This window comes from Lycorma delicatula, chromosome 9 (genome assembly GCF_047948215.1).
Source record: "Lycorma delicatula isolate Av1 chromosome 9, ASM4794821v1, whole genome shotgun sequence".
In the NCBI taxonomy this organism is placed as follows: domain Eukaryota; kingdom Metazoa; phylum Arthropoda; class Insecta; order Hemiptera; family Fulgoridae; genus Lycorma; species Lycorma delicatula.
Window position 1 is genome coordinate 5,908,483 of NC_134463.1, and position 72,089 is coordinate 5,980,571.

Here is a 72,089-nt window from a genome sequence, read left to right on the forward strand (position 1 = left end):
GGTGGTTGTTTTAAAAACACTAGTGCGTGCAATTAAGGCTCTGCGCTGGCACTCCTTAAATTTTGAACAATGGCTCTATTCATATCCAACCTATGCGCCCAAACGGGCACCAAGTAAGAGATCATGCTTTCGAAGACACCTCGGTACATCATGTACATGATGTTGGCGGCCAGACAACCCATAGTCCTTCCGAACAGTCCTCCTAAATTTGTCTATCACTGAGACGATGTCCGCCGCTACTTGCCTAATGTGATTGCTAAACAGTAACTTCTTAACAAACAAAAGACCTAGGTGGTACTTAACTCTCACTCGGTTGATTACACAGCCTTTATACTTAATGTGGTGGCTTCGATTGTACGACAATTTGTCTGCACCCTGAGAAGCACAAACTTCGTCTTGGGCACAGAAATCTTTAAATTTTGAATCTCCTTCCAGCCCTCCGTGGTCGACATGGCCGTTTGCGCTCGATCTTCAAACTGCGGTCCTGAATTACCACGAACTAAAAGGAGACAGTCATCGGCAAAAGTCTGGGCCGTGACCCCTTCTGGGAATGTCATAGAAGGGAGAAGGGATTACCATTACTGGTAACCGAACTCAAAAGGTGGGGGAAAAAAAGTTGAAAAAAGTATGTCCGTACTAAGTCAGTTGCTATTCCCTTAAGTTTTTGTCCTTAGCTCATAAGCTCATAGATCATGAGGTAGAGTTCGGCTGATCGTTTTCGGCAACTAGATACAGACACCCGGCGCGGACAGTTTATTTTAAGGCGTTAGTTGTAGGTTAGTAATAGTAGCGCGTGCGCGTTTCATTCCGTAATTAGGTTCGTGATGTCAACATCAGTGCTTGTACAGTCAGCACAATAAGTGTACCGTGAAATTGTGCTACGCTGTATAATTACCGTGTAAATAGCCCCCTAAAAAATCGTACAACTGGAGAAGCTTTTATCAATAACTTTTCTGTGACTGTACCGTCGGTGTAGCTGATGGAGTTTTTGTCCTTTGTGTGGGTAATTGTTTTGGAGGGGTAATTGCTCCAGGTCTGACCTACGTACAATTTTCAAATAAGTGAAAACGAATCATTTTTAGATGATTTTTAGAAGTTTTACAGACGAAGCTATATTCCATGAATATGGGGCTCTGAAAACCCACACGAAATTATTGAGAAACAACGCGATTCGCCTATAGTTAATGTTTGGTGTGATGTGATGAAAAATCGTGTAATAAGGCCTTTCTTCTTTGCTGAAAAAACAATTAATGGAGTCGTGTATCTTGATATGTTAACCGATTATTGCTTTCCTCAGCCGGATGAACTCGAAAACATTCATCGACTTCATTTCCAACAAGACGGTGCTCCCCCGCACTTCAATGCATCGGTCACGGACGCTTTGAACGAAAAATTTGGAGATCGATGGATAGGCCGGCAAGGACCCATACTTTGACCTCCTAGGAGCCCAGACCTAACACCTTGCTATTTTTTCTGGTGGGGGTACATCAAAAGCGTTGTTTATACACAAAAAATTCGTGACCTAAACCACTTAAAAACAGGATTAATGAAGCAATAACAACCATTAACGAAGAAATGTTAACTAATGTTTGGAGAGAAGTTGAATATCGTTTTGGACATTTGTCGAGCTACTAAGGGAGCACATATTGAAATTTATTAACTTATTAAATTTATTAATTTATTTATCTAAAAAAATGTTTGAGACGACAAATTTGAGAAATAAAAAACAAACTGTAATTAATTCTGTTTAATTTAAACCATGTTCAAAACCGCACCATTCTTTTATGATAACCCTGTACTTTGCGTCCTGTTACGTAGCTTCAGTGAAGTTAATTTTCTAATGCTTAAATTAAGAATTATTAAAAACTGCGAGTTATAAGCTAACAATCGTTTTATTATTGCACGTTACAATGTCCTACTAGATTTTGTAAAAAAGTACAGTCGGTAAAACTCAGGTGACAATTCCATTAGTGGTAAAACTCAAGTGACAATTCCATTAGTGATAAGTTCAGTGTTCATTCTCAAAAATTTTTTACGGAACAAATTAAAAAATAGCTATTTCAGTTTTATTTACTAATTTGTAGTTAAGTAATTACATAGCTTATCTTATACATTAAGAACTTTTCACATTTCTTTCTTGTATATTTTCCATAAATAGTAGTTTCATAAAAAATTGATCAATTACAATGTTTCATCAAGTAAAGAGTCTGAGCAATCATCAATAAAAATCAGTCCCATATAGCAACGCCTATTAATTGTAACCCCTTTTAAGTAAGAAACCAATTTGATTTTAATTAACCATAAAGATACTCTATCTTCGATTTATATTCTATATGATATATTGATATTAAATTCCTATTTCCTATATTATACTGAAATTAATAGTTAAGACAGATTTTGCGGCACTGTGAGGCATTAAAATGTAATATGGGATCTCAGGATCCTAGGGACATACACAATTACTTTCTTAAGATAGTAAATTGAGGTGAGAACACTATGCAAGACTCCATATGAGATCTCATGGCTGTTAAGTCAATTTAAAAAAATAGCCAATTAAATATTCTTAAAATCTAACTGTCAAATAAATGTTGAAATTTAAAACAATCCCTAAGCTTAAAGAATATTAGCAATTATTACGTAGTTACAAAGACATACAATCTTGTATGTAATTTAGCTAAAAGCGAATAGTACAGGTATTATAATTTCTTCCATTTAATTTGAAAGATAATTTTACCTTATGTTAATTGCAAGTAATTAAGATTTGTAATATTACATCAGCATTTCATCAAGTTATTACTTGTAAGAAAAATAAAATAAAACGCTTAAAATAATTATTTTAACTAAATTACTAAAATTCCTTTTAACTAATTTTATAAAGTAACATTTTAACAATTAATTTAATTATTTGTAAGAAGTAAGCTATAAGTAAAATGTTTTCTCCCATTAAAGAACTAAATAAATCGGCTTACAGTATAAGAGAAAACAACGTGATGGCAATTGTCGGTAATTAATTTGAAGAAAACAGACGCAATAACAAGATCTCAAACTTGCGTACGCATATACGCACTAATAGACCTGCGTATCTAATATGTACTTTAAGAGTATATATGTAGAGGGATGAAATAAACTAAAGAACTCCCCCTTCATTTCTACGTAGTTTTGTAACCACCCGCACACACTTTCTCATTAGGGTTGTCTGTACATTTGATACTCAGAACCCTTCTATCGGTCCCAATTAGCACTTTTTTTTTCTTTCCCTTCTACCCAGAGAGGGTGAGTTATTAAAACCTAAAGAGTGACACTTAGTGCGTTTTCATGACACGTGTTCCATATATACAGCTATGAATATATGTATCAAAATTAAAGTTTGTTTATTTTTTTACTCTACGTGACCCACCAATTAATAATAATTAAACCATTATTTCCTAGCAACTAAGTACATCAATCACAAATAGGAATAATATAACCAAAAATACACCAAAACTCAAATCACAGTAAATTCGGACCGGACAGGAGCTTAATTAAAACTGTAATTCCATTTTTGTTAAGTGTACATTAACTAAAAAAAGAAGTCAACTTAAAAAACCTCTTACTTCTAATAAAATATTTTTATTTAATATAGATTTATTATAAAATAAATTTTAAAAAGACAACTTTTAAAAAAAAAAACAAATTGGTTTTTAATTGTCGAAAATATTGATCTATTCATCCATCTATTATATGTAAAAATCGAATGTAAATTTCAAGATTAAGTCAAATTTCAGAATACAAGTCATTTTTATATAATGCATTAGTATCTTCATTGTTAAATCTTTTGTAAAACTCATTTTTTGTAAAACTAAACTTTTAGTTGCTCTCTTAATAAAAATAATTAATATCAATAAACTATCCTTTAAAATTTGGTTGAATCCAAGCATTTTGTCGTCTATAATTTCATAGATTTATTCTTTAGTGTCCATTTTCATAAATAGATTGGAAATAAATCAAACAATTTGAAAAAAAAAAATTATTGAAACAAAAATAACAGAGCTGACTACATAAGTCAGCTCATGCCCAATAGATTTGATTGGTTACTTTCCAACATTCAATACTGACAACAGCCAAATTCTATCAAGATCAGACAATTCATACGATAAACTGTGAAAGTTGAGGTCATTCCTGAGGAAAGTATCTGTTATTTCAAGAAAGCCTTCCACCTCAAGATTTAAAGGTTGTTTGTTCACTGGGACAATAACTTCCCAATAAGCCAATAAAATGTAGCTTACAAGATATGGGTCATAGACAAATCTAGATACGTTTGGGAGAGTGATATCTACACCAGCAAATCAAAGAATGAACGAACATTTAACCTAGGGCCATTAGTAATTTTAAGACTCTCAAATGAACTTTAAAATAAATATCACAGATTACTGAATTTTTTTAACAGCCATGACTAAGCAAGTCATGACTAAGCCATGACTTTTTTTAACAAGATGCTAAGCTGATGCACAGGATGAATATGAATGACAAACCAGTGATGCAGGAGTAGCAGCCATTAAATAGAAACACAAATGAACTGATGATCAACTTACAAATTTTCATGATCCTTAGGTAACAACATTTGTAATAAGTAAAGAGAAGGATGATTTAGAGATCAAAGTTCCTTGTCCTCTGGCTATACCAGACTACAATCTACATATGAATTGTGTGAACAAGTTTGATCAATTAAAAGAAATTTACAAAATTAATAGAAAAAGCCAAAAATGTTGGTGTAGAATATTTTGGTATTAGATAGAAGATGTTGCAGTTATAAATAACTAAGTGTTACATAAAGGTTTGAATATTCAATCTATTAACATGAAAGATTTTCATAGAGCTATTTTCAGCAGCCTATATTCAGGCTAAAGTAAAGCGACATTCAGTTTTTCCTCAGACTGTACCAGAAATGAAGAAATTTTAACATTCCAAATGAAGTAAGGATTGTTTGTTCATCACATCAATCAAATATAACAAAGGTAAAAATTAAATTTTCCACACCAATTGGCTGTGTATAGTTTGTGGGTTCCATTGTATGCGAACCAGAATGGTGGTTCAATATTTGAACCACCATATTTTATATTTTCATTTTTAAGTCATGCTAGTTAATGTAATGTTGAAATTTCAAGTAAATATTCTGTGCAGCATGGTACATTTGTTCTGTCTCAAAACTGTGCTGGAAAGAGTTGAGAGAAATATTAACTGGAAGGCCAGTTTTGCTAGCAACTTTTTTTGCTGTTATTAAATGTTTGGAAAGCATCCAAATATAGAAAATTTTATATAACTAAGTAGTAATGATTGAAAACATGTGAGCTGTCAGTAGAACCCTCGCAATGATGCAGTTGACACAACATACTTTATATTTAAAACTAAGAAATAAAATTCTCTATACCATCTATAAGCCTATGAATCATAATATTTTGTACTTTACGACAGGATTAAAATGTGCAATTTTAATCCTTTTCTTATATCCCAGTCTATAATTTCACTAAATATAAAACATTGTCAACACGTCACTTATTTAGTTTTGGTTTTGTGTCTATTTAGGTTTTACAATATGTGTTTTGATAAAGGATAATGGTAATTAAATTACCAATGCTGGTAATTACCATAAACATTTGTTTATAACCCTACTTTTTAACTATATCAAACAACTCACAAACCACAACAGAAAACATACATTTTGACCAGTTACAAATATCTTGCAAATAAAATAAAAGATTATGAAAACATTAATAAAGTTGTTCCTAGGGAATAAGTAAGATTTTATTACTCAAATTTAATGGGTTTTAAAATTTACTAAAATCTTGCTTTCTTAGCGCTAAGACCAATTTCAGATTCTTTGGAGTTCTTTAGTTTGATATATAGTATATAACTGCTGGTGCAATATGAATATCTAAACACCCCCAATCTGTTTCTCTTACCTGAAGTGAGGGATTGCATAACCCCTCACAGCAATAGTACCCACTTTTACATGAGGGGTATGATAACCCCTTGTAGCAGAAATGGCACTAATAATTTTAGGTCGTGGCAGTTAACCTGTAAATTTTTTAAAAACCCATTTTATATCAATAACTTATTTATCTTTTAATTTTATTTAAGCTTTCTATTTCTTTTATAATTTTCAAATGTTCCATCTTCATTGCTTAGCATTGCCTCCTCATGTGCGTTTGGTACAATTACATCACAAAAATTAACATTAATTACAAAATCATCTTTTAAAACTATTTGGCTTTCTTAATCCCATTGACCTTCTTGATTCTATCATTTGTTTCAAATGATTTAAGTAACAAATGATGAAAGTAATTTGACTACTTTAATCAGACTATTTGAATCTGTTTTTACTTGGATTTTGAAACCTACATATCTTTCATTTATTATTTTTTTATTTATTATAATTCAGTAGCCTACTTCTGTACATGCTAAACAATATTCCTAAATTTCGTATAAGAATTTTCTTAAATTGATCTGGTATGGTCACAAAAACTCTTGATTTTCATACAATTTTAAAAAATTGGCATTAAAGTTTTTAACAAAAAAAAAAATTTGTTTAGTGTTAACTAGATTTCTATTTTTCAAGCAAGCTGATGTTTTATTCACTACTGCCTCAGCCAACAAACACCTAACCATATGCTAATTGATCTGTATTTCTGTTACACCATTTAACACCATAACTATAGTCATGAACAGTGCTGTCAAATCTGGATTAGGCGTGGGGTTCGTGTTTCCACGGTTTCGGTCAGTTGGTTTGAAAGAGTCATGTTAGGTTGAATATGAAGATGTCTGTTTGAGGCCTATGTAAAGGCAAAATTTGATTTGTATTTACCGATGCAAATGTCTGCCGAGGCATGGCTGATGACAGATGTAATCAGTTAGAGGGTCTAAAGACGACCTTCAGTAAAGGTAGTGTGGCAACTAGTTAATGTTACAAGGTTAATGTTAATAAGAATAAACATTTACTAACTGTAAAAATACATTATTAAATTCTAAATTTAAAGCACTTAAATCTGCCAAATTAGTAAATAAATTATTACATTACCAAAAATCCTTTCGTACCAATTAGAATAACTTCCCCCTATGGGGTTGGATGAGTATGAAGGGTGGGCATAGAATCATACATTTAACTTTCTAACGAACTGATAAATATTTTGTATAATAATATATAATTTATAAAATATTTTGCATTATTATATGTGAATGTTATTTTTACCATTATCATATACTTTACCAGTCAATCTCTACTATCTTGACATAATCTATGAAACAATTACAAACTTAATGCAAGATTTAATACAATAAACATTTGCTGGTCTACTATTATCAATGAATGATAAAAAATATCTCATCATAATTATCTACTGTTGCATGAGGTCAATTTAAATCAGTATGAATTGTTTCTAACATTTTGTTTGGCTCGTTTTCTCATCTTTTCAAAACGTAAGTTATGCATTTTTTCTTTTTTATACATTTTCATATATTCTGATTGTATCTCTTGTGGTACACTAATTAATTCATTTCTGCATAATAGATTTAGATATTTAAAATTTAAAATGTCTCAAGAATGATAACATTTTTCTTTTAAAGTTATTTTACTTTCATTGTTTACTAAATTTAGTATTTTTACCCTCTTTATAGTGATAGCTATTATTCTTTTTTTCGATTATAAATTTTACAAACATTGTCATGTGATATTTTATTTTCCATTGTTACTTTAGAACAACTTATGTTTTATTTCTTTTACATAAAAAAAAAACAAACAGACTTATTACTTCGCTATTATTTCCACAAATTTGAAATACTGCGTTCATTTTGTGTCAATCTTATATTTTGTTTTTCCAAAATTATATATTCATAAAAAAAGATATCGTTTACAATACGATCCAGTGCAACTGCTACAGACTATCTGATTCTTAGTTTATCAAATTATCTGATTCTATTTTTATTACAGATATAAATCTCGAATGTATTTACTTCAGTAATGAAAGAATTTCCGTTGAGGTTGACCAATGGTTCGTTGGTAAATTTGTTGCACTTCGACTGTTTCCATCTCTAACATATCTTCGGCCGCGTGCCCATCCTGTATTTTGTCCGCAAAGTTTCCGTTGTCAATTTCCTCCATGCAGATGTAAATTTTTCTTTCAAAAACATTTCATCAAACCTTTTCATAATTTTATACGATAAAATCAAGTTCATCGATATATTCCAGTAATTATTCAAAATGGCGCTATAGATATAAGTTATATCTATATAGATATATCTCCTTTTTCTCTTGTAGCAACGTCTTACAATTATTAAACTCAAAAAATTTGAAGATTCTTTCTTCCAATCTGAATAGTACGTCCCATTGAAAAACCATCGTAATATATACTTTATTTTCATGTACGTCATTATTTTTCCTTTTAATAATCGAAAAATAGAACTTTTCTTCTTTTTAAATTTAAATAACCACTTAATATTTATTTTCATACTTTGTATTTATATAACCACGTTCTGCTGAATAATCGTTAGAATTAGATTGAATAAACTTACTTATTATAATAATCACAAACATTAAAATAATTAATCAAATTATAATATTAATATTCAGTTATTGATGTGTCGATGTACCACTGAAGTGTTTATTACGATTGAAATTATTTATCTTTTTCTCATCTGGTATCTGGCGTTACCAACATAAAAAATAAGTACAAATTTGTTAATTATTACATATGATTAATTTATTATATATTCAACAGATAAAATAAAGGTTTTTCTACTTCTTACTGTGTTGTATTCTAATTAAGTAATATATTATTTTACGGTATTTTGAATTCAAATCAATTACTACAGTATTTTATTTTCAATTAGGCTATGGAGACGGCTTAAAAAACTATTCGACTATCGTTCCAAAAAAAAATGTGAAAACGAAATTCAGCCACAAAATTTTAAGTAATGCACGACGTAAAAAATTTACTATTTATTTCTCTTCATTTTATTTTATCCCATAATATTCTAATTATGGTATTTGTCGGTTAGCGTTCCACCCAACACGATATCAACATAATCTAACGATCATTTCGCTTGGTAACCTTATTTTTATCGATAATATTATGTTAGATAATTACTAGTTCAGTATAATAAACGTCAGTATAAAATAAACCTTATTTTAGATTTTCCCATTATTGCGATAACATGATTTTGAATTATTATTAAGAACTTGTATTTTCTTGCTTTCGATGTTATTTGGTTTTGCTTCTTGTTAGCATCCTGGAATTTTTTTCTTTTTTTTTTTGTCTTCAGTCATTTGACTGGTTTGATGCAGCTCTCCAAGATTCCCTATCTAGTGCTAGTCGTTCATTTCAGTATACCCTCTACATCCTACATCCCCAACAATTTGTTTTACATACTCCAAACGTGGCCTGCCTACACAATTTTTCCCTTCTACCTGTCCTTCCAATATTAAAGCGACTATTCCAGGATGCCTTAGTATGTGGCCTATAAGTCTGTCTCTTCTTTTAACTATATTTTTCCAAATGCTTCTTTCTTCATCTATTTGCCGCAATACCTCTTCATTTGTCACTTTATCCACCCGTCTGATTTTTAACATTCTCCTATAGCACCGCATTTCAAAAGCTTCTAATCTTTTCTTCTCAGATACTCCGATCGTCCAAGTTTCACTTCCATATAAAGCGACACTCCAAACATACACTTTCAAAAATCTTTTCCTGACATTTAAATTAATTTTTGATCTAAACAAATTATATTTCTTACTGAAGACTCGTTTCGCTTGTGCTATTCGGCATTTTATATCGCTCCTGCTTCGTCCATCTTTAGTAATTTTACTTCCCAAATAACAAAATTCTTCTACCTCCATAATATTTTCTCCTCCTATTTTCACATTCAGCGGTCCATCTTTGTTATTTCTACTACATTTCATTACTTTTGTTTTGTTCTTGTTTATTTTCACGCGATAGTTATTGCGTAGGACTTCATCTATGCCGTTCATTGTTTCTTCTAAATCCTTTTTACTCTCGGCTAGAATTACTATATCATCAGCAAATCGTAGCATCTTTATCTTTTCACCTTGTACTGTTACTCCGAATCTAAATCGTTCTTTAACATCATTAACTGCTAGTTCCATGTAAAGATTAAAAAGTAACGGAGATAGGGAACATCCTTGTCGGACTCCCTTTCTTATTAGGGCTTCTTTCTTATGTTCTTCAATTGTTATTGTTGCTGTTTGGTTCCTGTACATGTTAGCAATTGTTCTTCTATCTCTGTATTTGAACCCTAATTTTTTTTTAAATGCTGAACATTTTATTTCAGTCTACGTTATCGAATGCCTTTTCTAGGTATATAAACGCCAAGTATGTCGGTTTGTTTTTCTTTAATGTACCTTGTACTATTAATCTGAGGTCTAAAATTGCTTCCCTTGTCCCTATACTTTTCCTGAAACCAAATTGGTCTTCTCCTAACACTTCTTCCACTCTCCTCTCAATTCTTCTGTATAAAATTCTAGTTAAGATTTTTGATGCACGACTAGTTAAACTAATTGTTCTGTATTCTTCACATTTATCTGCCCCTGCTTTCTTTGGTGCCATGACTATAACACTTTTTTTGAAGTCTGATGGAAATTCCCCATTTTCATAAATATTACACACCAGTTTGTATAATCTATCAATCGCTTCCTCACCTGCACTGCGCAGTAATTGTACAGGTATTCCGTCTATTCCCATCCTGGAATTTTAAGGTTAATTACAGCAGTTTAGCAAGGGAAACGATCATTAGGTTATGTTTATATCTTGTTAGGGGTAGTGTTAGGACCCTACCGACAAGTACCCTCATTTTTTTTTTGTAACCTTCGGTAATATTTCAATTGTATTAAAATATTAACTAAGTTAGGATTGTTTTTTTTTCAATTATAATTTTATTTTCAAAATAACGTGGTTAGACTATAACGCTGGTATAAAAATTGTTATACAGACAGTTAACAAATACAGAGATAGAAGAACAATTGCTAACATGTACAGGAACCAAACAGCAACAGTAACAATCGAAGATCATAAGAAAGAAGCCGTAATAAGAAAGGGAGTCCGACAAGGATGTTCCCTATCTCCGTTACTTTTTAATCTTTACATGGAACTAGCAGTTAATGATGTTAAAGAACGATTTAGATTCGGAGTAACAGTACAAGGTGAAAAGATAAAGATGCTACGATTTGCTGATGATATAGTAATTCTAGCCGAGAGTAAAAAGGATTTAGAAGAAACAATGAACGGCATAGATGAAGTCCTACGCAAGAACTATCGCGTGAAAATAAACAAGAACAAAACAAAAGTAATGAAATGTAGTAGAAATAACAAAGATGGACCGCTGAATGTGAAAATAGGAGGAGAAAATATTATGGAGGTAGAAGAATTTTGTTATTTGGGAAGTAAAATTACTAAAGATGGACGAAGCAGGAGCGATATAAAATGCCGAATAGCACAAGCTAAACGAGCCTTCAGTAAGAAATATAATTTGTTTACATCAAAAATTAATTTAAATGTCAGGAAAAGATTTTTGAAAGTGTATGTTTGGAGTGTCGCTTTATATGGAAGTGAAACTTGGACGATCGGAGTATCTGAGAAGAAAAGATTAGCAGCTTTTGAAATGTGGTGCTATAGGAGAACGTTAAAAATCAGATGGGTAGATAAAGTGACAAATGAAGAGGCATTGCGGCAAATAGATGAAGAAAAAAGCGTTTGGAAAAATACAGTTAAAATAAGAGACAGACTTATAGGCCACATACTAAGGCATCCTGGAATAGTCGCTTTAATATTGGAAGGACAGGTAGAAGGGAAAAATTGTGTAGGCAGGCCACGTTTGGAATATGTAAAACAAATTGTTAGGGATGAAGGATGTAGAGGGTATACTGAGATGAAACGACTAGCACTAGATAGGGAATCTTGGAGAGCTGCATCAAACCAGTCAAATGACTGAAGACAAAAAAAAAAAAAACATATGTCTTGGGATGGCCGCATTATAGAGGGTGGGAGGGTCGAATTGTAAGTGCATGTGAATAGACACAAAAAAATTGCAATTGCAATTTTGTAACTTGTGGATAGATTCATGTAGAAATACAAATTAATACCCAATAAATAAATATTTGAGAAAGGATTTTTTTACTATATTTTTTGTTTGAAAAATGGAATCAATGAATTTTTATAATCCCTCTTCACAACGATTTGTGTACGCTTTATGTTCGTTAATTTTACCCAAACTAAAACTAACGAGTCCTAAGATAACGTAAGAATTTAATTTCAATTACTAAATTAATTGAATTTAATGTCAGCTACTAAACTTTAAAATACAAGCTTTGTATAAATAATCTTGATGAAAGATTTAATCGAAATTAGTTTTTAAATTAGGACAATAGCAAATAATATAAGCAGATATTGATATGATTTCACGTAAAAGCAATTTTAAAATGTTATCCTTCCAATGGAGACGTTTTTAACAAACATATGGAAAATCAAAAATTATATTGAAATTAATTAAAAAATATTGAAAACTGAAATTAATTAAAAAGTTTGAAGAAAAAATATTTATTTTATTTTGAAATGTGATAAAAAGAGATGGAAATTTTTAAAGTAGTTGAAAATGAAAAGACTAATGAAGTACATTTCTATTTATATGAAATAGAAGATGAAAGGAAAAACGGACTTAATCCGATGAGTACCTAACTTGCAGTTACAGGATGAACAGATTAGGAAAGGAGTCCTGTACTACTTTAGCTTGTGGTATATCTTCTATAAGCAAACCGACTTTGGAACTTTCCACCTGCTTCCTTTCTAAGAACCACAGCTTCCAACATTAAAAAAGTAGGTATGAGGTATACAAGTTCCCTTGAAATAACATCTTAACACCAGATAAGACTACGATTACACGGAAGAAATTTTAAAAATTAATTATATTCACTATGTGCAGGTTAATATATTCTTTTACGTCAAAAGTGTCAGATTAAAACAGCTTTCAGCTAAAATATAATTCTATTTTAAATTGACATTCAATATAGTTTTTATTTATTAATAGAATAAATTAATTTCTCGATTTAATGACTGGTTTTGACTTGAGAGAATAGAAAAAATCTCCACATTGTACGCTAATTGCCTTCATCATACCGTTAACTAATAATCAGATGTCTGAATAAGTATTAATCAGATTTCTATATAATCGCTTTACATATTATACAGTTGATTCGTAAAAAATGTAAAATAATTTCAGGACGCGCTCTACTGGGGAAGTAAGTTCATATAAAACCAGGTTAAAAAACGATTTATTGGTGTGTGACGGGTGGGGAAACACTTCGCTCTGATTTTTGCCTCTTTGGTAAAAAAAAGCCACAGAGGGTAATTCTAGCGACCCAAATTAAGGGGGTAATTTACTGGTTCTATATGAAATTTAACATGAAAAAATGAAAAATATGTCGCAAAATGTAATTGTAGTAATTTTCGAGAAATCTGGATTAAAAGACAAAAAATTGGGGCCGAAAAAACAAACCATTCTTTGATCGGTGAAAAACAAATTTATTATGAGTTTATTACCCTTTTAAAAAAGTTATTTTCTGACAATTCGCTATAACCGGCAGGGACGTTAAATATAACTGTAATCTGAGATACGGAAGAGGGAATGTCTTGTTCATCGGTCTAATTTTTATCGGCTTTTCTATTCTGATTATATTGTCATCGTAGTATCCTGTGAAAGTGATAAATGATAACTTTAATTTGAGATACGGAAGAAGACAAGACATGTTCATTGTCTTGATTTTATCGGCTTTCCTATTCTGATTATATTGTTACCGTAGTAACATGCGTGGGCGTTCAATGACAACTGTAATTGAGATAAGGAAGAGGACAAGTCCGGCCACAATCTTTTTCTTTTATTACATATTTCTCGAAAACTACTAAAAATATTTTTTGAACCTTTGTTTTCAATTTTTCCCGTTAAATTTCATATGAACCACTGAATTTATCCCTTCATTTCGGTCGCAATAATTATTTTTTAGATTCATTTTAACCAAAAGAAATTTTTTAAATTTTTTTAAAGAAAACTTGTTGAGAATTTAATTCTAAGTAAAATGGTATGAAAAAGTTCACAGAAACTGAATACAAACGTAAGAATTTTGAAATTTATTATAAGCGAATCGTATTAAAATGTAGAAGATTAGTTAAATCCCAGTAATCAGCTTTTAGACGACGTTAAATATCACTGTAGCTTTTATTTATTCCGCTGTTAAAAATTCAGTTACTGTACCTTATTTAGGACGCGTTGACGTAGCAGGCTTACTCGACACCTAACAGTGACGACTAGCAGAAAATAAGAGGGCGTGGCTCATTAAGTTTTGGAATGTAAGTAATAGGTTAAATGAAGTAATAAGATGGCAGTACTTGTCGTTTTCATTGACATCTTGTTTTTTTGTTACATTTCAGTGTACGTTGTATTTCAACCGCCCCCGTATAATATATATTTCCATAAAAAAATGATCAAAATAAACAGCCCAAATTAAAGATGTATAGGTAAGTTATGGGAGGTGTAGGTATGTCATTTATAAAACCACCGGGTTGGTCTAGTGGTGAACGCGTCTTTCCAAATCAGCTGATTTGGTAGTCGAGAGTTCCAGCGTTCAAGTCCTAGTAAAGCCAGTTATTTTTACACGAATTTGAATACTAGATCGTGGATACCGGTGTTCTTTGGCGGTTGGGTTTCAATTAACCACACATCTCAGGAACGGTCGAACTGAGATTGTACAAGACTTCACTTCATTTACACTCATACATATCATCCTCTGAAGTATTATCTGAACGGTAGTTACCGGAGGCTAAACAAGAAAAAGAAAAAGAGGTATGTCATTTATATATGTGTAGAATTATGTGCGTGTATGCGTACGAATTGGCAGACTTATATACATGAAGTTATGTAAATAATACGATTAAAGTGTACTTGTATATGGGTAATGTGAAAATATGAAATGTTTTTGTATATGTAGTATTAAAATAACATTTACATTTAGTAAACTGATCTTGAAACGTGTTATAGACTCCGAGAGACTTATTGAAATCACAATCAGAATAACACCGATCTCCATGGCGGAGTGGTGGCGTCTCAGCCTTTCATTTGGAGTTCTCGAGTTCGGGGTTCCAGTCAGGCATAGCATTTTTCATACGCTGCAAAATTCTATTTCCATATCCCATTCACAAGCTTCAAACTTATGTGGTGATATCATCAAGAAAAAAAAAAGAAAAGACAATATTGAAAAATCATGAGCGTTGGAGGGTGGGAATAGTCGTTTCGGAATTTGACATGATTATGGGTAATTATATTTGACAAATTCATTTTGGTGGGCGCGGATATTCTATTTTTGAAGAAACTGCGGAGACGCATTATCTACATCTGGTATGTAATAGCTACCAGGTTCGCACACCTTATCTAGGCAGCTTACTATTGTTCGATTATCTAAATTTAAATAATAATAATATAATAATAATAATTCTTTATTCCATAATACATATACAAAAAATAATGTTTTTACAATATACAGTAACATATAACTATGATAACTGAAACATATAAAATTAATATTAATAAACTAATTTACAAAATTTCTCTTAAATTAATTAAAATCACAATATCCTTAATTTTGTTTTTAATTACTACTAAATTTAAACTAATTTAATTAATTAAATGTAGCGTTAAATGAATTTTCATTAAAAAATTTTAATTCTTAAAAATTAACATTAAATTCATAGATTTGATCTAATAAAAAAAAACTAAAAACAAAAAAACACAGTTTAAGAGACTAACAAAAAAACTTAGATTAATGCTTTTATTATTTATTCGTTAAGTACTTAAAAAATAAAAGTATATGTACTAAAGATAGATAGGTGCCTCCTTAGCGCCCTAGCTGTGTTGAGGTCACCAAATACAACGGTAAATCACATGGCCCATAATATCCTATCATAATGGATTGATTGTAGGTTTCAGAAACGTAAATATATAATTTTTGTTTATTTTTTTTAAATTATCCAACTTCTATTTGAGATATCAACGTGAAACAATTTATACTATTTCTCTAAATTATCATCAAAATGTTACCAAAACGGCAAAAATTCTGTAGCATAAAAAGAAAACCCGAAAATGGTTTTTAAATAATTATCTAAAGAGTATTTACAAGCGGAAATCGAGTGAATATTTCGTTTAGTGTAATCTGAAATGGGAAAAAGTTACAATCATTGTTAGAATTTTTTTTTCTTCTTCAGTCCTTCTGAGAAGTCTAGAAAATCTAAAAATCTAGAAAACTGAATTTGAAATATTCTCATCAAAATTACCCTCACCAAAAATCAAATTAATATATCTTCGTTTGTTACCGCAAAATTAAAAATATAGTGAAAGTCAATGTTACCCCATTTTAACCCTTTAAACTCAGAACTTAAAAAAATCATTTATAGTACACGGTTACAGCGTAAAAAGAACGCGTATACAAATTTTTATCAATTTATCTTCAACAGTTTTTGCTGGACGTTGATTATCAGTCAGTCAGGACATCTTGTTTTACAGGTATGTATTTTAAAAACTTGTCGGTCTTTAAAAACTATCGTAGCAAAAAACATGTTAATGACAGTTGGAACTGCAGTACCACTGACTGAAGAGGATCACAAGGTCGACTGAAAACGTTTCGAAGTAAATATGTTTAAAAAAATTTGTCAGTTTGTCATAGTTTAAAAACAAAGCTATATACAGACTTTAAAGGCTTTAAAACAACCATACTAAAATAAATAAATAATACTTAAATGGTTTTCTTTAAATTTGGTTTTTGTTTTTTAAATCAACCTCAATGTAAGCTGTTATCTGTAATTTAACGCTGATTTAAAAAAATTCGAAGTTTAAAGAAATATTACAAAATTATTTTACTTTTAATTACTTCCTTGTGCGAAGTAAAGGAAGCATTGTGATCGCGAAACATTTCGGTTTTTAAATTTCAACGGAAATATCCATTTTGACCATCCCTGAATCCATATTGACTAGTTTCGGCGTGACTTCTGTACTTATAGTTACCCAGCGAATCTATGAGCTTGTGACGTCACGTGCTGACATTCATTATATTATTGTTTTCCAAAACATTATTTTTGCGCGTAATTATTTTTTTTTTTTTTCATTTTTCGACTTACAAACAATACGGGCACCCAAACAATACATTTATGTTGTTGTGTGTTCAATTCTTTCCACTTGAGCTGATAATGTATAAAAATGCTTAACGACTCATTCTTGTAAACAATAGCAATTCCTTAACCGATGACTAATGCTCTGACTGGTATTATGTACAGGCCTATAAAAATTTATACTTGCAGTTAGAAATGATGTCTCTCGTCACGATTATATTTAAATCCGTCATTCGTAGTACACAATGTGTGTATAAAGAAATAAACTCTTTAGTCCAATTTTTATCGTGTTCAGTGAAGGTTAGCGTTTTTCGAATAGCGTTTTTGTGCGTTTATATTATTTTATAATTACTCATTTTTTTCGCAAATTTTTTGTAATATATTATTTTTTTCGCAAATTTTTGTTCGTGTGTTATTAGTGCGGTTTATTATGGCAGAATTTAAATCCGTAGTTGACCCGTCGGGTTGGTCTAGTGCAGTGGTTCTTAACCGGGGGTGTCCGCACCCCTGGGGGCGCGGGAAGGTATTTTTGGGGGTGCGGGAGAAGCCACTAACAATATACATATATTATTTTTGCGATATTTGAAAAGTATGTATTTGAATTTTCGATGACATCAACCAATTGTTTTTTGTCTAGTCATCAAGAAAAATAATATTGTTATAAAAAATTTACATTTTTAAAAAAATAAACAATAAATTTCACAAAAAAATGTGTTTTTCTAAACCTAAAAATCGAAATGTATTTTTCAATGGGGTGCGGCTCACTTAAAAGGTTAAGAAACACTGGTCTAGTGGTGAACTCGTCCTCGCAAATCAGCTGTTATATGAATTAGTAAAGTTTCTGAAAACTAAAGTACAAAAATATCACTTGGATGAATAAAACGTGACTCCCACCTTACCATCTTGATTTGAATCCGATCGAGTTGGTGTGGTCAGCCGTAAAAGACATGTGGCGAGTCATAACACAACATTTTCTTTCAGAAATGTTGAAAAATTAATTCCATAAATTAAGATGACTGGAAACCCTATTGCGAAAAAATAAAAAAATATTGAAAAAGAGTATGAAAAACTGGATCACCGATAGATGAAATGACAGAACGTTATATTTTACGTGTTGACTCAGATAGTGAAAATGAAAATGAAAGTGATAGTTTAGCGAGAATGGTGAACTTGCTAGAAGTTTAAATCAGATGCATGAAGAAATTCAAGTAAACTTTGGTTTATTATTAAAAATGAATAATTTATAAAAGAATTAATTACGTATCGTTTATAATTAGTAAATGTAAATATGATAGTTATTACCGCGTACAATATTATAGTAAGTAATACTTCCATTTGATACGTGGAGTTGATATTTTCAGGCCGAGTAGTAATACGCAGTCTGCTCGTGACGTCACAAGCTCGTATATTGCCTGGGCCTAGTATACGTACGTAGGTATGTACGTATGTATCTTGCATAACTGGAAAACGATCAACCGTAAGATGTTGAAATTTTGGATTTAGGACTGCGTAACATCTAGTTGCTCACCTCCCCTTTTGATTGTTGTAATCGACTCGACCAAAAGCGTCTCAAAAATCCCAAAATGCAAAAAAATTGGACTTTTTCTTAAATGCAGTGATATTTCATAAGTGGTACTTATTTTCATCGGTTCCAGAGTTATAGTCAAATAAAATTTTAATTAATGAAATATTTGGATCTTACAAGGTGGATCTTGGCACATCGGTTGGAATCAGAGTTCATTTCCTTTTCTTTTTAACTTATTTTTTTAAATATAAATATATTGATTTATTAATATTTATTAACCTCTTATTGTAAAAATATTTACAATAAAAAAATATATATGAAAAAATATCAGAAGTTATTAATGATATAAACTTTACATACTTTCATTTTAAAAAAATAAATGTGTATATGTAATTTAATGAGGCGTATACAAGGAAGTTATGTTGTGTCCACATCAAATTTTTTTAATGCAGTTTTACTTATTTATTTTTCAAGTTGGTTTTATTCCTTAATCTTTTGATCAGGAAAACTAAAAAGAGAAAAGTAGAACTGAAAGTATAAATTTAATACGCTTCTTAAAATATGATTGAACATGAAACGACGTTAAAAATAAATTTATAAAGGAAGAAAGATTAAGAAAAGGGAGTTTAATATATTAAGGTAATAATTTTAGAAACGCTGCATAATACAGGTCGTACGTATTTATAAAAAAAGAATAAGAGTATAGAAGCGTAGGCAATATGATAAGACTTTCAACTAAAGAGGTATTTTGTATCATAAGTAACGTTACTTAGCTTAGGTGGTAGCAATTAATTAATAATTCAAAAATGTTCATAAAGTTATAATTTACCGCCGTACTTCGTGTTCTAACAATCACGGTAATTGATAAGTATATAAACCTACATATATATTTCATGATTATCTAAACGCTTGAAATTTTACGAAATACATGATTTTTATAATCAAATATGTTTTATAAAAAAATTATTATTTCTTAAAAGTTTTAATTAAATCGTTTCGCATTTTAAATGGCCATAATGAAAAAATAAATAACATTTCCTAAAATTTATATCTTAAATTAGCTCTTTTTAAAATTAATTTTTAACGAATTCAAGAGAAAAGTAAAAACACTTTAAGAGTTAAGATGAACAATTTTATCATAACCTTACATATTAAAACATAAAATGATGTTACTTTCAAGATTAAATATCGACGTAAATACGTTATTTATATTTTGAAGTTATTTATTTACTTTCAATATTAAGAAAGAAAGATTACGAAAAAATTAATTTTTGAGCAAAATTCAAATTCTAAAACCAGCGCTCACATTAAAAAGAGAAAACATTCTTGCGCAGTTCTGAGCAAGAAGATCGACTTTTCGTTATTTTATTATGTTTTACATGTTAGCATGTAAAACATGTACATGTTAGCATGCTAACATGTACAGGAACCAAACAGCAACAATAACAATTGAAGAACATAAGAAAGAAGCCCTAATAAGAAAGGGAGTCCGACAAGGATGTTCCCTATCTCCGTTACTTTTTAATCTTTACATGGAACTAGCAGTTAATGATATTAAAGAACAATTTAGATTCGGAGTAACAGTACAAGGTGAAAAGATAAAGATGCTACGATTTGCTGATGATATAGTAATTCTAGCCGAGAGTAAAAAGGATTTAGAAGAAACAATGAACGGCATAGATGAAGTCCTACGCAAGAACTATCGCATGAAAATAAACAAGAACAAAACAAAAGTAATGAAATGTAGTAGAAATAACAAAGATGGACCCCTGAATGTGAAAATAGGAGGAGAAAAGATTATGGAGGTAGAAGAATTTTGTTATTTGGGAAGTAAAATTACTAAAGATGGACGAAGCAGGAGCGATATAAAATGCCGAATAGCACAAGCTAAACGAGCCTTCAGTAAGAAATATAATTTGTTTACATCAAAAATGAATTTAAATGTCAGGAAAAGATTTTTGAAAGTGTATGTTTGGAGTGTCGCTTTATATGGAAGTGAAACTTGGACAATCGGAGTATCTGAGAAGAAAAGATTAGAAGCTTTTGAAATGCGGTGCTATAGGAGAATGTTAAAAATCAGATGGGTGGATAAAGTGACAAATGAAGAGGTATTGCGGCAAATAGATGAAGAAAGAAGCATTTGGAAGAATATAGTTAAAAGAAGAGACAGACTTATAGGCCACATACTAAGGCATCCTGGAATAGTCGCTTTAATATTGGAAGGACAGGTAGAAGGGAAAAATTGTGTAGGCAGGCCACGTTTGGAGTATGTAAAACAAATTGTTGGGGATGTAGGATGTAGAGGGTATACTGAAATGAAACGACTAGCACTAGATAGGGAATCTTGGAGAGCTGCATCAAACCAGTCAAATGACTGAAGACAAAAAAAAAAAAAATTATGTTTTAAAAGGAATCAAGTCAAATCTAAAATACAGAGTGTCCCATATAAAAAGCAACCCAACCTTATATTGGTAGGTATTGAAATAATAAAAAGGCATGTGTAAATGTAAATGTAATTTGTATTATTACCATCCATTACCTTACATTTAGAGTAAATGTTGAAAGTGGCCGCCATCTTCTTGAATACAAGCTTCAATTCTTTTTACAGCGTTTCTTGCAACTTTTTTCAAAGTTTGTGGCTGGATATTTAATACAGCTTGTTCAATGTTGACTTTCAATTTTTCAAGTGTTCGTGGTTTGTTGCTGTAGGCTTTTCCTTTGAGGTAACCCCGTAGGAAAAATCCGTCGCAGTCAAATCTGGAGATCTTGGCGGCCACAAGCCTCGACCGATAACACGATTACCAAAGAATTCCTCGACGAAATCAGAAGTTGAACCTGCGTAGTGCGATGTCGCACCGTCATGTTGTAGCCGGCAGTGTTCTGTCTTCCTCTTCTAAGAGTGCGATGAACTGAAATAAAATATCCTGATATCGTTCTGCATTAACGGTGTACTCGAAAAAAATAGGACCGATTATTTTCTTCCGCGATATCGCGCACCACACGCCCGACTTCTGCGGGCGTAATTGTTTTTCGTGATAAACGTGGGGATATTCAGCTCTCCAAATTCTACTGTTTTGGCTGTTTACGTAGCCATCCAAATGAAACCGTGCTTCAGCTGTGAAAAATAACGAATCCATAACGTTAATTCCCTCGCGCAGAAATCGACGGAACCGTTGACAATATTATAGCCGTTTTTCTTTGTCGGGCTCAAGAAGTCGATGAACCGTTTGAATGCGATAAGGTCGTAATTGTAATCGTTTGGTCGCTCGATGAACAGTCGATTTAGACAAATTTATTTCAGCAGACAAACGTCTGATCGATTTATTTGGCGAGGCGAGTAAATCGGTCTTTGATTTCAGTGACTGTATCTGGATTCGACACCGACGCAGATCTTTTGTGTTCCTTGTTATTAACAGAACCGGTCTCTCAAAATTTTTCAACTAACCTTAATACTGATGTTTTGTTAGGAGCCGGTTTATCTGGGTACTTATGGCGAAACAAATCTTGCACTGCAACCGCAGATTTCTTACTGAAGTACGACTCAACAATGAAAACACGTTCATCTAGCGAAAACACCATCTTGTCTCTAGCAATACACTGAACGTTATGATTGCATTGTTGTTACTATCGCTAGTGTTCTACTGTGTCGCCGCGATGTTCAGATGTTGGACGAGTCCATTTCAGTAACGAGTAGGGGAGTAAGCTTGACTTTTGAAATTTCATGGATGAGTGATTGATGGGTTGCGTTTTATATGGGACACTCTGTATTATAGAAAATGTGAAAACTATAGTTAATTGTATATATATATATATATATATATATATATATATATATATATATATATATATATTTTAATATTAAAATATTTTTCCTGTTTACAACAATAAAAAAATTAAATTATTATAATCGTAATTTAATGGAATATTCTTTTTTAATTATTTATTTTCTTATGTAAAATAATCACGATGTTTAAAATTATTTATTCAAATATTTATATTTAAATTTTTTAGTGAATTATAAATGTTGTGCCACTCTAAACAACATTTTTAAAAAGAAAGTCAACGTTCAAACTTCGCTTCGAATTATCCCGAAGAAGTATTTACCCCGCTCAAATTTTTTCGAATTAAAATTGAGCATAACTCAAGAAAGACTCACGTGCACAACTTCAGATACACTACTATTACAGCATTGATCTATTAGTTTTGGAAATTTTTGAGCCACAACTTTCTACATAGGGTAATTCGTCATCTCATACCACAAAACGTCAAGAAAATTCATTTTTATCCGCCAATCCCACCATGCGACCGAAAGTAATACATTGGATTCCGAATAATTGGACCACTTCGGGTCCTGGACCATATTAAACAGGCTTTATTAAACAGCTGGCCCTAATAACAGATATTAACGAAAAATTAAGAGATATACACAAATGCAGTGCAGTACATACTAATTATTAAACATATTTACGTCTTATTCAGAATTTTATTTCTAGTTCATTATTTAAGTTACGTCAATTTAAAAATAAATTGCAAAATAATTACATTGTTTTTGTAGTCTTAAAATATTAAAAATATATAAAAATCATATTTTTACGTATTATATTTATATTATGTATTTTATATATTTATACAAAATCGTTTATTAAATATTTTACATGTTAGTAAATATGTAAAAATCATTAAATAAAAAAAATATGTAGTTTAGTGTCCCTTACTTTTCTCCGTGAATGAATGAGGATGATATGTATGAGTGTAAATGAAGTGTAGTCTAGTACAGTCTGAGTTCGACCATTCTTGAGATGTACGGTTAATTGAAACCCAACCACCAAAGAACACCGGTATCCACGATCTAGTATTCAAATCCGTGTAAAAATAACTGACTTTACTAGGACTTGAACGCTGGAACTCTCGACTTCAGCTGATTTGGGAAGATGTATTCATCGCTAGACCAACCCGATTGATTCCCTTTCAATACCTGCATTCTTTTAAAATTTGGCAAAGACTCTCAGTTCTGTTAACGGGCTTCTTTTAATACCTTCTTCCAAAAAGTATGTATTTTTTCCCATAAAATTATACTATATAAAAAATTATCACCTGAACGCTCTTTAATTATCCTGTTTAGTAATTATCCTACATTAAAGAGCAATGTTTTTTTTTGTAGTCGTTTTTTTTAACTTTTGTCTCTTGTGTAGATACGCGTTTGATTTCGGGTTAGTCTTCATAATCTTCAACTTCGTCCAGTTTTTGAGTAATCATTTTGATTATTTTGTCATCATTTCCACACAACCTGAAAAAATTACGTGCTGTCTGTGCAGACTAGTGTGTAAAAAATTTTCTCCTAGAGGTTAAGAAGAAGTTACTTCCCCGACTATTGCATTGAAACAACAGTTAAACGAATTCATAACTAATAAAGTTGTATTATTTTACGAGTAAAAGATACAAAGAAACAAATTATTGAGCTTTATAAGCGGCATTTTGGTCCGTTAAATCGGCGTAATTTTTATGCGTATTATACCAATATGCTTCTGTTTTTAAAAAGCTGCCCCAATTAAAGGGCTGCCCCGAATGACCGGTGGTCCTACTAAACGGAATAATAAGAAGAATTTTTAAAACATAAAAATATTAAGTATGTACTTAGAATATAGATGTATTATTAACATCTACTAGTAAAATAACATCTACTAGTAACCCTATCTTAAGCAAAAGATTTTAGCGACAAAATAATGTAATACAATTTTATTAAACAAAAATTATAATTTATTTCTTCTGATATTTTTCTTATAGTGCAGGAATCATAAATTTCAGCGTACAAAAGAATAAAGAAAAATTAAAAATAATAAATTAATGATATGAAAAGAGTGAAACCCTCCCACTCACTTCTCTCGCTCTTTGAAAAAGCACGCAAATGGGTAATTCGCGATTTTCAAAAAATATAAGTAAGATGCCAAAAAGTTAACAAAAATCCGGACCAAGTTAACAAAAAATTTGATTTAATTATATACTCACATTTTTAAAAAATGTAATGCACATAAAATTTTATTTCATTAAAAACTTATGATATTTTTTCATATTTTTCTTTTATTATTCATCGAAATTTTGTTTTACAATGAGAGAGTTAATAAATTATTAATAAATCAATATATTTAAATTAAAAAAAAAAAAGCAGTCGAAGTTTGCTTCGAACCGATGTGTCTTCTTATAAGATCCAAATATTTCATCAATTAAACTTCCATTTGGCTATAAATCACGAACCAATAAAAATAAGATATATCGTTGAAAAGCTTTTTATGAGGGTTTACTACTACAGTTAAGAAAAAGTCCAAAATTCAAACTTTTTGATTTTGAGCTTTTTTGGACACTTTTAGTCCAGTCGATTGCAATCAAAAGAGGAATGCACAACTGGATATTACAACGGTCCTAAATTCAAAATTTCAACATCCTACGGCTAATCGTTTTTGAGTTATGCGAGATACGTACAGACATCACGCCGAAACTAATCAAAGTTGATTCAGGAATGTTCAAAATGGATATTTCCTTTGAAATATGAAACCGAAATTTTTCGCGATTACATTACGTCGTACAAGAAAGCAAAAATAGGAAAAATAAATAAAAATAATTTCATTAGAAATAACAGTATTAAAAATATAGTAATAATAATAATCTGATAAGTTGAAATAATTTTAACTAGATTTATATTTTGTGGATTTGTGGAATCTATCATTATCTGTTTGGGACAAATTTATATTAAGGCACTGGTTTTGCCATAAGTTTACTGACTTTAAAAGACTGAATAAGAAATATAACAGTGGAATTGATAAAGAAAAAATGCAGAAAAATAACGAAGAAAGAACAACAAAAATGTAATCAATTACATTAAATAAATTTTTCTTTATTTTCCATTAATATTAATAAGAGTAAAGGGAATAGATTTCATAAATTTTATCGAATCTTACTATAGAATCGAGTTCGAAAAAAAATTACCGCTAAAAAAACTTGGTATTCATCCCCGCCAGTAAATTAGTAGAATCTCATTAATTTAGTAGGGTGTCTTTTTAAGTCTGTCGATGAAGGGATCGTATGATAAAAATTAGAATAGGATGAATGTATAAATAAAATAGAAAAAAGTAAGATAGAAAGTTTGTAAATGAAGAAAGGAAGAGGAAAAAGGATGGGGAAGTAGTTCATCAGAGTTGAGCACTGTTTACAGAGAAATGAAGAGAGAGTGCTGACAGTTAAGCGAGAGTGGCGCGGTATGGTAAAGCAACACTCATTAAAAAGGCAGATTTCATTGGAATTCTTATAACTTACCGTTGTCTAAATCTAACAAAGTAAAATAAAATACCCTCCGAATGCTTACTAATTTTTATGCCACCCTTTCCCAACTACAGAACTTCAAAAAATCCAATAAAACTGAAAAAATTACATTCAAAAACATTAATTAGTTTCCACATATAGTATCGTCAAAATATTAAATAAATAAAATAAAACTGATTTAGCAGGAATTTGACTTTCCCCATAAATTTTTATTTAATAAATTAGTAATACTTAAATATATATATTTATTATTATACGTATAATAATAATAATAATAATTTTACGAGGGCTAATGACCTTAGCAGTCGATGCCCGTAAAAATTCAGTTAAAAAAAAAAAATAATAATAATAATATTGCCGACCGCCGTGGCTGAAAAGGTAGCGTCTCGGTATTTCCTGCAGAAGTCGCAGGAATCGAATCCCAGTCAAGCGTGACATCTCTTAATATGCCACCAATTTTCACCGGGTTAAGTTTCACCGGGGCTATAGTCATTAGACTATAGCTGTTGATGTCCGCTCTTTCATTACAGAAAAAATCCTTTATTCAATCATAAACACAAACTGTGACAATTCAGATCTTAAAACAAAATTAATTTATTTAAATCTATTTTTAATGTTTGGGTCAATGTAGGTTATGAGCTTCTCCCAACCGTTATATATTTTAACTAACTGGTCGGGACCCGCTTCGCTCTTCCTTCCGTCTAGCCAGGGGGCGGAGCCCCCTAGATTCCCGTTGTATTCGTTATCCTCATGATTGTGAGAATAATACTGATAAATAACAATTAAATGCTGAGTAGCTCTCTTTCTTCCAACGTTTCCATCGTTCTTGACATAGAAGCTTTGATACAGTCCTACTGTAGACGAACATATTCCTTTTGATTCCCTTTCCATTACTCTAGAATACCTTATATCTCGGTAAAAATAAAGAACTGAAAATCGGGATATATTATAAATCGCATAGTCTACTACTATTTTTACAACGAAAAGACGAAATCAAAAACAGTATTAGGTCGTCGCAGAGAAAAACTCACAACTTCATTCCCAAGGGTGTTAGGGCCTCGATCTACGGCTTAAAACCTTCTATGGGATAACATAAATGTATGCTGAAAATTTTAAAGCAATCAGTGGGTTGGTTTTCGCGTGATGATGTAGCAAACGGACTTTTAACAGATGTTTCAACTTTTTTTTAACACCAAATTTTAATGCTTTAGTACACTAATATATGTGACGTTCTTTCGATATTCACTAGGCCCATCTTAGGGGTATATGACTCCCCCTACCGTATCCCAAACTAGCCAACTAGCCTACTATATGCTGCTCTCTGCCAAACACATCCAAAATAATGTTTTTTCTTTTTGGCGCACTACGAAGTTTCGTTATTAGCGCTCGAAAGCAATGATTCTACAACATATAAACAACAATATGCGCTACGTATAACGATATATAAAACTAAATAACAGAAATAAAAAATAAAATTAACAAAGAAACCGATCGCACAATAGCACAGGAAAATATAAAAAGGTAAAGCTCAATATTTTGTTTTTTTTTGTCTTCAGTCATTTGACTGGTTTGATGCAGCTCTCCAAGATTCCCTATCTAGTGCTAGTCGTTTAAAGCTCGATATAAAATACTAAAAACATCACATATTACACTAATTGTTAAATAATCGAGTATAGATGTCCGGGCTGAAGAAATAAGATAAAATTGTTATTTATCGAAATAAATCGAAAAAATCGACAAAATAACAATCTATAAAATCCTCAGATTGTTTTCTAGAATACCTCTGATGTTAGCAGCTAATGCAAACGGGTGCATCGGACTGATTCGTTAGATGTCCATGTGTAAGATTAGTATATCCTATTCGCAAATGGCAAATAATAAACGTCTTCCCGGTGGTTATTCCGGATTGAAGAACTCCATGGCAGCATAGTATCCTTGATGTATCGGAGTTTATTCTTTACTGTAGCAATCTAGTCGCTTTTCCACCTTCCTCGAAGAGTGCGTTTAACCGAACTAATAAAATCGGTAGTAGTAACACGAGTGGCGAAAGACGATTGGCTACATGCGTTTTTAACAGCGGAATCCGAACGTTAATTAACCGGGATTCCCACACGCCTAGGGATCCAGCGGAAAATCACTTGCGTGTTACGACTGTTGAACTCAGGGATTGTATTATGAATTTCGGTGACGATAGGATGTCTAGAATACAAATCTTCAAAGCTTGGAGTGCACTACACGAATAGCTTACTAATAATATGACTGTATATATGACTAATAATATGACTGTAATAATAATATATGAGTGTATTTTGGATTAATGATATTCAGTGCCTCATTGATAGTGTACAGTTCAGCAGTAAATATATCTGTAATATTAGGCAGACCAAACATATAGATTCGGCTACTCGTGTAAAAGAATAAATGCGCATCCAACAGTATCATTCTGTTTCGATCTACCTACCACGGGGTTTGGCTTGGATAGAAATCGGTAAAACATTTGTTAGACAATAGAAGTTGATTCTCCATGCGATTATCATTAACATGGTTCCACGTAGTTTCGAATACAGTGAACCCCAAATAGTGATCTCATACGGAAAAATAGATCGTTTTGAGTTAGGATCATTTGCTCTATTTCATTTTTTTTATAGTGTTTCAGTATTGAGCAGTTATTTAAGAGGTAATGCAAACAAGTTTTGAAAATACGAGAGCTATTCAGAAAGTAAGGAATGTTTATACCTGACGCCGCCAGGCGCACGCCAATCGCGTATATATTGGTGTGCTCGTGCTCGGCACCTCAGTCAGCGTCCAGCCGTGACAACAGGAACATCTCCGCACTGCCCGTTTTTTTATATACAAATTTGAAATGTGTGCTGCAATCGAAAATCCCGCCAGTTGTGAGGTGCGGTCTGCGATTCGTTTTTTGTTGGCAAAAAACCTTAAAACCGATAGAAATTCATCGGGAACTGTGTGAAGTGTACGGGAACAACGTAATGAGTGAAAGTTCTGTCAGGAAGTGGTGCATTAAGTTTAAAAATGGCCGAACAAACGTTCACGATAAAGAGAAGAGTGGACGTCCGAGCATTGTGACTGACGATCTGGTCTCCAAAGTTGACGAAAAGATTCGTGAAAACCGCCGTTTCACAATAACTGAGCTTTCTCTATGTTTCCCACAAGTTTCACGGACTTTATTGTTTGAAATTGTTTCACCACAAATTTTATGCAAGATGGGTGCGTCACCGAGTGGTTGCCATCACAGGCGGCAGAATTCTATGACACAGGAATTTCAAAGCTTGTCCACCGCTATGATAAGTGCCTGAATTTGTATGGTGATTATGTTGAAAAGTAGTATTTTAGTTCCTCTTTCACATGTATATAATAAAAAAATGTACTTGGTTTTTTAAAATTCCCAAACGTTCCTTACTTTCTGAATAGCCCTCGCAGATGTGAAAAAAATTTAATGACCGGCATTTTGGTCGAGGTAATTAAAACCATTTCTTCATCAAAATATTTTTTAAAATGATCAATCAAAACCCTACTGTTCCCATCTAAAACTTTTGAGTCGCCACAAATTAGTAGTAGTTGCCAATAATAGGTGTAGGATCTGAAAACTTTTGAGTTGGGGTATGGCGGTTCTTATCGAAAAGTAGATCGTTTCAAGTTAAACCCATTTACCAAATTTAACTTTTTTATGTTTAATTATTGAAAAATTATTTAAGGATTATCATAATTTGTAATACTCTGTATAATTAGTTCACACGGACGTAAAGTCAGTTTAGGTTGAAAAGTAGTCGACAAAAAAAAGGTATTTTTTTTTTTAGTTATTTAAATGTACATTTTTTGAGCAATGAAATGAATTCTATGAAGAAGACAGAATTTTCGTTATTCGTTATCTTATTTTGTTTCCTTTTCAAATATATCAACTCATTCTAATCTAACATATCTCAAAGAAACGAATTAAGAAATAAATAAGAAATAGAAATAAACAGATCAAGAAGCAAATTACTTAGTCTACTTAAGTAGGTTCTACATAAGAACTTTCGTACGTTCTACATAAGCGAATAACCATTCGTCCCTATACAGAAACATCGTGTTTCAACTGACTCACCACTGACTCAATGCGTAAAGCGCGTACGAGAAATACAGCACTACACATCAATGTAAAACCTTAGATAAAAAACACATACCCATACCCTTTGAGGGTCTTCATGACCCTCAAAGCAGGTAATGTAACCTGAACACGCCGAAATCTGCTGACAATAGATACCACAGATAAAGAAACGAAAACGTTCCAGTTTGCTGCATCCTAAAGAACCACTTTTCTAAATTGTCTGTTCAAATATGTTTCGACCTAAAATAGAGCAAAACTCAGAAAGTACTCGACCAATCTTCATAAAATTTTCATATGCACAACTTCTGATACCTTTTCTTTTTGTTATAGATAAGTGTGAGAAATTCCATTTACGCACCTCCCATAAATGGAGGACTGTCGGACTCGCACGGGTTCGGCTAGGTGTTATTAAGAGCCTATGTGTACCCGCACCCTACCTACTAAAAATCCTATCTCACCGTTTCTCCTCCTCCGGGGTTGGTCCTGCAGTTTAAGCACAGCTGCCCGTACTCGCTGCGGGCAGTCGTCACACAGTGGGCTTGCCCAAACCAGTTTATAGGAGACAGCGAGAATTTCGTCAGTTTTCAAGTACGTTAGGGAATCTTCGGCCATGTCGGAGTTTCAAGTAGTAAAGAAGTCCAGGCGGAAGAGGAAACCCGCGCCGGTGCCGTCGACTAGCTCCTCAGAGGACGAGGTAAGCGAAGCGATGGATACAGGGGCACCCACCCAGGTGCGGTCCTCCCCTGTAGTAGAGGCTTTTAAAAATTCAAAGGGCAGACCTGGTAGTTCTGCCCTGCTGTTGAAGGTAGTCCAGGAGGACCTGGACTACTTGGTAGACTTTCTTTCTCTTCCCGGCGGAGTCAGCTCGGGTGCGAGGAAGACAATTCTCCCCCGGCTAGGTAAGCTGAGGGAAGCTTTTGTGGCGGTAAGCGAGGGTTTCGAGGCCTTGGCCTCCAAGCTCCAAGAGGTCAAGGCTCTCAAGGATGTTGTTCTGGCCCCAGCGCAGCCCAGGCGCTACGCTGAGGTCCTGAAGACCAAACGAGAGGCCAGCAAAGCGGTAAAGAAGCCGGAGGTAGTTTTTGTTAACAAGGCGGAGGGCTCCAAGACCACGAGTCAGGAATTGAAGCGCGATTTCCGGGAAGCCCTTCGTGGCGACCGGAATCGGCTTAGGATTCGAGATATAAGGGAGACCAGCAAGGGTTTAGTCCTCGTTGCGGATAACAAGGAGACGGTCCAAGTCATCAAGGACTCTCCAGCGGTGCAGAAGCTTGAGGTAAAGGTGGACCCCAAGCGATTGAGAAAGCCCCGAGTCATTATATATGACATCGAGCGGGGTCTATCTGATGAGGAAGTTCTGTCTCTCATTCGAGAGCAGAATACTGATTTGGATGCGGCCACGTTCAAAGAGCAGTGTAGGTTAGTCTTTAAGACTGGAAAGCGTGATGCCGCTCGGTATCACGGAGTTTTCGAATTAGGTGTCGGTCTCCACTAGAAGTTTTTGTCCGAGGGTAGGGTCTTCGTCGATTTTTCCTCTTGCCGCGTCAAGGAATACCTTGATGTGCAGAGGTGCTTTAAATGTTGTAGGTTCGGCCATAGGGCCAAATTCTGTAAATATGCGTCGGTCTGCGCGCATTGTGGTGAGGAGGGCCACAAGCGTGACGATTGTCCGCAAAAGAAGGAGGCTCCGGTCTGCGTTAACTGCAAGCGGTTACGCAGAAACCATAGGCACTCCATCAATAGTTGGGAGTGTGGTAGTTATTTAAGAGCGGTTGAGGTCTACTTCAACTCGCTCGATGGTTAGGTTCGGTCAACTCAATGCCCAGGGTGCCTATGCGGTCCAAGTCGAGTTAGGTAACGTCGTTGAAAAGCGGAGCCTCGATGTTTTACTTCTTCAACACCCGTATGTTGTCAAGGGTGACCTGCCAGGTTTTTCAGGCTGGAATAAGTTCCATGTAGGTGATAGTAAATCCGCCGTTCTGTGCAGGAAGTCTATTGATAGTATCTTTGAACGGCAGGCCTCTGACACGCATCATGTCGTTGTTAAGTTTGCTGTGGATGGTTTCGACCTAGTTGTGGTTAGTTCGTACTTTCAGTACAGAGATCCCACTGAATTACATTTGGAAAGATGGGATAGAATTATCAGGCTGGTAGCGGGTCGTCCTATTCTTATAGGAGTTGATGCGAATGCCAAATCGCTTCTTTGGCACAGTGGGATCACAGACGACGGCGGAGAATTGCTAGAAGGCTTCATCGCGCAGCATCGTTTTGAGGTGTTCAATGTCACCGGCGAGTCGGCAACCTTCGCCGGCGCGGTGGGATTGCGGAGGACCTTCCTTGGTACCAACATTGATGTTACCATAGGCAAGGATATCCCTGGTAGGATTCAGAACTGGTCTGTAGTCGATGATTGCGAAAGCGACCATCGGCTCATAGTTTTTGAGTGGATAGGTGGGCTGCGCGATGTCTTTAGGGCGGACGCTCCAGTTCAGCAGGGGTGCTTCTTGCACAGGCGGGCCGATTGGCCCAAGTTTTCCAACATTCTTGCGGCCAGGATGCGGGTGTTCACTCGTACCCTGGACGAGGTGCCTCTAGATAACCTGGCAGAGAATTTCTCTTCTGCGGTGGTTGAAGCCGCAGAACTCTCAATCCCTCGTAGTACGGGTCGAGAGAGAGTAGCTGGTTGGTGGTCTCGGGACTTGACTGCGATAAAGCAGGCCGTGGGCCGACTCAGGAGAGCCGCACAGCGTGCGCGTGATCCTGACCGGCCCGAGGCCTTGTTTGCGGAGTATCGTCAGAAAAGGAACGAGTATTTTCATAGAATTAGGACTTCTATGCGGGATTCCTGGCGCTCTTTTGTTCAGGAGCAGGGGAGCAAAGACCCTTGGGTTGTTGTTTATCGTGTACTTGGTCACAAACGTAAAAAGGACAGTCTTCTGTCGGCTCTCTCGACCCAGGACGGCGTTGTAGTTGAGAAAGATCGTGTTTTATCTCTTCTGATGGACGATCTGCTCCCCGATGATACCGAGGTTGGTGAGACCTCGTATCACCGGAGAGTTCGAGCGGCGGTAGTGAATTTCAACACGGACTCTGTGTCTTTGGAGATTACTGAGGCGGAAGTCCGCCAAGTAATCTGTAGCCTTGCTAGGAACAAAGCCTCCGGATATGATGGTATCACGGTGGAGCTCCTGTTCGCACCTTGCCCGTAATTCGTGGCCCGTTGACTAGGGTGTTCAATAGGTGTTTATTTGCGGGGTATTTCCCGGCTTGCTGGAAGCGTGGAATTTTGAAGCTGCTGTTCAAAGGTGGCGACAAGGACCCCACCGTTAGTTCTTCTTACCGTCCTCTGACGCTCTTGCCGGTTGTTGGAAATATTTTCGAGAAAGTACTTTACCTCCGCATTAATGTAGGCTCACTTCGAATCACATGCTGATGGACGACCAGTATGGCTTTACACCCGGTAAGAGCACAGAGGATGCGATTCTTAGAGTCCTGTATCTGGCTTCAGGAAGTGAGTGCAAGTATGTACTCGGTGTCTTCTTGGACATATCAGGGGCATTTAATAACTTGTGGTGGCCCTCTGCCTTGTTTCAATTGCAGAAGCGTGGTTGCACGCAGGATGAAATTAGGACTCTCTCGAGTTATTTTAGCGAAAGAACTGTTGTCCTTCGTGATGGCAGTTTGCAAGTAGGAAAGACCCTGTCAAAAGGATGTCCACAGGGCAGTGTATTAGGTCCACTCGTCTGGACCATCGAGTTCGATTTTCTCATGCGGCTGTACTTGCCCGGTGGCTGTCGCGTCGTGGCTTATGCCGACGACGGGCTGCTGCTGGTTGAGGGTGGTTCGCGTGCTGAGATCGAGCTCAGAGCGGCACAGGCATGTAGGGTTTTGCGGTTGTGGAGTCTTCAGCATAAGATGGTTTTCAGTGCGGAGAAAACCACTATGATGTTTTTGAAGGGCCGTTTAGCTGCAACTCGCCATCCGCGGGTTGTGATAGACGGTCGTTCAATTAGGTATGTCACCCTTCAGAAATATCTGGGTGTTATCCTTGATGAGAGGCTTCTCTTCAAGGAGCACCTTCAGTATGTGGCGAAGAAGGCAGTTGATGCTTTCTTCGGCGTCCGTAGAGTGGTCCATCCCGATTGGGGGTTGAATTTCCGTACCATGCGGATTCTTTATAAAGGCGTTTGTGAGGCCATTATGTTGTACGCTGCCCCCGTCTGGGCTCATCGTTTGCCAATGTACCAATGTTATAGGGACATTTTATTACGAGCCCAGCGTTTTCTTTTGTTAGCGGTTGTCGGTGGTTACAGGACTGTCTCGTGAGAGGCAGTAACTGTGATCGCGGGCATCAAACCTGTGGATATTTCGGCTACGGAACGTAGCCAGCGATATGTTACAAAGAAGGGAGGCCTTCTTACTGCTGGGCGTATGCGTGAGATCGAAGACCAAGGTTTCGACTCTTGGCAAGTTAGGTGGAATACTTCTTTGACAGGTCGTTATACGCATGATATATTTCCCAATGTTAGAGAGTTGCAAGCGATTAGCTGGGTATCCCCCAATCGGCGTACCACTCAGTTCCTCTCAGGACATGGTGCCTTTAAGGATAAATCGGCAAAGTTTAGGTTGGTTGATTCCGGCTTCTGTCCGGACTGTAGGGTCGATGACACTGTGGACCATGTCCTTCACATATGTCCCCGGTACGAAGCTGAACGTACCAGAGTTGCTAGGGAACTCGAGAGAGTAAACTCTATTTTGGATCTACGAGTCAACTGGAGGACTCGTAGAGAGTGGACAATAGTTGCTGGCTTCCTTCGCTTCCTCGCCCTGAGCAGGGCTGCCGAAGGGATTTAGAAGGTGATAGGAACCTGGGTGGCTAGGGACCGCCTGGGCAGTTGACTGGCCGAAGGTAGGCGCTTAAGGCAGCCTACCTTCGGCCTCGGTTAGTGTATTGGTGGTATGTATTTAATCACGCTGTCGGCGGAGTTGTGGCCGTTGTCGGCGGGCGGGATTATTCTTGCCCGGTGGGTGCGGTCGCGCTCCGACGGGGGCGCTAATGAGCAAATGACACTGTCGGCGGGGCTTCTCTGGGTACTGCTTTGGTGGTATGCAGGGGAGTCTTGGCGGCGGTCTGCGAAAGATGGTGAATGTCACACGGGACTCCGTGATGGCGCTGTGCGGGAGTAGGCGTTAATTCTCCTCTTCCGGGCGGACCGGAACGGAGTCAGATAGAAACTTATTTTGAGTATTAAGCTGGGTTCTTAAGGGAACTAGGTCTAAATTTCGATGTATAAAACTTTAGTGGGAAAGTTTGTTGTTAGGTTATTAGTACGGATCTGAGACATTCAGAAAGTGGCTCTTTAATAGTTAGATCTAGGCGCGGGGTCTTCGTTCCGCGGTTAGGCTTCTAGCTTAGTTCCTGAGGGCGACGTGGTAGCTGCAGGTGTCCGTTGTCTTCATTCCGAAGGCATAAACACGTAAAACTATCTCGGGGTGAATTTTACCGATGCAGATGTCCCTCGGGGCATCTGCATCGGTGGCATCTCTGCGGGGCCTGGACTGAAAGCTGTGGTGCGCAATCAGTTTGAGGGCGAGAAGATGTCCTCCGTTAAAGCCACTACTGGCTAGGAACGGAGGGGGTGGTGTAGCGACCGGACACGCTACGAGGTGGGATCTTCTCCCCTCGGGGGGGAATCGAGATGCAGTTTAAGCATTGCGCGGGCCCAGGAGGTGCCTTTAGGGTCCAGGGATCCAGAGTCCCCGTGCTTCATCACCGTCGCCCATCTACACAATTGCGGACACACAACGGCTCCACAGAGGGCTTTCCTTCGCCCCTTCACTTTCAAGTCACTTTCTTCGCCTGAGTATCAGGTCTTTTATATGCAACTCTGATTCCTTGCTGGGTAATCTTCAGTCCTCTTACTGATATACGATAATTTGTGACGTAACAAAAAACATTAATTGTGTTGGTTTAACTTCTGCTAAGTTGCCATTGTGATGGTAACAGTTCTGATACCCTACTACAGCAAATCTAAATTTAAATGAAATTGATCTTTTGGTTTTTTTTGAGATTTTTGAGCCTCAAAACTGTATTTATAAGCCTATAAATAATTAAATATATATATATAAATATATAAGGAAACTACAATTTAAATGAATGGTATATTCGTACTCAATACAGAAAATCCATTTTCACCCCCCCCCCTCACTTCAACCGTGTCCGAATGCAACACCGTACTTTTCTTCGAAAACCCGTTGAAAAAGTAATAATGAGAATAGTACCATAACGCTTACGATGTAAACTGAGAATTACTGTGGGTACCATTTTGTTTAAAACACGATGGAATTTCACATAACATAATCATAAGTTATATTGAAATTATATTTTATACACTAGCTTTATACATTTCAAACATGTTTTAATTAAAATTTACTTAATACAAAATTTGTTTGTAAATTAGGAATGCTTTAACGAAGGTCATAACGTAGTAATCGCTAAACTAAGAAGATTTGGTGTTGAATTTCAAAATCTCACCCTACAACGTAATAAAGGAGATGCATTATTAATTTCTAGGAACTCCTTATAACAGTAAGACGGAGGCAGTTGAGTATTGAAAATTGAAATCGAGCGAGGTTTTCGTTTGCTTCTAACTAAGCTAATGCAGTAACGTATCTCTCATACAGTAGAAAATGAAATACGTGAGTATCAGTGAAATGGAATACATTAGTAGGAGTGACTTAATATTAACAGAAAACACATTTTGAAGTGTACAGAAATTTTACAACGTACTTAGAACGAACAATATAATTTAAAATAACAAATTATTAATTTGTGGATTTATTAACGTCTTTCATTAAAATTAGGTTAATCTTTTTGTTTCTTTATTAAGACGTCGATCTAAGATCGAAGCTCATAAACTCATCTTTTCAACAGAAAGAAGTTCTTACAGTCCTTCAAAAACTGTATTAATAAAATAATATTTTTATTAATTGATTTTCTTTCAATTTTCACTTTTTCCCATAAAAAGTAATCTGTAAATATGTTATTAATTATAAAGTAAGTACTCTATTAAAAGGGAAGGGATTGGTTAATGTTTTTATTTGACTTCCACAATCCATCTACAAATTCTTACAAATATTAACGTTTACAAGTATATCATCTAGTGGTGCTACTTGAAAAAAATTGGAATAAGTTTTCCAAATAAAAAAATTGGCTTTCAGATCATTGTTTGATGAACATACATAAATCACGTAGACCGATAATTACGTGTTATAAATTAAATATTTTAACTTAGCCGTTTAGTTACATTTAGAAATGGACTAAAAAACTAAACATATTGTCCTAAGTTTAAACTATTCAACGAGTGAACATTAAACATATTTAAATGAACTGTGCAAACAACAAAAAGTTTCTTTTGATGGACATAACTTATCTTTTTGTGTAAATAACTGATGAATTACGTTATCTTTTCTTAAATTACAATCTTTTTCTTTCTCAAAAATCTTTTTTTACTTTTTATAAATTTCTTTGTTACTAAATCAATTATACCCGAGTGCCTTAATATATGGCTCAGCATATTTGATTTTTTCATTAAATTTTTCTCTCCTTTTTTATATAATTTTTTAATTCTATCGATCCACCAAATTTTCAACATCCATGCAAATTTCTACGTTCTTGTTTTATAATCGTATATGTACAACTTTAACGGTTAAGTTTACTTTAAAGTTTTATCAAAGAAATAAATATAGCCGAACTTTTATCGAGTATTGTATTTTACTCCGAATTTAAAAAAAATTAAATAATCGATTTGGACACTACATGACTTCCTTGTATGCCACATTTTTTGTTGCATTTCAGTTAAACTTATCTCATTTGAAAGTGAGATATGATCCTCCAATTCTTTAATAAAATGGACAGTTACACAGTTGCATTGTGGTGGACACCATATTGCATCCCATTTTTTTGTGGTATGCGTATCAGCATTTTATATTAGTTTATATCGTTTCACGTCGCTTAAGTAGATGTGTGATGTGAGAACGTGTCGGATCAGTAACTATGCACACATCGGTTCGAATCCGACTTCATGATATAAAAATTGAAGTTTTTAACCTTTTCTGATCATGTAGCCATTAAACTGGCTATGTACGGGGTTAGTTTTAAAACGCTGTTACAAAATAATTTTATATGGTATCTAAGTCTGTTATTTTGTTTTATATTCACAAAGGAATCAGTTTTATTACACAATTTGAACGATATTTATACCATGTAAAATGTTTTATTTAGACTAGAAAGAATATGACCATTTTTTTCTCAGAAATATGCTTGTGTGTGTGTGACTTGTGTATTGTAATTGCTACGAGGGTTACGGATTTATTTATTTCATTTTTACCGACAAAAGACCAATATAGTACTTCTCTATTTTTTTTATTTCTTCTCGTCGATTTTATTCAAACATGGGTCTTCCAAATGTACCTGAGAGAGGTCCAATATAAGCATTATTGCTTATAATTATAAATATAATCTAACCAAACTTAACCTAGTCTGGAAGTATTAGCAGATAAAATAACGTATGTGTACACAAATAACTCTTTACATTCAAGATTGTTCTTTACTTCGATACCGAAATAAAATATTTTTAGTGACCTATATTTCTCGAATTTAACAATTACAGCCTTTAAAGAACACCTGAGCGCATCCTTAAGGTGTGCTCAGGTGTATCTACATCTTGTTATTTATGATATTTCTGTTGCAAACAATAAGTAAAAAAATATTTACGGATAAATGCCAATCTCCGTGACAAATTGGTAGTGTCTCTGATTGTTATAGTGACGAACTGGGTATCGAATTTCAAATAAGCTTATTCATACGCTACAAAATTACCACACCATATTCCTTTCAATAAACTTCGAGCTTTATGTAAAAAAAAAACGCATCAGTAACTATTACGATCGCTGAATCACGTTTCGTTCACTTAGGCTTGATTGCAATACCTCAATCACTAGTAATCTATCGTATGCAGCGCCAACTGTTCCAGATAGGCCACATGGTACATTTGCTTTTCAGTAGAGCTTTGCTCTCAACGAAATGATTTTACTCAAAGGTGACCCGGCGTGTGGCCAACTTAAAAAGTTTGGTGATGCTTTCACCTCGTTCAACCAACTTACCAGATGAAATAAAGCTGATATGCTGTTGAGTAAGTTTAAATGACAAAAATAGTCTTACCACTGAAAAGAGTAACTCTACTTGTATATGGTAGTAAAGCGGGCATAGCCATTTTACGGGATAAGATACAGTTTTTCAGAAGCAGGAGAAGTTCATTTCTCTTGTCTTTTTAATTCTTACATATGTATGAATTAATCAATCTGTATATCCGCTGTTTCGGACATTCTGAAGATAAAGAAAAAAATTGAAGTTTGAACAGTATTACGTTTCTACTCTATTCACCGCTATAATTCAATTATAATACAATACCGTCTAAAAGTTACCTTTTTTATAGATCACGGTAAAATACACACAGTAAAATCGAAGTTGGTTGTATTTCAGTTTTAACAGTTCTACATTCTTAATGGACTGTTCCTACTGGCAGTTAAGACTTTTACAACCATGTTAAAATAGAAGACCGACAAACTTAAGTTATTTTTTCACTATTTTCATTTTGATTTATAATTAGTTTTAAACCATTATCATCATCCTCTAAACTATTTCTTAACCCGGTTGATTGCTTTTTTCCTTTTTCTGATTACATATGGAAGGATAATACACATATAGAACTTCCTACGCGACAAATAAATTTGCTTTAATAATGTCGTTATTACGTCACGAAAAATGTATTGTGAAAAAATATTAAAGTATTTTATTTTTTTATCGTAATTATATCTACTGAAGTCGTAAGGCTTCAGAATAAGTAATGAAATGAGGAAAACATTATATGATGAAAAGTACATCGTTAAACATTAATTAAACCCAGAACCTCTAAATGCCACTTTCATAAAGCATTTTTTAGGTTTTATCAAAAGCTAAATAAAGTTTCATATTTATTAAAAATTTTGTGAAATTTTTGATCGATATATTTGTAAAAATCTTTGTTGAGACTGCTGATTCATTTATACTTTTATATTTACTTGTTCATTTACAAAATAAATTGTTTTTAAATAATTTTCACCATCAACATTAAACGGCCTAATGTAAATCTTAATTTAAGAAACATCTATGTAGAATTTAGCACGGTCACAACAGTGATTTATGCGCCCGTACCGGCACATTAATTCTACTTAAAACAATTCATCAGAGTAATTGTTGGCATTTCTCCCAGGAAATGTTTCTAGAAGTAGACATACCTTTGTTTCTGCTTCTTGTTTTTCATCATCTAAATCAACTAAGGGTATTTACTTGTTGTGAACTACGAATTATAACGAAAATCTTTTATTACAAATTGAGAAAATATAATACAAATATGACGACAGTATTAGTTAGAATTTTATTTGAATTTCCTTTTATTATTTACCTATAAGGGTGATTATATAAATAACTTCATGTTGTTTGTAATTTCAACACGGTTTAAAATTAAAAGAAAAATTATAATAATATAAAAATTTATATATATATATTTTTCGTTGCCGGTCAGCTAATTATTTTTTTTTTATTCTGCCTTATACGAGAAGGGCTTTCTCCTTTGTTCTGACTGGTTTTACTTCCAGGATCTTGTTCAATCAACAAAAAACACATAATCTCTCTTTCCAACAAAAGTTTGTATTTTTATAGTTGATTTTTCAACAATTTTCTTCAACCGTTCTTTGAAGGTGGCCATAGAAAAATAATTCCTAATTTCATTTTTGTATAAAAGTTGTAGGGTTCAGAATTTGATCTTATTCATAATTCTCATCTCTTTTAACGATTGGATTCAGTATTTTCCTTAATATTTTTTCTTTTCTTTTCTAAATGTTCTATTGTAACTTTATATCCGGATATACTTTAAATCTATAGTTATAATCCTGTTTTATCCTACCAAAACACTATAATCAGATAAATTTGATGAATAGAAAAAAAAAATTATTTTTTAAATTTGGATTTCATCTTTTTATTCATTTTTGCTTTTTTCCTTTCAGTTAATCGAATATTAATATTAATAATGACAACTATTTTGAACAGATATTTATGTGCACGTTAAACGGAATGCAGAAAATTCAAGGCTTTTAACATTTTTTATTTAGTATTATCATGATATTTCAGTTTTAGCTGGAGTAGTGCCACAAGGTTATTATAACTTAATATTTTAACAGATATTATATTTATTCTTACTTTACTTCTTATATTCTTACTTTCATTTACATTGTACAAGACATAAAACTCTACGGACAATTATCTAACTTTATCCAAAAGTGGAAATCTAAATAAAAGTAATAATTTAAGACATTTTTATTAATCCTACATGAAACTCTATGAACGATTCCATTTTCAAATCTATGCAAAAAATTAAATCACAAAATGCTCCATAGACTATTTTTCAAGTTTCCCATCAACATTTAACAATTCTTGAGTATTTTACAATTTGTTTAGGAGCAAGTATGTCTTTATGGATAAAATATTTTTAGAGTTGTAACTGTACCACCCACTGGGTTGGCCTACTGTTGAGCTCGTCATCGCAAATCAGCTGATTTCGAAGTCGAGAGTTTTAAGGTTCAAATCCTAGTAAAGGCATTTACTTTTATACGGATTTGAATACTAAATCGTGGATTTGGTATTACGGTTTCAATTACCCGCAACACAAATCAGGAATGGATCGTACATTTACAATTATACATTTCAACCTCTGTAATTTTTGGGACCAAAATTAAGGGGTAAATTTAGCGGTTTTAGATGAGTCTGACCTGAGTGTTTGAAAAACATAGAACCCGTACAAATTATTTTAGTTCTCGAGAAATCTGGATAAAAGACAAAATCCGGGTAGAAAAACACACTAATCTATGTTTGGCGTAAAGTAATTATGTTAAATAGATAATAATCACAATTTTAAACATATCAAAATGTGACAGAATATTTTATATTGCTTTGGCTTCAATTTTTACCATATAATGAAATTTTAAAACAAACGGTCATGCATTTGTGAGACTACTTGTTATATTCATGAGGATTAAGATGCAACTCCTTATATAATGATAGCTCAATGTTGAGATTTGCAGAAGCTATTATATACAAACAAGCTGTTATACATACTTCATGTTTCAAATCCATGTATTATGTACGATAAGGGAAAACAAGTTTTAATATAATGTGTTCAGCTGTAAATTATATGCGGTAATTTTTAATTTTATATAACTTTGAATAAACAATGTTGATTTTTATAATTCTTTGGTAATAAATATCCTATTTATGCAGTTTTTTAATACAGATTTAAACCAGTTTTAGTTTTAATTTTTGTGCTTATCTACATTAATAAGTTTCCATTAATATTTACATTATAAGCCACTAATAAGTCGTTTACGCAAGAACTATTAATTACGGATTTGTTTTAATAAGATGATTTTCTATCATATACAATACGACTTGAAATACATTTTCCAAAAAAAACTTGTGAAGTTTTGCAACAAATCAGGAATCATGCGTAAATGAATTGTGAAATAAAAATAAATAAATAAGGAATTTAAAAAAAAATTCGAAATACTGTTGATGTAAATTCCAAAAAGAAAAAAAGGCTAGATAAAACAAAAAAATATGCAACAATTTTTTATAACAAAATAAATTCAATAAAATTGTACGGGTTTAAATAAAATATAAATCAAGAATTATGAACTTCTGAAGAATTATCAGAAGAAAGAGAATTCCGGGTACTCGGAACGTATATTTCAACTTATAAAGGAAATTAAGCCGTTCGTGCGATTGATTTTTAAATCTCTTTTTTAAAGTTGTGTTAAAAATAAACAAGTTAAGATCTGCAATAGGTTAATATGCCCCATTGTATATGTTTTTCCTGTCAATAGAAATTCCAGAATAATTTTCAATTAATATTAAATAATCAAATTAACAAATCAATTTATTTTAATTTAAAAAAAAGAAAGGAGATGAAGTTTGATTCGAAACTATTTCGAACCAAACTAATTCGAAAAAACTAATTAAAATTTCATTTGCCTATAACTATGGAACCGATGAAAATAAGTACCACTTATATGTTGTTGAAAAGCTCCCGATGAGGGCTTATTACTGTAGTTAAGAAAAAGTCCAAAATCCAGATTTTTTGGACCGATCAGAGAATGTTGTTCGAGAATAAACAGTTTTGTCGACTTCGCAATAACGGGCTAGAATTTGTCAACAAATCAGTGAACGGTGTTATAAACAACATACCGACGAAAATTACATCATCAACATAACAGAAGATTATTTATTATTACAATTCAGAGTGTGGGAATGACGATAACAGCGTTTGTCGAGATGTTCCTGCGTCGGGTGGTGTGCCGTATACATTTTTTTGTATCAATATATCGTCGGGTTAAGCTCTTTAAGTTGTCTAAAGACATTTAATTTTTACTTACTGTTCACGGCTGTTTCTGTATTGTCGGATATAATATATAAAAACTTTTTTCTCTCTCGTAATCACTACCCAAACCAGACCATCAGATCCTCCCAGAACACGTACACAAATTTTCATCGATTTATCTTCAGTAGTTTTTGCCGGGCGTTAATTAATCAGTCACGATGTGTTTTTATTTATATTTATTTTCACGAATACTATGATTACCGGCAATATTTTTCTTTCATCCGAAAAATTCTAGATTCGAATCCCCGGTCAGGGTCGGCATTTTCACACGCACAAAAATTTATTTCTTACACAAATATAGCTATATTTGAGTAATAATTTATATTTGAGTACGATTAATTTATTCGCGCTGTTATGAGTAGGAAATTAACTGGAAAAAGTGACACAACTGATTTTCGATCTTTTTAAATTAGGAATCGCTATCGATTTATAATTACAAATTATCTGGAAGAATTGGTCTCTTTAAAATTTTATCGTTCGAGAAGATTTTTTTATTGAAATAAAAAAAAATATACAACAGTATAAATAGTTTACTAGTTAATATAAATAGTTTATATTAGCAACACAGCTGGGCTTGTTACAGACAGCTGGAACCGATAGAATGGCAATTTATATGTTATATGAACGGCAGTTACTTTGAACATATTTTAAACAAATTTATAAAAGAAAGACGGATCCTTTTTTCTAAACAATGCAGCCAAAACCGACCGGAAGGAGGTAAGAACGAAATAACCTGACCAGTTACTTTTGTCCCCTTTGAAATATAAAACAGTTATTCCATAAAAAGATTTAGAATGAGACTTGACATTGCATGACGAACATCAATTGTTATTATTGAGTGTTCGAATAATTATTATTTAATGTGTTGGTGTGTTTTATTCTGGACGCAATTGTGTTGAAATTATTGTCTTAATAAATTTTTAATTTAGTTCTACGAAAAAAGCAGCTATAAAATATAAATAGCTAAGTTAAAAATGGTGAAACATTTATTGATTAAAAAAAAAGTCTTGTTACTGAGGATGTTTGGTTATGTGAATTTTAACTATTACGTATCGTTGTGTCGTCGATTCAACGTAAAAAGAAATTATGAAATGCATACAGACGAATCCCAGACCCTCCTCGCTCTTAGAAGAAAATTTCTGTTAAAAATAAATCGGAATTTTACGAAACGATTTCAATATGTATAAGGTAAATTAACATATATTACTATTAATATTTTTAAGAATTATTTTCTTAAATGTGATTTAAATATAATTATATGTCTATGTAAACTAACGCAGATTAAACTAATGCAGATTCTACCGTACTTCGGTTTTGATATATGAAGCCGTTTCAATACAATAATATCAACTTTATAAGTAAAATTTTAGTGAACATCTTGTGCACAAGCTATTTAAAATATTATTACAAATAACCTCGATAATTAAGCGTTGTTAAATTAACAGACAAATAACAAAACTAAAGCTAATTTTCAATGTAATCCCCGGCTGTACTTAGAAATATTTCTGTGAGCTTTTGTTATTCCATTAAAAATATTAAGAGAATTCACTTCGGGGTCTAAGTCGATGTGCCTTCCCCTAAGATCCAAATATTTAATTTAATTAAAATTTTATTTGTGTATAACTCTGGAATCATTGAAAATAAGTAGCACAATACAATGTATGCCCGCGGCTTTCGCATAAATATATTTGTGGGTTATCTCTATATAAAATGTACTATTACTAGGATTAATAAGATTTCTTCTAGCGTTTTTGTTACAGTTTCTTTATTATTGTCAATTATTAGTTTTTCTTTATGCGGCGACAAAGAAAAAGTACTACATTTTTTGTATCCACTTAATTAGATTTTCACTTATTTTAAAGATACTTTTTTACAATTGTCTGTGTTACCATTTTGAATAATACATTTTTCACAATTTATTTCTTGATGTTTTAATTCAAATGAACATTGCATTTTGACTATCATTACTTCGTACTATCATTATTACGACCTGTGACTTTCCAGCTCTTAATTTTTTTTAACAATTTGTACAATTTTTTTTTTAAATTTAATTTGTACAAATTATAATCTGTATGTCTACGATTGGCAGTTCAAGAAAATATATAATACCATTATTACTAATCTTACAACTAACTTTAAAAAAATTTTCAAATTCTCTAATGTAATTTATATTTAACTTAGATTCCAACCGCAATTGATTAGTACAGGGTGTCCCATATAAAACGCAACCCAACCTTATAATTGGTTGGTATTCAAATAATAAAAAGGCATGTGTAAATGTAAATGTAATTCTTATTATTACCATCCATTACCTTACATTTAGAGTAAATGTTGGAAGTGGCCATTTTGAAGATTTTGAAGAAAAAAATTGAAAAAGGTGGCTGTCTGATTCCGAAGAAGAACCAACAGCGCTGTTCATTATCAACTATTTATAAAATTTTTTTGATTGTTATTGTCACGGAATTATTAGCGTGCAAACTTGTAAATTTAAAATTTGAAATTTTCGTCCTTAAACGAACGCGAAAGTATTTCCCGGTCATTTAATGATTATGTCTACAGGAGGAGTGGTAATGTATTTAACTGTTATATTTGTTTGTTCCCATCTGTAGCATAAAAGATACAACCAATAACAGCTAACTTTTGGGTGATAACAGATATTCGGTCTGTAAATAACGTAGACAATCTATCTCAAATTGTCTCATATTTAGGGGGGGGGGGTACAAAATAAACCACACTGGGGTAAAAATTATGCTATTTAAAAATTTTAATGATGCTACGCCTTAAACCGATAAAAAAGAAACACTTTTTGCTTTTTATATTTTTTTTTACGAAAAATTCATTGTTCTTGAGATATAAGTGAAAAATATGCTCAGCAAATGGAAGCAGGGAATCTATCACGGCTACCCTCCGCCTGCGCATTGTATGTTGCCGGTATGCATTGCTGTTAGTGTAGGGTATGACAGGTTAGAATCTGTGGGCCATATCTCTACCTATTACCATTACACGACAAGTTAGTACTTGTGCGATATCCTTACCTCTCGTCTAATATAGAATTTAATTAAGATAATTTTAATGAACCAATATACATATACTTTACATTCACATACATTATCATTCATTAACATTCAAATTTATATTTAAATAGCAAGTTTCTAAAAAAAAAAAACCTTGTACCAGTATCGTATCTAGATGATTAATATATTGAATCGTATAGTAATGGAAACAACAAAAAAGCGCTAAATAAAATAATTATTAAAAAACAAAAAACCCGACAACTAATTATATACATCTACACAGAATAATTGTGAAAACCAAATAAAAAATCGTTAAACAAGTTTCTCTTTCTTTTCTTACAGGCATTTTTGTCAGGATATTCTAAGTTAGTCTGCGATTTGAAATTTAATACTACTTCTACGGTTTATGTTGTAGTCGGGTGCTTGTGTAGGTTATATGAGACGTTATATGATAACATAAAATGTAGATTTTTTTTTGTCTTCAGTCATTTGACTGGTTTGATGCGCTCTCCAAGATTCCCTTTCTAGTGCTAGTCGTTTCATTTCAGTATACCCTCTACATCCTACATCCCTAACAATTTGTTTTACATATTCCAAACGTGGCCTGCCTACACAATTTTTTCCTACTACCTGTCCTTCCAATATTAAAGCGACTATTCCAGGATGCCTTAGTATGTGGCCTATAAGTCTGTCTCTTCTTTTAACTATATTTTTCCAAATGCTTTTTTCTTCATCTATTTGCCGCAATACCTCTTCATTTGTCACTTTATCCACCCATCTGATTTTTAACATTCTCCTATAGCACCGCATTTCAAAAGCTTCTAATCTTTTCTTCTCAGATATTCCGATTGTCCAAGTTTCACTTCCATATAAAGCGACACTCCATACATATACTTTCAAAAATCTTTTCCTGACATTTAAATTAATTTTTGACGTAAACAAATTATATTTCTTACTGAAGGCTCGTTTCGCTTGTGCTATTCGGCATTTTATATCGCTCCTGCTTCGTCCGTCTTTAGTAATTTTACTTCCCAAATAACAAAATTCTTCTACCACCGTAATCTTTTCTCCTCCTATTTTCACATTCAGTGGTCCATCTTTGTTATTTCTACTACATTTCATTACTTTTGTTTTGTTCTTGTTTATTTTCATGCGATAATTCTTGCGTAGGACTTCATCTATGCCATTCATTGTTTCTTCTAAATCCTTTTTATTCTCGGCTAGAATTACTATATCATCAGCAAATCGTAGCATCTTTATCTTTTCACCTTGTACTGTTACTCCGAATCTAAATTGTTCTTTAACATCATTAACTCCTAGTTCCATGTAAAGATTAAAAAGTAACGGCGATAGGGAACATCCTTGTCGGACTCCCTTTCTTATTACGGCTTCTTTCTTATGTTCTTCAATTATTACTGTTGCTGTTTGGTTCCTGTACATGTTAGCAATTGTTCTTCTATCTCTGTATTTGAACCCTAATTTTTTTTAAATGCTGAACATTTTATTCCAGTCTACGTTATCGAATGCCTTTTCGAGGTCTATAAACGCCAAATATGTTGGTTTGTTTTTCTTTAATCTACCTTCTACTATTAATCTCAGGCCTAAAATTGCTTCTCTTGTCCCTATACTTTTCCTGAAACCAAATTGGTCTTCTCCTAACACTTCTTCCACTCTCCTCTCAATTCTTCTGTATAGAATTCTAGTTAAGATTTTTGATGCATGACTAGTTAAACTAATTGTTCTGTATTCTTCACATTTATCTGCCCCTGCTTTCTTTGGTATCATGACTATAACACTTTTTTTGAAGTCTGACGGAAATTCCCCTTTTTCATAAATATTACACACCAGTTTGTATAATCTATCAATCGCTTCCTCACCTGCACTGCGCAGTAATTCTACAGGTATTCCGTCTATTCCAGGAGCCTTTCTGCCATTTAAATCTTTTAATGCTCTCTTAAATTCAGATCTCAGTATTGTTTCTCCCATTTCATCCTCCTCAACTTCCTCTTCTTCCTCTATAACACCATTTTCTAATTCATTTCCTCCGTATAACTCTTCAATATATTCCACCCATTTATCGCCTTTACCTTTCGTATTATATATCGGTGTATCATCTTTGTTTAACACATTATTAGATTTTAATTTATGTACCACAAAATTTTCCTTAACTTTTCTGTATGCTCCGTCTATTTTACCAATGTTCATTTCTCTTTCCACTTCTGAACACTTTTCTTTAATCCACTCTTCTTTCGCCAGTTTGCACTTCCTGTTTATAGCATTTCTTAATTGCCGATAGTTCCTTTTACTTTCTTCATCACTAGCATTCTTATATTTTCTACGTTCATCCATCAGCTGCAATATATCGTCTGAAACCCAAGGTTTTCTACCAGTTCTCTTTATTCCGCCTAAGTTTGCTTCTGCTGATTTAAGAATTTCCTTTTATCATTCTCCCATTCTTCTTCTACATTTTCTACCTTATCTTTTTTACCCAGACCTCTTGGGATGTCCTCCTCAAAAATCTTCTTTACCTCCTCTTCCTCAAGCTTCTCTAAATTCCACCGATTCATCTGACACCTTTTCTTCAGGTTTTTAAACCCCAATCTACATTTCATTATCACCAAATTAAGGTCGCTATCAATGTCTGCTCCAGGGTAAGTTTTGCAGTCAACGAGTTGATTTCTAAATCTTTGCTTAATCATGATATAATCTATCTGATACCTTGCAGTATCGCCTGGCTTTTTCCAATTGTATATTCTTCTATTATGATTTTTAAATTGGGTGTTGGCAATTACTAAATTATACTTCGTGCAAACTCTATAAGTCGGCCCCCTCTTTCATTCCTTTTGCCCAGCCCGTATTCACCCACTATATTTCCTTCCTTGCCTTTTCCAATGCTTGCATTCCAATCTCCAACTATTATTAAATTTTCATCTCCTTTTACGTGTTTAATTGCTTAATCAATCTCTTCGTATACACACTCTACCTCATCATCATCATGGGCGCTTGTAGGCACATAGACGTTAACAATCGTTGTCGGTTTAGGTTTTGATTTTATCCTTATTACAACGATTCTATCGCTATGCGTTTTGAAATACTCTACTCTCTTCCCTATCTTCTTGTTCATTATGAAACCTACTCCTGCCTGCCCATTATTTGAAGCTGAGTTAATTAATCTATAATCATCTGACCAAAAGTCGCCTCCCTCTTCCCACCGAACCTCACTAATTCCTACTACATCCACATTTATCCTATCCATTTCCCTTTTTAAATTTTCTAGCCTACCAACCTTTTTTAAACTTCTAACATTCCACGCTCCGACTCGTAGAATGTTATTTTTTACTTTTCTGGTGACCCCTTCCTTAGTAGTCCCCACCCGGAGATCCGAACGGGGGACTATTTTACCTCCGGAATATTTTACCAAGGAAGGCGCCTCCATTATTGCTTTTGAAAATGCAGAGCCACATTTTCTTGGAAAAAAAAAAACAGCTGTAGTTTTCCATTGCTTTCAGCTGCGCAGTACTCAGAGGACTGAGTGATGTTGATACGGCCGTTTAAGTCGTCCTGACTCACGCCCCTAACAACTACTGAAAGAGCTGCTGCCCTCTTTCAGGAATCCATCTTTCATTCCTTAGTCTGGCTATCAACAGATACCTCTCCGATATGGTTGCACCTTCGGTCCAGCTACTCTGTATCCCTGAGCACTCAAGCCCCCTCACCAACGGCAAGGTCTCATGATTCATAGAGGAGGCAAAATGTAGAAGTAATATAAAATTTAAAATTTCACAAGCAGATTGACCTATATCTTGAAAAAAGCCTGTAAGAAAAGAAATAAAAATTTTTTTAACAATTTATTTGTTTTTATAATTATGCTAGGGTGATGTGTACATTCCAAACGCCGTAGGGGAAGCACCCACCTTGTGATGATTCCTGTCTCCACACCAACCCCTCCGTTCCTAACCATTATGGTTTTTACTGGAGGTCGTCTTATTGACCCTCTTCATTGATTTACATATTACAGTCATCAGTTAGACTCCAGTTAGGATGCCACCGATGTAAATGCTTTGATAGACATTTACATCAGTGATTTATTTCTCAGCTTTTGCCTTCGCTGCAGGTCTCTTTCGAACATCTTCTCTCTTCTGTCTTACTTCATTGTCCTCACAATTAGCCAACCAAGCTCGCGAAAGCGCGAACCCCGCGCCTAGTCCAAATACTTACTTAATTCAAAGAATATAATCTAAACGAGTCTTAGTCGATGCAAATCTCATACCATATCAAATTTCTGATTAGCAACAACGAGAATTTAGACCAAATTTTGGCCTTAGGTTAAATAAATTACTACGATGATCATAAAAATTTAAACATCAACCTTAACCTAGACTTCTGGTCTTGTCAGCTGACGGGAGCGAGGTCGAGCCTTCCGCCTTCCACATCGAGGCTCCGTCGCAGAGTCTCACGAGACGTTTACTAAATCCCTAGTCTGGTCTGTAAACGGGAGCGAGGCCAGGGCCTTCAACCTCCCAATTTACAGCTCCATCACAGGATTCCCTACAGTGTACTAAACCAAACCGGCGGCCCGCTCTCGGAAACATGGTCATTACCATCCTCCCGATCGCAGCTCCGCCACAAATTTACTTTAAATAAAAATAAATTTATTTAACCGCGGCCAATAACCTCTACCTTCGGCCAATAAATCGCCCAGACGGGTCCCTGGCCACCCGGGTACTACTCTAACAATCAGAATCAAACCCCTTCAGTTACTCTTCACAGGGCAAGAAACCTAAGGAAGCCAGCCGCTATCAATTATTCTATGCGGGTTTTATCTGGTTAAACCGCAGATCCATAACAGAATCTACTCTATCAAGCTCCCTAACAACTCTGGTACGCTCAGCTTCGTACCGCGAGCATATACAGGACATGGTCCACAGTATCATCGACCCTTCAGTACGGGCAATGGCCCGAGTTTACCAAACCAAACCTAATCAGCCTTTCCTTAAAAGCACCATGTCCAGATAAGGATTTTGTTATGTATCGATTGGAGGAAACCCACTTAATAGCACGCAAACAAATAACATCTGGGAAGATACCATTTGCATATCGACAAGTAGAAGATTCATTTCACCTAACCTGCCAAGCTTCAAGACCTTGGTCTTCAATTTCACGCAAGTTCTCTGGAGTAAGTGAGCCTATTTTCTTTTAAATGTAGCGCATACTACGTTATGTAACGAGGATATATATCGGTTTTATGCCGAAAATAATAGAAACTTCCTTAGTGAGACATTCTTGTAATCACCGACAACTGCTGACAACAGAAAACATAATAATATGTCCATTTATTCCTTATTCTGCAAGCAATGAGCCCAGACGGGCGCAACGTACAATATAATGACCTTACAATCTCCTTTATAAAGAATATGTACGGTACGGAAATTCATTCTCCAAACGGGGTGGATGACACTACACCAAAACACCAAAGAAAGCAGCATCACGTGATTTCTTTGCGACAAATTGAAGGTGCTCCTTGAATCTAAGATTCTCATCAAGGATAACACCCAAATATTTCTCATTTGTGGCATTTTAGAAATATTATGGTGGATTTTCAGGACTAAAGATCAGCTTATGCTGAAGACTCCGCAACCTTAAAACCTTGCACGCCTGAGTTATTGAACTCAACCTCGTTCCACGAGTTTCCTTCGACCAGTTTTTTTTTTGCTTTTTAATATTTATTTTATTTGTAATTTATGCACAATATCTATAAATAATTACATAATTATACAAAAGCCTGTAAAGCGAGCGGTTGTTTTATAGAAAATCCTTTCTAGTCTTTGTAGTCGTAATTACTATCGAAAAATATGTGGATCCCTTTTTTCTGAATGACTGATTAAAATCTCGCCAGCTACTGATAAATAAAATATAGTAGATGATTGTATTCAACGGGCGATTCTGTCCCAGGTTTATATAGTTTAATGTGGGAATAACGGTTCATAATATTTGTAATTAAATACAATGCTACTATTATTGAATGAATAAAATGGTGTGAATATGACATTTTCTTGTTTGAAATGATGCCTGATGTCAGGTCGCCTACAACCTTTATGTAACGACATCCTACATATTTACATGCAACCTATATGTATTTCACCTACTACTATAAAGATATTAAATGCATAAAATTGAAAATAAAACATGAAAAAGCACTCTACGATAATGTATATTCGGCATTCGCTAAATAGATTATAGAAATTTTTGTAACGTTTTAGTTAAAGCGCATCCTATTGAAGATACAAAAGAAATGATTATTCGGTAAGGAGACGCATGTTTCCTCCATTATAAAAAAAATTATTTGCTTTATAACAGGTTTTTCCAAATTAAAAAAATATCTTTACTTTCTCTATATGAAGACCCGGTTTCCTTAATCCTACGTCGATTTAATCCTTTTTTTGGAGTTATTAATCATGCAGATCGGTTTCAAAGTAATTTCCTTTCTCTTCCGTTCTGCGCTAATCGTTTTCCTCAACGTATTTAATAAATAATAAATTATCTGTTCCATATATTTCAATCTTTGTTTTCCTCTGCTGATTTTACCTTCTTTACAACCTTTTGTTATCAAATCAACTAAAAGTAAATTACTTAATAACTGCCCATCAGCCTATTTCATCTTTTCATAAGAGTCTGCAATAAATTTCTCTTTTCTATTTTTCTTAAGACCTCTTCATTTCGAACTATTTCGTCTTACCTAATTTTCAAAATCCCTCTGTAACATCTCATTTCAAAGTCTCTATCATATTCCATTTTTCTTTTCCTATATTTTATGTTTCAATACCGTAAAGTTCTGCAGTTCACATAAATATTTTCAAACATCTTTCTTTAATTCTTACATTTCAATTTATGCCTTTTTCGCATGAAAGCTCTTCTTGCTTGTGCCAGTCAACTTTCGATGTCTATATCAAATCCTTTATATCTTTACTGTCATAAATAATAAATTTCTTCTACTTTTGTTATATTACGTTTCACTAACTTAATATTTAATTTCCAATTATCCTCCTTTTTGTCAAAATTTATTTCCTTTTTACTTCACTTACTGCTTAATCATTTCATTCTCAAAACTTTTGTTCGATTCTACTATTGTTTTTTTTTTCAATATACTAAATGAAAAACAAAAGGGAGAGGTTACATCCTTGTCTCATCCTTTTCTGAATTCAAACTTGTCTTTTCATCATTACTCTTTCGACTGTTACTTGATTCTTGTACAAATTTTAAATAAATTTTCTCCTTATATTTAAATGAAAATATTCGAACTCGAAAAATTTAACTCCCTCTTTTCCTTATCCTTTACATTTCCAGTTTATTCATACATAAATTAAGAAAAATATTTCTGTTGGAAATTAAAATAAAAAAAATAAAAACTAAGAAATCAATGTTTATGTTTGGTAATATAATTAAATATTAAAACTGTTAAATATAACGTATATATAATAGCTCATATAAATAAAGAAAAGAAAGGGGGTTAGTAAAACAAACTGAACACACAGAAGAGAGTATTAAATGCAGTTGAATCAACTTAAAGGATTAAACCGGAGGCTTAGTGGCTGCCGGGTGACTATTGTATAAGTTGGCAACAGTGTTTTTAGCTGCAATAAATCTAACTAGGGTGACTTACCTTGGCTCAACAAAATGAACAACCAAAATTTACTCTCGGTTAAGGTACAGTACGTGTTTATGTGTGAGGACACAGAGGTAACTATGTACGTTAACTGTGTAGTATAATTAAACTGAAAACAATACAAACTCCTACATTAAAGCTACTTATGCTTCTAACTTATTGTTTCATATTCACCGAACGCACATTCTACTCTAAACTGTAGGTAACACGTATTTTGTTACACATTTCTATAACCTAGGTTAAACACAATTAGGTTACGAACATGAATATATAGTATTTAAAGTTTGGTTTAGCGGATTTCATATTAAATTAATTCAATTCATCGGCAAATAATCAAAAATCATTTGAAAGGATTTAAACAAAATAACTCTCCCGATTACAATCATTTATTAATTCTTTCTCTTTATATATATATATAGTTCTTATCGAGACGTTGAAGTGAGTGGACGGATTATAACGCTTTCTATGTAACTGTGTGGTCTCATGTCGTGGCTATTTAACCCTGTTATTCAATTCAGTGCATATTACGAGAAACGTTTATTAATTACATTCGATTATATAATCTTTATTCGCTGTAGAAGACTCGTATAATGTGTGTAATAGAATATTTACGAACATTAGAGAAATCATAGAATGCTGCGTTTGCCAATCGTACTTCCATCCTACACGTGCTCAAGACTCTGATTTCTTGAAAACTTTCGTAAGTTGAAATCAGGTAAGAATACCTGGAAATGTGATAAAGGTTCCGGGTCGAAAGTTGGACACGAAGAAAAAACTAGAAGATATTGTAAACTCTGTAAAAGAAAGTATAATGTAACTTACAACATCAGATTTAATGAAAAAATAACTAACCTGAGTAGAACAGTCGAGAATATCAAGACTTCCCTGGATCGACTTAACATTGCAAATGAAACATAAAAAAAGGAAGGCTCATCTCTAAGAATCGAAAACATGATATACCGGAGTGATTTAAATGAATTACAATAGCACTCGTGAATCGACAACCTAGAAATTGATGGAGTTCCGGAACTCGACTGCTCAACTTTCGATTGCTCATAGGATAGCTACAAGCAAAGGTAAAATTAAACCTATTATATGCAAATCTGTCCACACATATACAAAGAAGGAATGGTTGGCTGCGGGAAAAGAAAAGCCATCTCTTAAATCTACTGATTTGGATACACAGCTTCCTCAAGAAACTATTTATATCGATGAATATTTCACGCAACTAAACAAATCCATCCTAAGTAGAGTCAGGGAACTTTAAAAACAAAACAAGCTTACATATGTTTGGGTGAAAGAAGGAAAACTGTTTAAAAGAAAAACCTGACTCCAGAGTCGTCAGACTCACTAAGGAGGATGACACCGGTCTATTAGAAAATAAGTAACTTGTTTACAAATCGGAATGTCGGTACGTTGATTTTTAATTTTTAATGGGTGTTAATTTTTTAATGGGTAACAGAAAATTTAATATTATTGGTTGGTACTTTATTAATTATTCAGATTATAGGTATTAATTTTATTGGGTAATTTTAGATATTTCTTATTTTTTATTGTTATTATTACTATTGTGTTTTTATCATTTCTTATCAGACTTTCTATTAATTTTAACTTATTTGTTTTAACTAGTTATTCTGTTATGCCTTTAAATAATGAATTCGATGATTTGATAGCGTATGGCTGTTACGATACAATAAAGTAAATGATTTTTTTAAATTTTAAACCTCAATTATATTTTGACCATGAATATGACCTAAACATAATTAATATGAATATAAGAAGTATAAGAAAAAAATTTGATAAATTTGCTTTTTACTTAAGTAATAGTAAAGTTAAGTTTCAAATTATTATATCGATCGATACTTGGATCGGTCATGACATTGAATTTAATTTTAGTTTAGAAGATAAGGTAGTCATTCAAAATAAATTTACAAAGAGTGGCGGTATATGTTTATTTGTAGATAAAAATATTAAACACGAGATAATGAAAAGAGTTAGAAAATGCAAATTCAGTTGGTATTAATTTTTCCAATTGATAACGGGAACCGTAAATTGTTTGCCCTTCGTTCGTCTTCCCAGAATTATTTTCTTCCTTTTATTAGAATTTTAATAGGGGATACGAATTTAAATATTCTTGATAACAATAACCTGATAAACGATTTTCTTGGTATTATGCAACTATATGGATTTAAATCATATATAAAAAAACCTAAACGATTACAAACAATCTCGATGAAGAAATGCAATCGACCAGCAGCATCGACCATATTTTCGTTAAGAGTGGTTCCGTTGGCCAGAGTGATGAGATGGGGGCGATCATCAAGACTTCTATCACTGACCATTACTGTACTTCATTTAATATGAAACTTACAAACTTTGTAAGCAACAACCGATAATATTATCAATAAAATAAATTATGATGAACATAAATCTAGAGTAGATAAAGAAAACTGGAACGACTTATGCAATAATAATGATAGTACAGATACATTAGTAACGAATTTTATTAATAATCTTACTGACTACTTAAATAAACAGATTATTAAAATATCACACAAAAATAAACCACTAAAACAATGGATCAATCCGAGCACGGTAGCTATTATGAAAGAAAGAGATAAAATGCCCCGAAAATTATTAAAACAGTTTTTTAATGCAAAAATAAAAGATTATTATAAGAAATATAGGAACATATTAAACAATATAATAAAGAAAGCAAAAATTTATTATTTTAATAATAAGTTCCAACTAAATAAAAACAATATTAAGAAAACGTGGGGACGTATTATGAAATATTAGATATGAAAAAAGAAATTACACAACCGAAAATTGAACCTAATAAATTAAATAAATACTTTACAAATTTAGTTTCAGACGATATATTGCAGCTGATGGATGAACGTAGAAAATATAAGAGTGCTAGTGATGAAGAAAGTAAAAGGAACTATCGGCAATTAGGAAATGCTATAAACAGGAAGTGCAAACTGGCGAAAGAAGAGTGGATTAAAGAAAAGTGTTCAGAAGTGGAAAGAGAAATGAACATTGGACAAAATAGACGGAGCATACAGGAAAGTTAAGGAAAATTTTGGGGTACATAAATTAAAATTTAATAATGTGTTAAACAAAGATGGTACACCGATATATAATACGAAAGGTAAAGTCGATAGATGGGTGGAATATATTGAAGAGTTATACGGAGGAAAAGAATTAGAAAATGGTGTTATAGAGGAAGAAGAGGAAGTTGAGGAGGATGAAATGGGAGAAACAATACTGAGATCTGAATTTAAGAGAGCATTAAAAGATTTAAATGGCAGAAAGGCTCCTGGAATAAACGGAATACCTGTATAATTACTGCGCAGTGCAGGTGAGGAAGCGATTGATAGATTATACAAACTGGTGTGTAATATTTATGAAAAAGGGGAATTTCCGTCAGACTTCAAAAAAAGTGTTATAGTCATGATACCAAAGAAAGCAGGGGCAGATAAAAGTGAAGAATACAGAACAATTAGTTTTACTAGTCGTGCATCAAAAATCTTAACAAGAATTCTATACAGAAGAATTGAGAGGAGAGTGGAAGAAGTGTTAGGAGAAGACCAATTTGGTTTCAGGAAAAGTATAGGGACAAGGGAAGCAATTTTAGGCCTCAGATTAATAGTAGAAGAAAGATTAAAGAAAAACAAACCGACATACTTGGCGTTTATAGACCTAGAAAAGGCATTCGATAACGTAGACTGGAATAAAATGTTCAGCATTTAAAAAAAAATTAGGGTTCAAATACAGAGATAGAAGAACAATTGCTATCATGTACAGGAACTAAACAGCAACAGTAATAATTGAAGAACATAAGTAAGAAGCCGTAATAAGAAAGGGAGTCCGACAAGGATGTTCCCTATCTCCGTTACTTTTTAATCTTTACATGGAACTAGGAGTTAATGATGTTAAAGAACAATTTAGATTCGGAGTAACAGTACAAGGTGAAAAGATAAAGATGCTACGATTTGCTGATGATATAGTAATTCTAGCCGAGAGTAAAAAGGATTTAGAAGAAACAATGAACGGCATAGATGAAGTCCTATGCAAGAACTATCGCGTGAAAATAAACAAGAACAAAAAAAAGTAATGAAATGTAGTAGAAATAACAAAGATGGACCACTGAAAGTGAAAATAGGAGGAGAAAATATTATGGAGGTAGAAGAATTTTGTTATTTGGGAAGTAGAATTACTAAAGATGGACGAAGCAGGAGCGATATAAAATGCCGAATAGCACAAGCGAAACGAGCCTTCAGTAAGAAATATAATTTGTTTACGTCAAAAATTAATTTAAATGTCAGGAAAAGATTTTTGAAAGTATATGTTTGGAGTGTCGCTTTATATGGAGGTGAAACTTGGACGATCGGAGTATCTGAGAAGAAAAGATTAGAAGCTTTTGAAATGCGGTGCTATAGGAGAATGTTAAAAATCAGACGGGTGGATAAAGCGACAAATGAAGAGGTATTGCGGCAAATAGATGAAGAAAGAAGCGTTTGAAAAAATATATTTAAAAGAAGAGACAGACTTATAGGCCACATACTAAGGCATCCTGGAATAGTCGCTTTAATATTGGAAGGACAGGTAGAAGGAAAAAATTGTGTAGGCAGGCCACGTTTGGAATATGTAAAACAAATTGTTAGGGATGTAGGATGTAGAGGGTATACTGAAATGAAACGACTGGCACTAGATAGGGAATCTTGGAGAGCTGCATCAAACCAGTCAAATGACTGAAGACAAAAAAAACTTTACAAATGGTAGGAGAAAAGTTTGCAAATGCGATACTAAAAAATACAAATAACTTAAATCTGCTTCTTTCGTTAACCATACCCTCTGTTAATAGTCTGTTTCTTAACCCAACACACATTAAATAAACTGAAATATTAAATGTAATAAAAAATAAAAAAAATAACTCGTCACCTGAAATCGATAGCTTTAATGCTTCTTGCTTAAAATAAATAAGTAACTACGTTGTAAAACCACTTGCACATAATAAATAGGTGCTTTATCGAAGGATATTTCCCTACTAAATTTAAAAATAATAATAAATTATCGCAAGCCAAAATAATCGCAATAAATAAATCGGGAGATAAAAACAACCCGGAAAATTACAGATGTATAAGTCTGTTAAGTAACTTTTCCAAAATAATTGAAAAATATTAAAATATCGAATAATACAGTTTCTTGATAAAAATAATTTTATTCATAAAAATCAGTAGTACGGTTTTCAATGTGGAAAATCAGCTAAAGATGCGGTTTTACATTTAACTTGAATAATTAACGACTATTTTAATAAAATTAATAAGACTATAGCAATATTCCGCGATTTATCTAAAGCATTTGACACAATTCCTCACAAAATTTTAATACATAAGCTAAATAACTGCGGTATACGAGTACCAGTAAAAGAACGGTTGAAAATTACCTTAAGGGTAAAACTCAAATTCTGACTTTCTCGCCAATACTTTTTCTAATATATGTCAACGATCTTTTTAAACTGAACATTCCTAACGGTACCATAGTATCTTTCGCTGATGATATAGCTTTGGTTTTTTCAAGCGAAAGGTGGGAAAGAAGTATATGAGAGCGCTACCCGCGGATTGCTTTTGGTAAAATCTTTGTTTGAAAGCTACATTCTTACGCTCAACTTAAATAAGATGAAATATATGTAATTCTCGCCTACTGAAACCGGCAAACCTCCTCGTGAATTTCAACTAAAACTACATACATGTTCGATAAATAATAACGAATCGGTAAACAGTAACTGCCGTTGTCAGTCATTAGACGAAGTCAAGTCAATAAAATATCTCGGAATAATACTGGAAGATCATATGAAGTGGAATGTCCATGTATGGTATTTAACATAAAGACTAAAAAACCTTATTCATAGTTTTTGCAAAATAAACAAAGTTAAAGATTTTGAAATAATAAAAATTATATATTTTTCATATGCTCATTTGCTTTTTCAATATGGAATTGAGATATGGAGAGGAACATATATGATACTCATCTTAATAAAATATTTACGCTCCAGAAATATTTAATCAGTGCAACTCTTGGGAGATTAAGATTATATCCCGGTAAATGCTTATTTGGAGAATTTAAAGTACCTACTTAGAGACAAATATACGTCAAGAAAGTAATACTACACGTAAACAAATATATAAATAATTATGAATTTAAAAATACATAGTTAAAATACTCGTTCAGCAGGAACAAATACTTACACCACATTCTTTTCAAAATTAACTGTTTGTAAATGTTAATTTTCGTATCACTCCAGTATATTTTCTAACAAAGTCTTTAATCATTTTAACGTCCAAATAATAAATAGTAATCTAATAAAAGAAATAGATGAATGGGTGAGACACAATATGTATTTTAAATTACAAAATTGAAATACAAAAATAATCAACACTAATAACAATAAATTTAACATATTATTATCATGAATTGCCTACAATAAAATAGATTAATACACTACTTAACATTAAAAAATCGACATATATATATATATATATATATATATATATATAACTGTGAATGTTTAAGTGAATGCTAAAGATGTATAAATAGTACAGTCAATTTGTATTTTTATTTGAAAATCCTTACCTACCGATTGATGTTTTTTCCATATGTTAGGGGTGACGAGGGAAGCTTAACTCCAGCTTTGTAACATCCCTCCTCCTATAGATTTTTGAAAAACTCAAAACGTTTTTGAAATGCGTTTTTCTCTGAATCTATGCATTTTAGAGAAAAGTTTTCTAACAAAAAATGTAGAGGACATTCTCCTCTATAATTAATGTTTTTGAAGTTATGCCGTATAATTTGAAATTGAAGTACTAGGTGGCACTGAAGTTGTAAAAAACGTGTTTTTCCGGTTTTTTCACCGGAAAAAAATTGTTTTTCATCTGTATTGCATTTAGAAAAGTTGTTAATCTCAAAAAAAAAAAAACAGACAACTTTTATTCAAAAAATTTTCTTGTACGACTTATCGTTTTGGAGCTGTAGCTTGTGAAAGTGTGAAAATGTTCTGAATTGGGCACGTGTTCGAAACCGGTCTAGTCGCTGAACAATGTCGATCTTCTCGTCTACAGTAACAATAGGACCGCTGCGTTGCCATTGTGCCGCTATAACTCTGGATTGCTAAGTCCTCTACATTTTTTGTTTGAAAAACGTTTCTCTAAATTGCAAGATTCAGAGAAATAAGCATTTCAAAAACTTTTTGAGTTTTTCAAAAATCTATGGGAGGGGGGATGTTACAAATCTGGAGTTAAGCTTCCCTCATCACCCCTAACATATGGAAAAAACATCAATCGGTAGGTAAGGATTTTCAAATACAGCCTATTTTGATGAACAATTGCCTGTACTAAAATTCATAATAATATTCAGTTTTCTTATCTTATGAGTATTTCTTGTCATATCATACGTTATCTTATGTATTTTTTTATTTCTCCATTATGAGATTATTTTGTTTTTCATTTTTCAGATTATAAATTTATTGCATTTATTTTATTTGATTTCAATGTACATTTAAATAATTTTAAATTCTGATTCAATGTATTTTTTCTTTTAGTTTATTTTATTTAACTTAATTTTTCAATTAAAAGTTTTTACATATTTTTATGTATTATGTTACAAAAATAATATATTTTTATCTAGCTAAATATTATATTTTTGATTAGTTTTTATTAATCATCCTGTTATAATGACATGAACTCGCGGCTAGCGCTCAAGGTTTCTTTTGCTATCTACGACAAAGGTAAAATGTTGGATGAAATTGTATACGTAATTTTCAATTGAAAATAAATATTTTATATATATATGTATACAGAATGATATTAAAGTATGTAAAAGGCTTCATATTTGAAAACTGAGGGATACTAGAAGGTAGAAACAAGTGCCGATCTACATAGTTACAAAATTACTACTTTACGGTGTGTTTCGAAATCTTACAGAAGATGCTTATTGCTACTATTGGCCAATAGGATTTTACCAAGCATCCAGGAAAGTTTTGGATAAAAATTAGATAACTTATGGTTTCAGAAAAATGAGGCGCCATCTCACTTATTATCTATGGACACGTCAAAGTTTAAATGAAACTTTTTCAGTTCATTGAACAGGTCGTGGAAGAGCCTTTCAATGACCTGCCGGGTTTCCAGTTCTCTATCCAGTAAATTATTATTATTGTAATTACTTAAAAAATAATGCATGCAAAACAAAACTTAAACATCAACAACCTGAAAAGGCGTGTAATTGACGAATCTGTACGTATACAGATTAAACATGATACAACTTGTTATAAACGGATATGTGTTAGGTTAGAGCACTGCCAAGCTGTAGAAAATGAAGCATTTCGAACATTTCTTGTAGAATAGTATGCTTTCAAAATTTATTGTATTAAGTAAATTAAGTAAGATGTGTTAAAATATTTAAACTAAATTTTAAAATTAAATATTGAAAAAAGTAAATAATATAAGTTGACCTAGCCAATTAATTTGTTGTAGTGCGGTCAATTAAAATAGTAGTGTAGCCAATTAAAATAGTTGTTGGTATTATTATTAGTGTATTTATAATTATGAAGGCTGTTATTAGTATTTGAGCCATTAATCCCAAAAAAGTTTAAAATTTGTTATTTGGTATAATTTTGAAGGTAATATGAAATAAAAGTTATAACGACGCGATGCTTTACCTCGTTTTATTAACAACACGATTTTTTGATTGCTTATAAATCGAAAACAAATACCCTTTAAACGGTTTTCACCACAGTTTTTCTCTTAAAAAGATTTAAATTAAAATCATGTATCACATGCCCACTTTCCTATTTAAAAATAGAAGTTTGATCCAAGATGGCGGACAAAAATTTCAAACGCATCATAAAGAAGTAATTTTATGATTACCTAGATCCAATCCACTCTTGTTTTTATCACCTAGTACTTCTCAATTCTGAATTTTTATTTGTATTTTGTACACTGGGTTTTATTTTTATTTCTGTATTTTCAGTTTTGTATTTTGGTAGTTGGGATTCACCACACATTTTAGAAATGATCAGCCTCAGTCTGTACAAGACGACTCATCGTTTACATGTTTTATATATATTCCTCAACTAATTGGGCCATGGGATTGCAGACTGTAAACAATGTTCAACGGATTGGAACGTACACATTATGAATATAACGAAAAAAGCAAATCAGAAATGCATTACTAGTATCTTAATAACGTGCTTTTATTTTTATTTTTTTAATTAATTTGAAATTAGCTAAAAATGCAATACTTTTTAAAAATATGGCTGTATTTATTTTTTATTCAATAAAAATTAATGTGAATTTAACCGTTAAAGTGGTATATAGAAAATTATAAAAAAAATAATATATGAAATTTTCGTGTTTGTTATATGGATATTGGAAATTCGGTGAATCGATAAAATTCAAAAATGAAGATATCAAGTAAGAGAGGAGAGAAATTTGAGGACAAAATTTTAACAGTTTGGTGCACTCTATATTAAGGCATCCGGGTTTAATTTATTTGGTAACTGAGGGACCTATAGTAAATACAGTATATTAAATTCAAAAGATTGCACAGAACAAAATGAAATTTATATTATTATTTGAATCCGGATTTGTTTTTAAAAATCCGATAAATCTTTTGCTTAAGAAGCGACTATTACTGGACTAGTTCTCAGAAAGCTGCAATCTTTAAAATTTATATAAATTCAATCTATCCTAAATTTTATCCGCAACATGACTGGAGCAATTATACCTACGGAATAAATTTTTTCGTGATACGATTGTATAAGTCAGTTCATACGGTGACCAAAGTAATCAGGAAAAATCACCTTTGTTATTTTAAATGGGTTAAATCAAATTCATAATTAATTACTTTATGACCATTCAATCTCAACCAAATATTTATGTTCGGCATTTCACCGCCTTCTGATGTATGATTCAGATTAAAACAAATAGTATCCATTTTCCCCCCTGTAAAATCAGATTTTGTATAAATTTACAAATAACATAAAAATAAAGTCAAAAGTCAATATTAATTTTATTTTATTAATTACTAGCCGGTCTGGGCTCGCTCCGTTTATCCTTCCCGTCTATCCAGTTTGGTATTCACCCATAAGTACAAACTGTGACAATCTTAATAAGTAATAAAATTAAAAATTCTTTAAATCCACGAAGCCGTTTTGTAGAACTATATCTACTACAGCTTCCTCTAGCGGCTTATAACCGTAAAAGTAATCTAAGTATCTGCTCTGAGATGTAATGCAATGAGGTGATACCTATGTAATGAAAAAAACGGCATCAAAATCGGCCCAACCGTTTTAGAGAAAAATCTACTGCAGCACCCCGTGATGGCTTATAACCGTAAAACTAATCTTATAACCTGCTCTTAAGTGATACCTATGTAATGCAAAAACCGCATTGAAATCGGTCCATTAGTTTTTGAAGAAAATGGTAACACCACACACACACACACACACACACACACACACACACACACACACACACACACACACACACACACACACACACACACACACACACACACACACACACACACACACACACACACACACATACACATACACACACACACGCACACACACACACACACACACACACACACACACACACAACGTCTTACCCCAAACGCATATACCGGTCTCCGTTCCGTCGTGGATAAAAATTAAACAGTACATATATACATATATAAAACTAATTATTATTTAGTAATTTTTAAGTTCATTACATCTCTTCCAACCTATATGTATTTTTAACTAGCCAGTCAGACTCACTTCCCTTGCCTTTCCCGTCTAGCCAGGGGTGGAGCCTCTTGGACCCCCGCTTTGTTCGTTATCCTCATGATTGTGAGAATAATACTGATAAATAACAATTAAAGCCTGGACAGCTTTCTTTCCTCCAAGGTTTCTTTCGTTCTTGATGTAGAAGCTTTGATACAGGCTCCTGATGTAGACCAACATATCGCTTTTGGTTTCCCTTTCCATTTTCGAGCGTGACAATATGAACACACTTCTATCGTGGCTCCAATATGTCCACGATCGACCTAATTAATCTGTATATTACAACTAAAGCCATTCTATCATCGTAGATACAATGACGTCACTAAAAACGCTTGACGAATTTAACTGCAATACTTGTTGCAAATTTATTACAGATCGAGTCTGAGCGTAGCGAATTCGGTCAGCAGCTTACCAAGCATCACGCACTTCAGCTGTTTCAGAGGACCGACATAATCTCATTCATTAAGCAAACTTTGAATAATCAGAAAGGTTATTTTTCTCTTCTTGGAGGCATATTTTTTTTAACTTTTGACAATTAATTATGGAAAGCCAAAATAAACAATCAAAACTCATAAAGATTGCTAAATATACTAATTTAAGCTAATTACAATAACAACAACAATAATAATAATAATTTTATAATAATCACATAATAAAATGTTTAATAGTATGTAGATCTGAACTCAGAGATCATTTTATTTTACCGTGATAATAGAAATATAATGAAGTAAACGGATTCATTTTTTTTCTTTAACGAATATTTTTAATATCTAAACCCCACAGGAATATCGTGATAATTCTTGGTGATAATGACTAGGCCACTAAGATAAAAATTTGATTAAAATCTGTTCTCTACTATTTGCGTGATGCGTGCATAGGGATCACCCTAGTAATCATATGTAAAATTACTATTAATTATATTGATTTTATTTTACGCATTTCACGTAATAAAGGTCTTTCTCTGTTCACCTTTACTTTCATCAGCGAATGGTCTGACAATCGTATTGCGTAAAAATGTATTCAGTTAATAATCATTACTACATTCATATTAGGCATTAAAATTTATTATATAGAATGAATTTTCTTATATGAAAGAATAGTTAGAAAATTTCCCTTTGGAAAGAAATTGGCTTTGGAAAATTATAAAAAAAAAAGAATTTTTAAAGCTGAAATTTTAAATGCTATGGATTTTTGTATAAAATAATTGATAGAAAGTGTATAGCTGAATCAAATTAAAAGTTTTGTGTAAATAAGGAAAAAACTATGAACTACTGAAAAAGTGCTCATTAAATGCGGATTATCATGATCAAGAATAAATTGTAACTAAAGAACACGATTACCGACTTCCAAATCCGTCAACAATGCACCTGTGATGTTGCCTGAATCGTGTACATCAAAGTACTGTTCGTTTAAAGGAAATAAGAGCTTCGCGAATAATGAAAAATCATATTACTATTTTCACAGTTGTTTTATTAAATATCTATTAAAAAATCTAATTTTATCGGAAAACATGAATACTTTTGTTTTAACTTGATTATATCCGAATCATCATTCAGAGAGCGGTAAAACGTTTTACATAAATATTTGGTTGAGATTGAATTGTCATAGAATAACTATTATGGATTCTGTCTTACGGATTTAAAGTAACAGAGAATTTTTTCTCCATTAATTTAATCGAGCGTATGGAGTGTCAGTCCATACAGTCGGTGAACAATCGTAACGCGAAAAAATTTACTCTCTAGATTATTGCTACATTCACGTTACGATATTGAATTTATTTCATATGAAAGAATAATTAAAATTTATTCCGTGAAAGAATATCAGTTATTCCTTCTTTCATAAGATATTAGAAATGTACGATTATTTCCCAGCTTTCTGAGGACTGGTTCAGTTATAATCACTTCTACAGTAAAAAAAAATACCAAATATTTTTTAAACAAATCTGATTATTAATAAATTTTAAAATTTTACATTCCCGTCTAGATAGCTCTACAGTTCTAGAAGGCAAATAATTGTAATCGGTCCAATCTGGGCATATGCAGTTTTTGCCGGATCTTTACGTTTTGACATCCAAGAATTCCAAAAAAACAAAGAAACCGGATGGAAATTTTCCGGATGTTAATGTTCGTATTAATGTTTGTATATTCGGTGTTGGCCTCAAAATCACCTTGTATCTATCTCCAGAACTACAGGATCGATTTTGACCATATTTGGTCAAATTAATTCTATATATGGGGCACTGATGCCATTAAATCAACTTTTAGATCAAGGAGATGAGAGTGAGCAACATCACCGTCAGTATCTAAAGATTTCCACTAATTAAAATCATTTTTTTCTTAGGCGCATATGTTAACAATTAAAAAATAACAATATTTGAAAAAAAATTTTACAAAATCGCATCCCTCCAAAAAATATTCTAAACTACTCCTATGTTGTGACGTTACAGGTGAGCTGTGGAATTAAATAATGAATAATATTTAAAGCGTAAGAAAGTAACTCGGTCTGGCTGAGTCTCGAATTCGATCGCCCGGTTGACTCACCTGGTGCGTTAAGCCTTGCGGCAATACTAGTCTGCCGACCGTACAAGCGAAATTAGGTTGTAAAACTACATTGTTTAGATAGTGCTGACTGTCACCGCTAGTACCGCCATATCTGTGCGAATTAAATACGAATGCGCGCGCGCTTTAGTTAGAATCATTAAATTAGATAAACGAAAAAACATTATATTTAAATAAAATGATATATATTATAAATTGTGTGTGTAAGCCGTGCATCAGAATCCACAGTTGTAATACGTTCCCGGAACGCGGCTTTACCCGTGTGACGGTAAAGCCTTACACAACTGTGTTGTCAGCCATTTTTTAATAATTAGTGAAAAAAAGTTTGCCGATTTAATGCTGTTTTCCGTTCCTTACCTTTTGATGGACATAACTTATCTTTTTGTGAAAATAACTGATGAATTATACGTTATCTTTTCTTAAATTACAATCTTTTTCTTTCTCAAACATTTTTTTTTTTACTTTTTATAAATTTCCCTGTTACTAAATCAATTAAACCCCCAAGTGCCGTAATATATGGCTTAGCATATTTGATTTTTTCATTAAATTTTTCTCCTCTCCTTTTTTATATAATTTTTTAATTCCCTCGATCCACCGAATTTTCAACATCCATGCAAATTTCTACGTTCTTATTTTATAATCGTCTATGTACTACTTTAACGGTTAAGTTTATTTTAAAGTTTTATCAATGAAATAAATATAGCCGAACTTTTATCGAGTATTGTATTTTACTCCGAATTTAAAAAAAATTAAATAATCGATTTGGACACTACATGACTTCCTTGTATGCCACATTTTTTGTTGCATTTCATTTAAACTTATTTCATTTGAAAGTGAGATATGATCCTCCAATTCTTTAATAAAATGGACAGTTACACAGTTGCATTGTGGTGGATACCATATTGCATACCATTTTTTGTGGTGTGCGTATCAGCATTTTATATTAGTTTATATCGTTTCACGTCGCTCAAGTAGATGTGTGATGTAAGTGAGAACGTGTCGGATCAGTAACTATGCGCACATCGGTTCGAATCCCTCTTCATGATATAAAAATTGAAGTTTTTAAAGAAGGAATTACAAAATTAAGTGAATGTAACCAAAAAATAAAAGCTCAGTTATTCAACGCTAATTATCATGGTTATGTTAATTAGCTCTGAATCTTTAACTAAAAAAGTATGACGTGGTTTGTATGAAGACTTAAAAATAGACAGACTTAGTAAACTTAATGGTGTTCAAGACTTTTTCATAAATACATAGGTAGGCCCAATCGTTTGAGGAAATCTATACAGTAATTGCGGTTTAAAATATAATCTTAGCAATCGAATTGTTTTAAGATGTAAACGTTACTATTTTTTGTTAAATATTTTTCTTATTATCTACTTATCATAATTCCAGTAGCATAGTTATTACGTCAATAATTATAGACGATCACCGTGGTTAAGCGATAACATTCCTATCTCTCATCTGCAGGTTTCGGGATCCAATCTCGATCAAGCATAACATTTTTCACACGCTACAAAACTTATTATCATCCATCACAGCAATTATTATTGGACATCAGACTGTTGATAATATAATGGTACTTACGTATTAACGCCACCGCAGCTATAGGTTTATTTAAAAACAATGTAGTCAATCGAATTTCGGTGGAAAAAGGGGCGATATAGAATTAACATAGATTCAAAACAGTCTCTTTATTAATTTTAATAAATGGTTATTTTTATTTATTTTATAATTATAATTTAACTAAAATTACCCTACGCTCTCTTCGCTCGCTAACCTTGACTATTTATTCAGTAATTATTGTTAATTAAATAATAAATAATCGCAATAATTACTGAATTTGGTACTAACGTATTAACGCCACCGCAGCTACAGCTTTAGGTTATGGTTGACTTCGTGTACTGACAAATCGTACGTATATCAAAATAATCTAACTAAATATAACCTACGCTCGCTTCGCTCGCTAACCTCTTATAATTAACATTAAATATGGCATAATATATACAACATTATGGTTATTAATAATATAACTTTAATGTTACAGCACCGAAATCCAATTAATGTTGATCCACCGAAATCCGATTGACTACAACTACAACTTAAAACTACTTTTAAGTTTTAAAATAAAACTGTAGCTGCGGTGGAGTTAATACGTAAGTACCGAGGTTAGCGAGCGAAGCGAGCGTAGGTTACATTTAGTTAGGTTATTTTGATATACGTACGATTTGTCAGTACACGAAGTCAACATAACCTAAAGACAGAGACAGAGAGACACCGCGTATTAACGCGGTGGCGTTAATACGTAATTACCAATATAATTATGATAATAACTTTTTGCCATAAGAATAAAAATTGCAACGAGCACATTAGTAAAGTAAAAAAAATATGGTAAAATGTTTTAGAAAAAAGTTTTTATTAGTTATGGATTAAGTTATTTTAGAATATTTTTCAATAAAATACCAATTGCGTAACAAAAAAAAGCATTTTAACCAACAAAGGAAAAACCCATCAATAAATTTTTATAATTTATATATTTTAGTAATGAATAGAAGATCAAATCGACCTGATAAGACATTCAGGAGTAAATTTAAGTTAAACAATTTATGTTAGTAGTTCTTAATGGAAAAAAAATAAGGTACCAATGTTTTTAGCGGGTGGACCGCTCGATTTTCTCAGTTTTTTGTTTGTATTTTTATGCTAATTACATTGTATTTAGTTTAAATATCATTCTGTTATTAATAAGCGGTATGTAATTTGTATATTTAATGTTAATTAGACAAGTTTAGCAAGCGAAGCGAACGTTAGGTTACGTTAATCATAACATGGTTATGTTGAACACCGTGGATACCGGTGTTCTTTGGTAGTTGGGCTTCAATTAACCACACATTTCAGAAATGGTCGAGAGACTGTACAAGACTACACTTCAATTACAATCATACATCATATCATCCTTATTCATCCTCTGAAGTAATACCCGTACGGTAATTCCCGGAGGCTAAACAGGAAAAAGAAAAAGGTTATGATGATCGTGGCGTGAGTGGTAGCGTTTCGGCCTTTTACCCGTAGGTCCTGGGTTCGAATTCCGGTCAGGCATGGCATTTTTACACACGCTACAAATCATTCATCTCATTCTCTTAACTGCGGGCCCGGAGGTTAAAAAAAAAGAAAAAAATTATTATGTATGTTGATATCTCATCCTAATTCATCAATTGATATCTTATCACCGCAACAGAAACAAAGAAAAATAAAACAGAAAATACAAACAAAAAAAAACAACCTGAAAAAGAAAAAAATTTATATTGATATCTATGAAATTCAGTATCCGGAATTTGTTATACGTCACCTAATCTAACCGTAATATTGAACTAAATGTTATTTACTACTTCCAAATTAAGTATTAATTAATGCAATATAGAGAAAAAAATTTTAATCTTGCGGCCCCCTGTTTAAAAAAAGTAGCAAAAATAATTGCAATAAAAAACTGTTAAACAAAATATTTTATAATGATACAATTCAAATCAATAATTTAATCAGAATAAAATTACATTTATTTTTAAAATTATTTAAATTAAGTAAAGAAGAAAAACATATGATTAAATAAGGAAAAAGAATATATAATAACTTTACATTATTAAATCCAATAATAATTTACATTGAGTTTTTATGCATCTAGTAGCTTGCGTGTAACCATCACACAAACATTTTTCACTTAAAAAAATAAATAAATAAACTTCGTCGTTAAAAAACATCAAGCTTATAATTTGAATGTGGGACAGTTTCATTAAAAAAAAAAAAAAATATTATAATGATGAATATTTTAATTACGTATTACTGGAAAAAAATTCTATTTCAGGTAAAGAATAAAATAATACATTTTTTTCAACTACTTTTTATCAAGTATTTAATTTTGTTTTAGCAAAAACAATTCCAAAAATTTATTATGTAAGCGTAGTTTTATTTTATTCGCTAATCTCTTTCTGTTAATTTACGCCTTTGTAAAAAGAAACTCTTTTTGACTGTCCTATGATATAATCTGATATTTCACGGATTTGAATCATTCTAAGAAATACCTACTAGCTGCTGTTTTACTAATAAGTTTACAAAATTAGGACGTGTTTAGACCACCAATATTTTTCAATTGTCGACTAAAAATTAAAAAAAAATTCCTTTTTTTAATAAGATTAGTAAGATAAGGTGTATAAAATCTTACACTCCAACGTAGCACTTATTTAATTTTTTTTTTTTTTGTAAGTGCTGCATGGGAGTGTAAGATACGATTAGATTTTGAACTGGTACTCGCCTGTTCCTTTATCCTTTAAGTAAATTTAAGTTTCTATTTGTGGGTAAGCCTA